This window comes from Lepidothrix coronata, unplaced genomic scaffold (assembly GCF_001604755.1).
Source record: "Lepidothrix coronata isolate B3197 unplaced genomic scaffold, Lepidothrix_coronata-1.0 Scaffold21, whole genome shotgun sequence".
NCBI classification, from domain to species: domain Eukaryota; kingdom Metazoa; phylum Chordata; class Aves; order Passeriformes; family Pipridae; genus Lepidothrix; species Lepidothrix coronata.
This window is the reverse complement of record NW_016690201.1, coordinates 3,807,150-3,879,238: the sequence shown is the minus strand read 5'-3', so window position 1 is coordinate 3,879,238 and position 72,089 is coordinate 3,807,150. Positions and strand designations below refer to the sequence as shown.

Sequence of the window (72,089 nt, the reverse complement as noted above, 5' to 3'; positions counted from 1 at the left end):
GGATCAACCCATTTTGATATATGGAGAAAGGGCTTGAGAACAAATCAACCGCATGAATCAGTCTCTTACACTTAGAAGCTCATCACCAGGTGAGGCACCAATCTGGTCCAGACCTTAACTGATCACCTTCCTTGAGGGAAGATGAATTTTTAGCATCTGTCAGAGTCCTCATAGTCTTCCAGCTTCTGTTCTCTGGACCATGAAGAAATGAGCTCCTGCATGTTCTGGAGGCTGAACAAGAATCTAAAGGCCTTTTTGCCCCCTTTCTGCCTGTGTCCTCAGACTCTTTGGTGATTTAAGCCAACACAGCCATGTGACAAACCATTTTACAGTGTTAATACACAATTACAGAGCAATCCCCAGCTCACAAGGGCATATGTGCCACAAAATACAGTTTTATTATTATTTGCTCTGCCCACCAGTTTTGCAGAATGCTGTGGTTCTGAAAGAAAACTAGAGAAAAAAAAATAAAATAATGCTGCAGAACTAAAGAAAGGAGGAAAAAATTAGCACAAGCAGGACTCTTAAGGTCAAGCAAAACAAGGATATCTCTGGTTACCCTCCAAGTGATTCTCCTGAAAGGCCCACAGAGCTGTACCATCTTTTGTTTAAACCACATATCTTTGCCCTTTTTATAGTCCTGAACAGTAATTTATTCCTGGATTGGCTGAAATATTAAGTCCCTGGTGTTGCCACTGTGATGCTTACGCAGAACATACTGCAAATGCAGAGGAACAACTGCTTGTGTGCGCAGTTACAAGTGTCAGAAGTGCTGAGAAGGGGAGAAGGGTTTTATGAGGAGGCACACGAGTGTATCGATCTTGAGTGAAGCAGGGGACAACTCACTGTGACAGGGACTCACCTGGCCCAGGGAGCTGACCCATGAATCAGCCTTGCTGGTGATGTGTTTCCTTAGGCTATGAGCTCAACTCAGCTTTTCACTGGGGAATCTCAGTTATTTCTTTCAACACCGATATTCACATTTTTCATTCTACTGTGCATGGGCAGGGGAGGCAAGCCTTTATAGATCCAGGCCCTCTTGGCCTCCTAACACACCTTTGGGTGAGAAATGCCCATCCTAGAAAAAGTGTCTTGAAGTGAGACATGGCTTCGAGGGAGCATTAAGGGGTCTTGCAAAGTGGTGTTCAGTTGTTGCTAGGGAACACTATTTCCCCTGCAAAAACCTCTCCACCATCCATAAGCCAAGTTAGGGGAACTCACAGTTATTTTTTTTGTCAAAAGCAATTTTTTATATACACGCACATGCACACACACACACACACACACACTCACCTCCTTAGCCCCTTTTCCCTGGTGTTACAGGTAATGTAAGTACAGATGATGTGAGTGGAAGTCTCCTCAGAGCTCTTTCACTAGCAGACAGGGGCACACCACTCCATTAATCTATTCAGGCTATTTAAGGGCCTCCCCACAACCATACCTGAGCCACCTGATGACTTTAAGTGGTTCTGTTTTACAGTGCTCCTGTGTTCTGGAGAAATGCCTTCTCTGCCTCACAGACAGGGAACTGAAGCATGGCAAAGATTAGTTGTTGAAAATCATAGCTGCAGCAGAGTTATGAGCAAAAGCAAAGCACGTCCCAGGTGAGTGTCCTATTCGTTCAACTGTCCATTAACAGTCACATATTTGGAGAGAATATTGAGCGTAAAATAATGAGGGAAGGAGACATTAATAGAAAGAAAGGGACCACAGGAAATAAAGATTTATCATCAACTGATTTTACTGTGTAATCAGGCAATTGCTTTCCATTTTGCCTGCTTGAGAGTGTCCCCTGTCGCATAACTAAACTGGCATTTGGGGCACGTTTTCATATTTCATTTACTGCTGCTGTGGATGTGGGATGTTTGGGAATGAGAAGCACTGCTGGAGGAGGGAGAATTATCTGATTTGATCCAGGAGCCTGGGGGAAAGCAGAAAAGAGAAAAGCAGGACAGTGAGAAGAAAACGTCTGGTTACTGGTTTGAGAGTGTGTCCTGTAAATAGGTTGATAAACACTGATCGCTGGGCAGCTGCTTCTGAACCCTGTGAGCATAGGGAGCTCCGGGCACTGCTTAATTCAAACTGAGGCACTGGGACTCAGATTTGTTCTGAGGAAATGGCTCACAGCTTCAGGCACTCGGGTTTCAGAAACTCAGGCCAAACTCAAACGGAACATGAAAAAACAAAATAGAAAAATAAGAAAAGGAAAATTAGCCATTCTGCAAAGTGAGCTAGAACCACTGTCCCTTGGGTATTTCATAAATAGGATTATCAACAGACACCTTTGGGAAGCTGTTTGAAACTCAAACAAAGGCTCTGTTTAAATACAGGCTGTGTTTAAATATAAACTATACTTTTCTAGACTATTCCTGCCTCCATTTTAACTAAGTTTTCTTTTGCAATAAAGGCAAAAATCTAGACATTTAACAACCAGCTCCCAAGACAATGCTATTTTATATAAAAAAAGCAGATTTAGAGAGTTAATAATATAGATTGTTTTCTTGAGCACAAAGAATCAGTTCATAATATATTGCTCGCAATAAAGAGTGAGCCTCCGATTTCGTGCAGCAATATTAATTACTGAGGGGAGAGAACGAAAGCAATCACATCAGATTAAGATTCTTCTGAATCACAGCAGAGAAGATAGAGCACATCTCCTGAATAAACAGATTATGTTACAGGGAGTAAAATTAGCAGGCAATCTTTGGCAATGCCTGCCTCTAACAGTTCTCCATATGATTTCTTGTGGGCAGGCCCTGGGGAGAACAACTGATGGCAGAGTGATTATTTCAGCTTCCCCGTGTTATTATTCTGCAGCCTTTCTTGGAGCGAGGGGATATTAACTATTCCACCTCTTCTCTGCGCTGCGGGGAAATCAGGCTTCACATCAGCGTGTAACATACGTGTAACAAATAACTGCTTGTTGCAGAAGCTTTTTTGATCTGAAACTATGAGAAATGGCACGCAGAAGAGAAAGGACTTCGTGTATTACTGCTGGAGGAACCATGCATTTTAAATAATTGATGTAAAATAAGGTTGACATCAAGAAAGCAATGGAATAACCATGGATTCTCACACCTGAAAGAACAAGGGATGCACTTTGGATGTTGCAGTGAGAGTATTTCCACTGATTTTGGTGGATTCTGCCATTCTACTGTGCAGACCAGGACAGAGCCCTCAACAGCACAGCCCCACCCCAGGCAGCACAAGGCAGTGTTACCAGGGCTGGGCGTCCTGCTCTTCGTCTACAGCTGCCTGGTAGGAGCTGGTGCTTTAGTTAACACAGGTGCATTTCATCCCTAATGGAAACATGCCCTGGGCTCTGGAGGAATTTGGTGCAGTCTGCCTCTGAAGAAAGTTCTCTTTTCTGTGAGATGCCAAGAAAACTCCTCATGTCTGTAGTGCTGACACCTGCCATTCTGCATGTGCATTCCCAAGCCCCTCCTGAAGCCACCTGCAACCCAGCAGTGACTCCATGCCTTTGAATGCCTCAGCTTTGACTTAATACTCTTCTCTAGACTGCTGAGGAGAGGGAGAAACAGATCTGAAATCCTCAGAGGGGACTGTGTTGCTGAGACACGACCTATGTAGGACTGCTGGGCTTGGGCCAATGGCCCAGCACTGGGGTGGTGGGAGGTGGGAGAGGTGCAGGACACTCTGCAGCCTGTAACTCCAGGGGGAAATGCTGACCCCAGAGCTATCATGTATGAGAGTTGGGGATATGAGCACCACACCACCATGAATACCAAACCCCCTTGTACTTGTGTGCCTAGTCAAGGAAAGCTTCGTTAGCAGTTTACTTCTAAGAATTTCTCCTATCCTAGGAACCCTGTGGGGAATCCATAGTAAAAAAAAAAAAAAGTGAAATCCTAAAAATGCAGGGATGCAGGGAGGTGACACCACCTCATGTCTATGTGGCATTCACAGAAATGTCTCTCCTTTTGTCAGCTGAAAAATTCTTTGTTTTGCCAGGCTGTGTAGAGGTCCTGAAATGCACCATAGTTATTTGGTGACAAGAACAGGGTCAAGCATGAGAGAAGCTCTTCATCCTCTAAACTTTATTAAAGTCAGGGAGCTAACTGTCCCTCCAAGAAAGATGACTAAAATAAATGTACTGCATTTTTATTCAGAGCTCAGAGGCAGATTGCACTGTACACTGTCTGCTCTCTGCCCTCCAAAAGGCACTCCTTCTGTGCCACTGTGGTGGGCAAGGCTTGCCCGTGCCCACTTATGACACAGTGTTTCTCTTAAGAACTCCTATTTAGTGTGCTTCTCCAAAGCTTCATACAAGAGAGAAACAGCAGCTGCTTAGAGATAACACCTCAGCATCTTGCCCTGTGGGAAATGTCACCTAATAATTTGGAAAACACTAAGACAAAATTTTCTTTTAAAAAAAATAAATCATCTATACTATATATATTTATACAGTAGTTATGTTTCAACCTAAGAAAAAGATTGGTTTATACTGTGCTTGCAGTGGTGCTCTACCTTGTATTTGGAGGCAAGATCCCATCTGGCCTGTATGAAGCCAAAGCCTAAAAGGCTGAGCTGGCTCTGAAAGAAGAGATCATAGAATAATAGAATGGGTTGGAACAGACCTTAAAGCTCATCTCATTCCAACCCCACTGCCATGGGGGGACATCTTTCCCTAGACCAGGTTGCTCCAAATCCCATCCAACGTGGCCTTGAACACTTCCTGGGATAGGGCAGCCACAACTTCTCTGAGCAACCTGTGCCAGAGCCTCACCACCCTCACAGGGAAGAATTTCTTCCTAATATCCAATCTAAATCTACCCTCTTTTAGTCTGAAGCCATTCCCACGTGACCTGTCACTCCAGGCCCTTGTAAATAGTCTCTCTCCATCTTTCTTGTGGGGCCCCCTTCAGGTACTGCAAGGCCACAATTAGGTCACACCAAAGCCTTCTCTTCTCCAGGCTGAACAATCCCAATTCTCTCAGCCTTTCCACACAGCAGAGGTGCTCCATCCCTCTAATCATGTTGGTGGCCTCCTCTGGACTTGCTCCAACAGGTCCATGTCCTTCCTGTGCTGGGGACCCCAGAGCTGGAGGCAGCACTTCAGGTGGGGTCTCACCAGAGCAGAGCAGAGGGGCAGAATCCCCTCCCTCCCCTGCTGCCCACACTGCTTTGGATGCAGCCCAGGACATGGGGGGTTTCTGGGCTCCCAGTGCACATGGCTGGGTCATGTCCAGCCTCTCACCCACCAGCACCCCCAAGTCCTTCTCAGCAGAGCTGCTCTCGATCTGTTCATCCTCCAGCCTGGATTGGTACCAGGGGTTGCCCTGACCCAGGTGCAGCACCAGCACTTGGTCTTGTTAAATCTCATGAGATTCCCATGGTTCCATTTCTCAAGCCTGTCCAGGTCCCTCTGGAGGCATCCTGTCCTTCGGGTGTGTCACTGCACCACTCAGCTTGGTGTCATCAGCAAATGTGCTCAGGGTGGACTTGATTCCTTTGTCTATGTCATTGATGAAGATATTAACACTGCCCCCAGTACAGACTCCTGAAGGACATCACTTGTCACTGATGTCCATTGGGACTCTGAGCTGCTGACCAACGCCCTCTGGATGTGACTGTCCAACCACTGTTATCCATCTAACAGTCCACCCATCAAATCCATCTCTCTCTAATTTAAAGAGAAGGATATTGTGGGGGACCACGTCAAAGGCCTTATGGAAGTCCAGATAAATGACATCTGGTTTTTGTCCTAGTTTGGTTTTTTTTTCAGATTTGCGTCCACAAAGTCCCCAAAAGGGGGATAGGGCTCTGCCTTGGAGAGTAACATAAAAGGGATGTGCAGTTTCCTTGACTTTCTGAGAAGCACTTACAACTAAATAACAGACAGTGCATGTGAAGCAGTACAACTTTCTTTCAGTGTAACTATGGTATAAGGTACTTAACCCCCTTACAGTAACTCCCACCCAGGAAGAACAGTGTAAAGTAGCCAAATGAGGCATCCACATGCCAACAGGAACCCTAATTATATGTTGGGGAGTGAAGAAAAGGGGAAAACAATCTCAGTTACTAAAGCAGCTATTAGCATAAAATAGGGATGTTTCAGCTCAAAATGAAGCATGAAGTCAGAAAGAAGATATTTCATGGCATGGAGAACTGAATGCTGCATGATGGGTAGCCCTCAAACCACAGACCACTGGCCCCTGATCCCCAGGAGAGGAAGGCTCTTTTCCAGAGCAAACATGTTGGCTGTGGTTTCTTATGGAGTTTGCCAAAATTTGTGCTTGGGCACCCATGAACTGACTGCCCAGTGATAGCAAATGAGCATAGTTCAGGTCTCACTGTATAATATTTCCACCTGCAAGGGTTTTTTATGGTATTTTCTTGTACTTGCTTTGATGTGGCACAATGAAGGACCGTATCTGTGGATGATCCAGTCACCTTGTGCTGGGATTTCACCTGTGAGAGCATTCATGTTCCTCTTTCGAAAAAGAAAAAAAAAGACTCAAAGCTGGGCACCCTGTGGAGAGGAGGAATTACACTCAGATCAGAAGAGTTGGTGACAAGGGACTTTTACTCACATACTCATATTTTGGCTCAATAGGTAGCTTTCAGAGGAATGGGAGAGGGAACTGATGTGTGAAAATCAACTACAGACATAAAAAGATAATTTGCCAAACTACCTGCTGACTTCAGTCTCATTAACCTCCCATTTCCATCACCGTTTCATGAAGAAGCTGGCATATCCCAGCTGGATACGAGGTGCCAGCCGCCAGGCATGGAGGCAGTCCAAGGAGAGGGGCTGGCTGGGGCAGCCCACGGCTGTGCTGGCAGTGCCGACTGGCTCCACCATGTCCCCCTGCCCCAGAGTCCCCACGGCACAGGGACCCCACTGAATGCAGGCGCCGGTGACACCGTCACAGAGCGCGAGGCACTGCGGTGCTGTGCTGTGCTGCAACAGGGCAGCCACCAGGATCCATCCTGTTCGCTGCATAAAACCTAAAAAATTACAGCTTTGGGTCAGGTTTAGATGGCAAGGGAGCTCTTCCGTTCTTCAGCTCAGCTGATTTTAAAAGCCTGTGTCTGCCCTCTGTGAAAGACAGGAATATGCCAGTGTTTTTTAATCTGTGAGATGGCTAATTATTCCACTGAAAAACTGTGTGTGTAGGAGTGACTCCTGTTGTTTGCAGAGTGTGGTTGAGGAAAGGAAAGTTGCTGTCGGTATTAAAACAAAGAACTCTGACTTTTATTTCTATTTGATTTTGCACTTGGACTGGTTATTAGCTTAGCCTGTGGTAAAACATTTTTTTTTTCCCTTCCTTTTTTTCCATCAACCTTTATTTAAGCCTGGAGCTTTCCTGGACAGATATATTAACACACAAACAATAAATCTGAATTTTCTTGAAAGCTCTGCAAAGATGCAGTAAATCTCTTTCAAAGATAAAATTAACTTACCACCAGGATCAGGCAATCAGCAGCCTCTGAGCTGAAGACCCTTCTGCTCCTCTCAGACCCACCAGTTCTGGGGATGTGTGCAGGCAGACAATGTGATAGACGGCTGCTTTGCTGCCTCTGACTCTTGCCCTTAAATGAGTCTGCTGCAAATTCCCAGGAAATTTTGGAAGGTCCTCCAAATCTGCCATGGTAAAACCCTCTGAATGGATAAGGAAGACAGAGGAAAAACTGATAAAAACTTGGAGATGAGTTCATCTCAGCTCAAGTGGGCCACAAACCCAGAATAGGTGGAAAGCTTTCCTGTATTTAGTGATTTCATTACTTTTGCCTCGAGGTCCTGAAAGCTTATTCAGCTTTCAACAACCATGGAAAATAAAGGGGCAAACCCCCCCCCTTCTTTTCCCAAAATCACAGGACAAGTGTTCATTTCAAGGGTCAAATGAAACTGTCCTTTCCAACTGGTATTCACCCTCCATTTACCAAAAGACAACCTTCTTGTCTGTTGGGTAACCTACAGCATCAGGTACAAAGTTTAGAAGATGGATACCTCCCAACCCACTGAGATGGTTTTAAATTCCTTCTGGTCTTGACATGCAGGGTAACAATCCTTCCTCCCACTAAGGGCAAGTTTGGTGGCCTGCAGCCATCACGAGAGCTGATGTCAGTGGTATGGTCTCAGCAAAAGGTTTAGACAGTTTCTGAATCATACTCCACCCCCAGTAAAAATTAAATTTCAAGATAAAAGCCAACAGTGAGCCTTAGCCAAGCTCAGAAATACCACAGGTCATATGAAGTATGTTAGTTTCCGGCGAAGTCAGATACACCTTGGGAGCTCCATCTTTCATGTGAGTGGATGCTCAGACCAAAAGGGTTTCTTTAAAAGGCTCTGTCCTCACGCTGCCTTTGATGGGATATCAGATCTCACTCGACTCAATGCAGACTCAAAGTTACAGGTGACAACACAAGTAGTGGAAGCAGCAAAGACACAGGGACCAGGGGCCAGGGGCAGTGGTCCTGACGTGTGGTGCAGTCTCCCCAAAGCCTCTGAGGAACTCCCCACTGTGGGTCTGACTGCCCTGTCCTCTGACTGCCCTCCCAGGTGTACAAGTGTGAAAATCACACTTCCTCGTTGCCAGGCAGACCCCTGATCTGAATTCTTGCCAGCACACTTCAGTGAATGATGATGGCATGACACTTTTACCTGTCAACCTTGTATTCAATATTACTGTGAGCAAAACAGAATATTTTGTCATGCCTGATCACATTTCTAAGTTCAAGTCTTCACTCAGACCCTGACTAGATGCCGAGTAATTTTCTTCTTGAATTACACAGACTACCAAATCACACATAAAGGAAACCATCAGGGAAAAAAAAAAAGCAGCTATTTCTGATTGCATTGTCTCTAATAAATAGAGACTGTGAAAAGGTATTATGTTCAGTATCAATTATTCATATTTCCAACAAGTAACTGACACATCCTCAAGTTATGACTTCCATCCGTACTGGCTATAAAATATGGTTTTCACTATGATTGGAATGGCTGTTACTGGCTGTCAATTAAAATATATATCCTGTACCAGGCAATAGAAGCTGACAACACCAGGAAGAAATAACACTTGACAGCCACTTGGGAAATATATAGGCAAGAGAAGACTGAAAATTGTTGAAGATCTTTATCTATGGCTTCTTACTTTCAAACACTGACCTCCAATATATGAAGAACAGAAAGATTTATTTGCACTTGAAAATTTCCCTTACCTCCTGTTGTTCTGTTTCCTTTTCATAACCAGGATAAATGAAATACTTCTAAATTACAGACAGCATTACCATATTTTAAAGAAGCAGCACCAAAGTCACGCTCGCTGCCCAGCATGAAAAATCCCCCTCAGCAGAAATCCTTGGCTGTCATTTTCCAGCCCTGGTACCCAGGGTAGACTGGAGCTAATTACCTGAAGTGAGGAAGTCTTCAGGTGAAGCCCAGGGGAGATTTATAATTTTGTTTAGCCCTTAGAGCCACTGGAACTGGCCTTTTATAGCAATAGATCACTCATACAGGAAGGAGGATTTTTGTGGTTTTTTTTTTCCAGAAGCTGGGAAGGCAAAGAAAATATTATCAGCTCCTGGGTAGGCACACAGATATGGACAGCTTAGGCAATGCAACTATACTGTCTCAAAACTTAACAGAATAGAGGCTGCAAAGCTGGCCATGTAATTTCCTAACAGCTCCCAATGCTGGATGCAGATACTCAGAGCTGTGTCCGTTCCCTTCAGGCTCCATCTGTGTTGTCACCAGGTTCTGCAGGAAAGCAAGGATAGGCAGAGCTAGCGCCAGAGGTCAGCCTGTACTCCCCTTTCTTACTCCTAGGGCATGGAATAAAAAAATGGCAGAGACTTACTGCCTTTTTCAATTGCAAAGGTTGAAAATACCAGCTCATCAAATTGATATAGAATGAGTAAGTGTATTTCTGGATGTAGATTCCCACTTTGCTTAATTCAACATCATCACTCTCACAAGTCTTATGTGAAGGTCATGGTAAACAGGGAAACCAGACACTTTGCTCTCCCTAGACCAGAATTATTATTCAGTTGCAGACAGAACTGATCACTGTTGTCTTATTTCATTAATGAAAACTCTTGTCAGGTATCTTGACTATCAAGATCAAAGGCAAGTCTATTACCCATGGATGGAGAAGGGCTTTAAAACTTCAGTGAATCTGGAGCTCCAACTAGTGGGATGCTTTGTTTTCCCTCACTTCACATACAGCCAAGATCTAAGCTCTTAATCAGTCCCTTTTATTATCTTTATTTATGTCAGAAGGATCACTATCCAAGTTTACCATTGAGTAGACCAGGCTTCAAAAGGAACTTCTTTGCCTTCAGCAGCTACAGAAAGAAGACAGGTTGGGCTCCTGACCTTTTTTAAAATGAGTATGGCAGGTGTGGAAGGGATGGGAACATCAGGCTGCTACTCTTCTGGCTTTAAAGATAAGCATCAATAAATCTACATGTTTATGCTGTGACTTTTTCTAGACTTCTTGTACTGGTACAGTGGGGAGGGAGGATTCATGGTTGTGCAGAAGGAGACCACCCCAGCAGGGAAGGCTTGCTCAGCTGCCCTGGTTTGATCATATCACATAATGAGACCTAGGGAAAATTTGGTTTTACTTTAGCAGTCTCCCAGATACGTCAGGGACCACTTCTACCTTGCTACAGTCTCTTGTAGATGATGAAGATGAATATACAAAATACCACAGCTGTGGCAGATGTCTTAAACAAAGGGTCACAGTTAGTTGGCAAGAAGTTATTATGGTTTATCTCCAAATTCATTATGTGCACACACACCTCTACCGGCTGATTTCCCAGTCCCCCACCCTCCACCTCAGAGGAAGAGCACCACCAAACAAAGAACAGCAATACAGCACATACATATTTATTTTCATTCCTAAATCCCAAGAATTTACCTGATAAGGTGTCAGCTAAGGCTCAGTTGTGGAGACTGCACTATCACAGCACTTTTTGGATGAATGCCTGCAAGAACTCAGTCTTGTTTTTTAAACACAGAAATAATGATGATGATAATTGACAAGGACAGCCTGAAGTGATTCTATAAATTCTTGCTATGTTAAGTGGCAGGTACCATGGCATCCCTTTATGTCTAGGAAAGTTCCCAACCTCCACAAAGCCATTACCAAAACAAAGCAACTCACTGCTATGATGCTCAGCCTCAAACATGGGCCAGTCACAAGTATGCAGATTTACTGCACATGTATGTTTTGCATATCCTGCTGTACAATCTATATAATCCATAGCCATCGATTTATTGTTCAAATTTCAGGGTATAATGAAGGAGTTTGAGTCCCACTACATGGGTTTGCTGGATTCCCAGCACAGATTATCATTTTGTTTAAGCATAGCCCAGTAACCAGCAACTCACCGCTTGCATAAGACCAAAGGGACATTAAATATCTAAAAATTAAGCCAAGAAGTGTATTATACCTCAACAAAAAGCATAAAACCAATTTCCTACTTGAGTGATTGTTTATAAAGGTCCAGATGCAAAGGAGGGAGTTATAGCTACCAAAATCACAAGGCATCCCCGGGAAATGTTTGGGCTTTGCAGTTGCACAGATGCCTGTAACATACCCTCCCCTTCTGTTAAAGATGCTCTACAGCAAAGGAAAACAGCAACATTCAAGAAATTGGAGACAGCAATGCTGTCAACTTGACAGGTGGCAAAGTACAGGGAAAAGGACATCCCTCAGACCTGAGCTAAACCAGACAGCAGACATGGGCTTGACTTCTTTTTCTTCTTTCTAAACTTACTGACCACATTTGGATTTCTGGAGAGAAAGTAGAGTTTCATCACAAGCAAAGTCTGGGCTAAGGGTGAACTCAGGGTAGCTGCTGAACAGCTGGCCTTCCTCCCCTGCAGAGAAGGTGATGCTTAACACCAGGGTATGGATGATTTGCAGAGCCAAGCCTCCCTGTGGTGGTGATGCAGGGGAGAAAGGGTCTGCTTGGAAGGCGTTTTCCCTGTGAGCAGTGTTCTTTGGAAAAGCTCTTTGGCAAGCAGCAACAAAATAAGGACACAGCCCTGAGGGATCTGAAGGGAGCATGTAAAATAAGGGCGATGAGATGAGCCACTGGTAAATATGTTGTAATATAACTAAGATGGGAGAAAACACCTTGGGGAAAGGTGGTACCAGTCCCCAGATTATTTCCTGTAATGGACTACTTCCCACCAATACAACATGGGATCTACTGAGAGAAATGTGGGGATTGCTTACTGGCCATGAAAAAATGGCTTTGCCCATGTTCCTGAAAATGAACGCATCAGTGATGTGTTGCGAAGGTCATGAGCTAAGATGGCCAGCTTGGCACTCATGCCAAAAAGAAGGACTGCCCTGAAGTCTCCCACCAGGCCTGTTTCCTGCAGGTGAGCAGAGGGGTCAGGTGAAGTCACAGGCCGAGGGAAAACCAGCACTACACAGTTCCCACTCCAGCCTCCCTCCTGCAGGCTTCAGCTGTCTAAAATCAGCTGCCTTTGCTGGCAGCAGGCCAGCTTGCCTCCATGGAGGAACCAGCTCCATATGCTCGGCTGACAAAAAAAAACCCTAAAAAACACTTTCTTCAGAAACACCTAAGTCTTTGGCTTTCCTTTTGTTTCTGTTGGCTTTAGTCCACTCTTAGTCATCACTGTGGTAGCAATGGCATCCAATGCCTGCCCTTTCCTACTCCCCACTATGGATGCAAATATTAATGGTGCACAGCATAACAAAAATAATTAACAGTTTCATTTTCAGAGCTGTGTAAATATTGACCATCTAATCTTTGCAGCAAACTGGAAAACTAGTTACTGTCTCCAGAACCCTAAATTACAAGATCCTGGAGCTGGAGCTCCCTAGATCCTTCCCTTGGCTGTTCTCCTGACTCTGTGGCAGCTCTTCAACATACTCCCTGCTCACTGTTCTCTTCATAAAGTGACACTGAGCTGTCTTCTGAAGAACAAAAAAAGTCTTGACCATTTTGCTTTTCTCCATCTCTCTTTCCCTTTTTGAAGTGAGGGACCATCACCTCTCCTTTCTTCAGTCCTCTGCTTGTTTGTCCATTTTGGCTGTACACTAAAATCACAACAGAGTGGGAGGGGGGTTACAATGGCTGCACCACAAGTCAGGCTTGGACAGGGCCTCCTCAGACATTGCTGCAATGAAAAAATTGGTGTACCCTCTGGAAAGTAATCACAGGAGCCACCTGATACAAGGTTTTGGTCATTATTTTCTTGAGGTGTTTTCTCCAAATATTGATGTTTCAGGGAAACACAAGAAATATATTTAACTGCCCTTAATTCTTTTGTGCAATTTCTGCCCCAGGGTGTTAGACACTATTACTGTGTGCTGTTAAATATCTATTGGGTTTGTTCCACAGTGACTAAAATAATTATTTTTCTAGTTACTAAAGCATTTGGAGAGCTTCCAGGATGAAAGTGAATATAGAAATGCTAAATATTTACTATTCTAATAGACAGCCATCAGTGCTTTATGAACTATCCCATTACATCCAAAAAAATACCATTGTGATTTCACAAATGAAATCTTGAGAACATTTGCTTTAAATTGAAAGACTCTATTTCTGCTATATCAAGAACACTGTTAATATCGATCCTGGTGCTCTACAGAGCAAACTAATCTTTTCATTGTGGCACTATTGAAAATCTTGTCTAGTACACTGGTAAAACTGCATATTTCAAAGTTACCAACATTAAGACAGCAAATAGCTACATTTTTCATTAATTAAAAATGGCTTATAATAACATTAATGATCTTTTCATCAGAGTATGTAATTTAGGTAATGGCAGCCTACCCCATTAACTTCCCCTGGCTTTACCTTGGCCTTCTAACTCCTCCAACTGGTTATTACCTAATTTGTAAAGTCTCCCAAATGGGTCATTAGCTCTTAAAGAGATGTCTCCTGCTGTTTGGTACATACCCTAGAAACAGTAGGCTGTCAGAGAGTGAGCTGGTTTCAAAGTAGTTCTTTCTGGGGGAAAAAAAAAAAAGTTAAAGAAATGCCAGATTAAATCAAGTTTGTGAAATGAATCATGGCTTGAAATATCCCCAATACATGACTAAGACATCACACAGATTTTTTTTTTCCCCACAAAAGAGGACTGGCAGCAGAGCATATGCCAGCATATGTGCCCTTGTAAGCACCTGCAATTCCTGCTGCTTCCAATCCCTAACAGCAATTGTGCAACCAGGCAGCCATCTAATGTGCTAAACTAGGAAACCAAGGGGAAAGGCTCACGGGACCAGGCCCTGTACTCCTCACACGGAGACCTTCCCTCTCGGCTTCCCCAGTGCAGATCAGAAATTGTGAACCAAAGGTAGAGCAGCCTGACACTGTAAGACCAGCAGCATTTGGTTCAAGTCCATGAACATCCAGGGCAACACTACACTGACCAACCAATTAGTGATAATGTCTGCTGCCAAGAGAGAAAAGCAAAAGATCCTTTGGCCTTTCTCTGCCATAGATTACATGTTCAGGTTTGCGGGGTTTTTTCTTTACAATATGATGTAGGGCAATGAGATGAAAAAAGTCCGTGTGACTAAGTAAAAACTCTTTGTACTAATGCACTGATCCACAAGCTATCCCTGTCAGACAGAATAAGGGACCACTGGCTGGGAATATCTGTGCTGCAGGAACTTTGAATGCAGAGGTGTTGAAGAAATTACATGTTTCCACACAAAGAATCATAGCACCATAGAGTGGTTTGGGTTGGAAGGGACCTTAAAGCTCACCTCATTCCATTCCCCTGCCATGGGCAGGGACACCTCCCACTAGACCAGGTTGCTCCAAGCCCCATTCAAAGTGGCCTTGAACACTTCCAGGGATGGGGCAGCTACAGCCTCTCCAGGCAACCTGTTTCACCACCCTCACAGTGAGGAATTTCTTCTTTATATCTAATCTAATTCTACCCTCTGAAAACATTCCCGCTTGTCCCCTACACGCTTTTGTAAAAAGCCCCACTCCAGGCTTCTAGTAGCCCGCTTTAGGTACTGGAACACTTCAATTTTTTCAACTAAACTTAACTAATATAACTTCGCTATTGGCAAGTGCTTCCATTTGTTTAGCAGCAACTTCTTTGTTCTATTCCTTTGCTTTTGTAAATCTCTCAGACTCCCTCCTCCTCTCCATTTCTCTCAGTTTTACTTATTTTCACTGCAATCATCACCTCTTTCTGAAATTAAGCTACTCTGTACTAGTTCTACCTGGTTTGCTGAAATGGCAACACCTATGTTTTATGCCCTTAGCAAGGACAAGACATGTGGTGTCCTCTGAAATTAAAATCAATGTCTGGTATGTCCCAGTACTATGTGGATCTGCAGAATATTAATTAACATACAAAAATCAACATTCCCACTGCTGTTTTCAAAGCAAACAAATAGCTCTCACTCAGTATGAAATTCCCAACTTCCCATTTCCATAATTTTCCCTGGAATAAGTCATGTAAACGTTGTAGGTACTTTGGTCACTATGACCTTTATGCAACATCATCAGAGGCAACACACAATCCCAAGGCTGAGAAATAGGGGACTCTGTGATCAAAGACTTTCAGTAATTTTCCAGAAATTCCTTTTTATGTAAGAAATCTGTTTCATAACTTGTTCTGACAAATGTCATGGCTGGAGAAATTCTTTCTCTCAGGGAAGATTTATGATCCATAGGATAGTTTTCTTTCTCTGTATTCTTCAGAAGAATGGATTCAACAAATACAAACTGCTCATTGATTTGTGTGTCTCCATGTTCCGTGCAAAGAAATAAAATACAGGAATGAGAAAATGACAATACTCATTATCTACAGGTAATTTTTTGGCACCAAAATATCATCCAGTGTGATCAACTAGAAAGTGCTGAGGTACTAGCATAAAATGATGCAGTAGGAACTGGGTTTTCTGCAGGGAAACCTATGTTTATTCTATTCTTCACGCTGGTCACGATGTTGGCAGGCACATCAATAGCAGCAGACAGTTTTGAGTAGGGACTGCCAAAACAACGCACGCAAAAGGTTGCCCCCTTCATGGGAGGATTTCAACTGGGATCTCTTGAGAGGTCAGGGCAACAGCTGAAATGTCACAGAAGACAGCACAAAGCAGAAGTAATTGTAAGGATAAGCCAGTCCAGGACTTGTCACCTCTGAACAGCAAAACAGAAATGAGAATTTAAGTCTCGTTAACCAGCAGCAACCATAAACCTGGGATGCAGCTCAGTTTTCCTCTGACTGGGTCACAAATGCCTTGGTAGCTAATGGGCTGATGACCCAAGGCTCAGCTTGGCCAAGGGCCACAACACAGATCTTCTGAACTTGTACTGATGAGGACTGAGGTCATCTGTGCTTTTAAGTGGGGTTTTGAGGGGATAAGTTTAGTCAGCCTGCAAAGGACAAATACAACTGCGAAACCCGAGCAAGAACAGTCAGTAAGGTCTTGTTTTGAGAATGCCTTTTATGCTCAAAGTTAAATGTTGCTTGAGTTCTTCCCTGAATGAGGACTGAATGCCAAAAGTATCAGACTTGGGGCGTAATGAGAGGTTGTCAGTTGACTCCACTGGGATATGGTACCATGTCTTGCAAGTTGCTTTTTTATTCATTACTACGTGGATACACCTGAAAATAAGATGAGGGCTACAACGGAAAACATTTAAATGCATTCTGATCTTTGGGAATCAGCAGTAACTTTCAGTCTCTCCCTCTGAGATGGACCTGATGTCAGGGCTGTCCTGAACTCCAGGTGCTGTATTTTTTGCTATAGCATTCTTAAACTGCCCAGACACTCGATTCAAACTAAGGGCATTCAGCACTTTTACACCGCTGAAGAGAACCACCGTGTTTGCAGTTTGCATATATATCTGAGAAAAATAACAGTCTTACCACTGAAGGATGACGCTTTAGGCAATAGAATATTCTTTTCTGAAGTCAAACAGCTGCTGCTAAATTATAGTTAGCCTCCTAAGGACATGGAACATTTTAAATCAGAAAGGTCTGGACTGTACATAGCAAAGAATAAGTAATTTTGAATAATATGCATGACAAATGCAAAAAGCATTACTTAGTGACCTAGATTTTTAAAATGCCCAAGACAACATTCAAAAGTAACATGATCCTCACAGTCTCTATGCTCATCTCTTTGGTCAGGCTGAATATCCTTATTACTGGTAAACAGTATGACTTGGGGAAAAAAAAAAAAGCCTTTATGCAATCCAACTGAAGATAAACCTGAGATGTTTTAATATTTGGTTTGCATTTCTTCTACCGCTTGTGAGTTTTGCCAATTCAGTATTTTTATAATAAAATCCAAGTATCATTTGCTGATAAAAAAGGCATTGGAGCATATTTCCAATGTATAGAGTATTTAAGACCAGGCAAAAGTAAATCAGCTATAAATTAGTGTATTTCACATACAAGAATGCTCTTTATGTTAACACTTTAGTTTACAAACTAGTCTCAAACTGTTGGCAATTTAAACAACCTGCACTTGGCCAAAAATAATACCCATCATTTTTTAGTCACTGCATAACTCCAACAGCACTTCTCTTTGTAACATGCTTATCAGACCAATAAGCACAGTGATCATTGGCTATTATTGGCTGGAAGTGGAAAACGAAAACAGCTTCAGTATTCCTTGTTCTTCCTTATTCCCCTTGTTTCAAGGAAGGCATAGTGGTTACTTCAAGACAACAGTTGGAGTTTTCCCCCCGAAATAAGCCCCAGCAGCTGGCTCTTGTGCTTTTGAAACAGCTTGCTGAACCATTTGAACCACTTGCATGTTCCCACACAGGAAAAGCCCCGCTCCTACATGCTGCAGCTGAAGATAAGACTGATGCTGAGCACCACTCAGCAGACACCAACTTACAGGAACTGTTTCTTTGGTCATGCATTGTTTAATCACGAAACATGACGGTCCATAAGGGACAGGATTTTTCTTCATCCTGAGCTATGGCAACTTTTCCAGGTTATTCCAATGCTGGGCCATACGTGTTGATGCACATCCCACCCTACTTGTCCCTGAGCCGGTAACAGTGTCCCAACCGTGCTGGCTGTTGCAATAGGCACTCAATATCCACGTGAAGACATGTAATTATTTCCCTGAATATCCAGGGTATGGAGGGGGTGGGGGATACTGTATTGAAGTCTGTGGGGTTGGAGTATAAGGTGGAGGTAGGTCAGCTGGGTACTCCATTTCGAATTCATAACTGTATGGTGGTGGAGCCACTGCAATGGGAGAAAAAAAAAGACATAGTTAAAAATCTGTTTTTCAGATGCAAGCCTCAAGTATTTCCTTGTTGACATCCAGATTTCCACACAACTGATACAAAATCTCCTGGCAATGCACTCAGTTGTTTTTCAGGCTGCCCTTATACAGTCACTTCACATCAATGTGAGACTTCGCTTTTTGCCCTTTCCTTCCCTTCCTAGCTTGTGCCACCAACACGCTGTGCTGGTAACAGTGTTTGAATGTCTGTATAGCAGATGTCACCATGGGAGGAAGGCTGGGTGTTTATCAGATCCACTCCCTTCCACCTCCTTCAGCAGCAACATGGAATGTATGTTGTCCCAAAACGACAGGGCAGCCAGGGCTCTTGATTTCCACAGATCTCTCAAACACCCTCTGGATCCCCAGGAGATGTGTGACATTCCAAAGCACGGCAAGCACAGCAGCATCTCACCTCCCAGGGCAAACACTGGACATCCCACCATGGCTCGGGCTGAGGAAGAACAAAGCTTTCCCCTTGTTCATACATACCCATGGGGACATCTGAGGAGAGCCCAGCATTTGTAAACTGGGTCAGGCATTTAGGAGACAACAAAAATATTCACAAGCAACTGAAAACATTTTCTCAACTACTTCTATTCACCTTAGAGAAGACAGATCCGTTCAGTGACAAAAGACAGTAAATGCTGCAGAATGACAGCATGGTAGGAACTGCAGGCTCCCATGTCAACATCCCATTAGAGTAGTCTCTAAAATTTTAAGGTCCAGAGTCTGTTCATGTTACCATGTCACTGTTAAGGTCCTGAGTCTGCTCATGTCTCCATTTATGTCACCACGGATGCTTTCCTATTCCCTCCCTAGATGTCTCAGGCAGACTGGCAGTGAAATAGCACTTGCATAGAGAGAAAACAGAAACCCAGGATGTTTGTGATGGGAGGAAGAGACTCAAATCCCAGTGTGCCATGGAAAGCACGCCCTGCTCTCCAAAAACTGGGCTGTTGCTGTGGCTGAGGCCATTCCTGTCCAAAACAGAGGGAGGGTTGGTCACAAGCCCTTCAGCCAAAGCCAGATCAGTCATTACTCCAAAAGTGTTCATGACAGCGGGGAACACAAAAATCATTTCAGAGCTTCCCCATCCTCTAAAATCTGCTGCTGCTGCTGAGAGGAAGAACTGCTCGAACTAATGTTTGCACCAGGAACTGGGAGCGTGTGGAGTCAAACTGCCTGGAGGTGGAGAGATAAGGGTGAGTCATTGCAGGAGCAGACTTGGGGAGGAAAAGGCTAGAACCCTGGAGTTTTCAGTTTGCTCTTGTTTTTACAGCTTGCAGCGACTATGAGTTTCTGAAGTAGCTCTTCAGCAATACATGGTTGAGAATATTGCTGTTTTCTGTCATTTCACATCTCTCTGTGCAAAACAATGTTGCAATTACAAAGATGATTATAGAGGTTTTCAGTTCAACTGGAAAGTAAGAGCATGAGGGAGAAAACAGACACTAAGACTGGTAAGTGTGATAAAGGAATACATAATAAATATTGCATAGCTTGCCTATAAGTATACATAATCCACCTGGGGTTTGCTGCAACCTTTGCAACAGGAGAGAATATAAAGGCAGGGAATCTCTAAGAGTGGGATGAAGGGACTTCATGCATGAAACACCTTTGCATTTTATTACTGTGAACTCTCAGAGTTATCCCAAGGCAATCACTCCTGGATTTATAATTAACAATGTCACTGAATTGCATAAACATCATTATGCTGCTTCCAGGGTCTGCTCTGCTCTTCAACAATGCAGCCACTTTCATGTGCTAGGTGGGGAGTCCAGACAAATGAGCCTTGCAGACTCCAGCTGGCTCAGTGCCACCTCTTTTGGTGCTCCTGTTCCCCAGTCCCAGACTGGTGTGAGTTGACAAGTGTGGTGCAGTGGGTGGCTCTGCAACAGAGCTGGCTCAGATACAGCCTGATGTACCAGCTCGCACTCATTACGGACACAACTGTACTGCACCCGACCCATGAGGGGTCCCTGCTGTCTTCTGGGGTGCCCCAGAGCCTGTGACAGCTTATCAACTCAGTGCCAGACCTGGCTTAGGCTCTGCACCTCCCCTGCTGCTGCCTCCACCTAAAAAACCATTAATTACATCAAAACAGTGTCAACCCACAGAGAAGACTGAACTGAGAACTCCAATCCTCAGCCAACTTTGTCCAAGGCACAACAGGCACCTCTGCACCACATCCCTGCCCGTGGCAGGGGGTTAGAACCAGAAGATCTCCAAAGTCCGTTCCAACCCAAGCCATTCTAAGATCTATGACCACTCTCCAAATTCCTATCAGTTCAGTTCAGGCATGGTGCCAGGCAGATACAGAGAGCTACTTGGATCCAGCCCTGCATCCCAGCCAGCAGTCCCTCCTGGGACACACAGCACAGAACACCCTGCAGAGACGCCCGCGTGCCTTTGTAGAAGTCATGGAGGATCCTGCAGCACCCAGCAAGGCTCAAGAGCTCTGGCCAAGCACCAGCCAGGTCAGGTTGCATTAGACCCCACATCACCACTTTAAGCCCTTGCACTCTGACCCACAGTCCTTATTGTCCAGGTTTTCCCCTCTCTGTGGTGTGCCGGGCCCCCATTATATTGGACAATGGAAAGGAGCTGGCTACATGTGAACAAGAACAAATACAAGAACCAGATCACAAAAGAAGAACAACTGATCTGTTGCCAGAGAGCCTCTGGCTCAGGGAGGTCTGTCCTGCACAATGCAGCACTGCCCTGAGCGAGGACTCAACACGCTCCTGCAGGCACCGCAAGGCACACAGCTGTGTGAGTGTGGCACCTGGCCAGACCTCATCAGCCCACTGAGCAGCTGAATAAATCAGCCCGGGCAGAGTGATGCACTGACAGACACTGTGCACACGGAGCTGTCCTGTGTTCCTCAGCAGGGAGCTGTGCCGTCCCCCTCCGGACAGAGAGGAGCCTCCTGCTGTAGTCACATCCCTCGCTTACTGTGGAGCTGTAAGCAGCCAAAGACAACACTCCTGCCATGACCACAGGCACTCTTGCAGGGCTGTCACACTGCCCCCTTACCTGGGTACGTGCTGATGGTGTTGATGTGTGTGGTCCGGATGACCCCTACTCGAGTCCCACGGTTGCTCTTCATGCACATGCAGATACAGATGGCAATCCCAGCTATCACTCCCATTATAAACACTATGCCAAAAACAATTCCAGCTATTGCTGTGCCTCTGCAAGAGGAATGGAAACATGCAGTCAGTCTCAGCCAAATAACGTTTACAAAACAAAATTTTTTTCTCAGGAGCAGCTCATATTTAAGAAAATAAATGCATACTGACAACTGAAAATGCTGCAAATTTTGATCCATCGGGGCATGTGAATAGCAAAAGTGAATGATCTCAGAGACCAAAATGAGAAACACTTCCAAAGTTGCCTTTGCAATTGTGCCAGATCACTCTGCTGATTTACCATATATTAAATCCTCCCATTCCAGGGCCATTTGAATTCAACTACTTTTAAATACTATCAAGAATAATTCCCTCTCTTTCCCCTCATCACACAAGACTTTTTTTCCCTCTAAGGCATTGGTATGATATTCTTTTGAAAAGACAGCGCAAGTTATCCCCAGTAATGTATTCCAGAAGCATCCATGTGCATGCTGTGCTTCCACAGGAATACTGTCATTGTTTCATCTTAGGTCAAAAAGTCCTTCTGTTGTGCTTCTAAGCCCACAGATTAAGGAGAGCCTCCTCTTCTCCAGGATGAGTGGCACGAAGCAAAGCGAATGCCACTGCAGCCAGCACAAGTATTTGAGGCTTATATGAATTCTTTTAAAATGGTCCAGAGGAAATTTAGCTCAGCCCCTGAAGTAATGAATTAGACTTTCCTTGAAATTATAATACAGAGAAAGGAAAGAAAGCCTTAGTGCACTGACACATTGGAGAAAAACCTCACCAAGAGGCACTGAAGAGCTCCCAGGAATACTGAGGGCAAAATCAGCCTTTCAGATGAACCCTACTTCACTCAGGTTTGTTGTCAGCCACAGGCAGTGAAGCATATGTTACATGAAAGATGGTATTTACAGCCTACCCTTTTATGAAAAAAGCCCAGTGACTTGCCAGAAATATTCCTACTCTGTGCATCTCTTCATCTCCCAGCAAAGCCTTCCAATAGCAACCTTGCTGACAACCTTTTCACTGGATATTTAATCAATCCAAACTGATAATTTGTGAATGTGAATAAGCCCCAGTAGGAACTACTGCAATCTATAGAATAAAACAGGCTCTGCAATACTAAAAACATTAAAAGGAGTCTAAACCATAGCTTAGCTCCCCCATACAGGCAAGGAAACACATAGCAGGCCCAATTTTCAAAATGCTGATAGCCCGTTGGCTTCCAAACACTCAGCAAGAGTCAGGATGGACTCAACAGCTGAAAAACAAGACCTTTTGTGTAGGAGCCTAAATATGAATTTAAGAGCTTGTTTTTAGGCCCCAAATATTCAGGAACTTGGCCAAGATTTGCAGTACAATCACTGAATTGTACAGCATAAGTAAACACAGACCACTTGCTGTCTTACTGAAATACACTTCCAGGGAGCTAAATTGTTCTCTGCTGTTATGCAGCAATGAATGAAGAGTGTGCAGGGAGAGCAAACCTGTTAATTTTTTGCAGAATATATAAAGACCTATTTTACAAAACCTTAATCATGACAGCAAACACCTGGCCATAAAACCAGCAGCTCAAAACACTGATGTGCTGAAGTGCCTTGGTATTAACCACCATGAGGAACACATCTACAATAGCTTGCATCTAACAAAAAGGAAGCATGATGCTCTTGGAAGATGTGACCAAGAGACTTCCAGTTTTCCTATCCTGCTCTCTCTGGGAACATTATCGCTACCTTGAGAGAAACTGCCATATGAGACAACAGTTTGATTCAGGAGACACTTTAACACAACACTCTCTCCATTCCAGAAAGTTTTCTAATAATACCACAATTAAAAAATCACAGCATCTCTATTATAAACAGCAGTGATTAGCTACTGCTCTTGCTCCATCCCCTTAGTGGATGAATTATGTGAACTCTGCATCCCAGAGTTGCAGGGATCTCGCTTACACTGAAATAATCCCTCTCCCAGGTGGATTCCCAGCAGCAGAACCAGCCACTGCTGACCACTGGCCTCCTGTCCTGCATTGCACTTCTGCTTTGTTTATGGTCCACTGCTGCCCATGCATCCTGGGCATGCTCCTGCATCCCTGGGACACTCTGTCCAGCTGATCTTCTCAAATCCCAGAAAACACAACCGTTTCTTGCACTTCCAACCAACTGCACCCTGAGGAAAACTCAACCTCCATCATAAAAACTCACAGAAGTGGGTAACATGCAGCACATGTTACCTTCCTAGTGCTAGATTAAGATTCCTGGATTAACGAAGCCCATTTTAAACACAGTTTTAAAACTGTTTGTCTCAGCTGTCTCCAAAAGCAAAGGTATCCTGTTTGCTACAGAAGTGGTCAGACAGATGACACGTGACATCTGCCTTGAGAGATGTGCTGCACTCTTCATGGCTAAGACAGCTGTAGAAAGTCCCTCTGCATCTGCCTGCATCTGAAGGCCTCTCAGCCTAAACAGAACTATACTGGAAAAGTAAGAGCCACTTCTGCCAGCCTAGCAAACCCAGGTCAGTAAGTAAAACAAGGAATTCTAAGGCATTCTTTTGCTAGTCCCTACCATAGCTCCTGCTGGTATAGCCATGAACCAGAAACAAAAATGGTCATCAAAGAAAATATTCACCAGCTGAGCTTTGCTGACAAAACTGGCAAGTGCAAGTCTTGCTCACAGTTCTGAAATCAGGACAAAAAGCGGTTTAAATAGGCAGACCCACTTCTGCCTGTGGATTCAGGTTTTCACACTGCAGTGGTAAATTTAGACCACCTATGGATGGTTACGCAAAGAGAGCCTGAGAGACGGAGCAAAATATATAGGTCACTTTTAAAATCCAGTTACAGCCTGACTGAGTACCAGGATAGAGGTGCTCACAGATCCCGGTGGGCTTCACATCAGACCCAGTGCCACGCACTGTTCCAGGAATCAAGTGTTTGACTCGAAAAGGACCTGTTTGAGAGGACTTAGGGAGATGTACTCTCACACATGTATATAACAGAACACATATATAACACTATGCCAGTCTCTGACAATGAGTCAAAATGTAAACCCACCATGATTCAGAGACCTGCAGCCTCTCACAATGGCCTCCAGTGAAACCAGGAGCAGTCTGACTCCACATATCAGGCTGCACCTTCTCAGCACCAAATCCTGCCAGGACAATGGTCAGCCTCCATTTCTGCTCCTTGGGTTCTGCCCTAACTTCACATGTGGTATGGCATGGCACTTAAAAAAAGTGCCTTCTCCCGGCCTTCTCCAAAGAGTTGCCTCCTCAGCAACTTTCTGGCACAGACAGGTTGGTTTCATTTTTAACTCACTGGATTTCCTCTCTGCAAATCTGTCCATCCTCATCCTGAACTCACGCAAATTTTAGCATCCACAGCCTCACACGGCAAAGAGTTCCCCAACTTAACTGTAACAGAATCATAGCATGGTTAGGGCTGGAAGGGACCTTAAAGATCATCTCATTCCAAACCCCCTGCTGTGGGCAGGGACACCTTACAGCAGACCAGGTTGCTCCAAGCCTTGTCCAACCTGGCCTTGAATACCTTCAGGTACGGGGCATCCACAGCTTCTGTGGGCATCCTGTGCCAGTGCTTCACCACCCCTGAGTAAAGAACTTCTTCCTAATATCTAATACAAACATGCCCTCTGTCAGTCTAAAACCACTGTGTGCCTGACAAACTGTCCCCTCTGGACTATTCTGAACTGAATGCCCAATAGTTTCACATGAGGCTCCCAGCCTCCAGCTCGTCACCCACCAGCAAGCCCTTCCTTCTGCATAGTCCATGGTTTTACAGACCTTTAGCAATCCCCCTGGCAGCCAACTCTATGATGTCCTGCAGGAGCCCAGTATCTCTTGGCTGTTCTGCCTACAGAGGGACCTCTTCACACCCTGATTACCCCAGTCACACCTCCTTGTGCTTTTTCTCAACCTCTTCTGTTGTTTTCTGAGAGCTGCAGAGCTGCACAGTAACATTTGTTCTATTCTTCACTATTTCCTTCCTAAATGATCCACAATATTAGATTTATTTTTCTCTTGGCTATCAAACAGTGGGAAACTAAGGTTTTATGGCACTATTTACCACAGTACCAAGTCTCATTTCTGGGAGATAATGTCCGTCCAGAGCCCACCAAGTCATGTGGGAGTTTGGGTTGTTTCCCTCTGGATGCATTATGTAGTATTTACAGGCCCTGGATTTTCTGATACAGTGCCTAGACTTGTGTCCTCTACTGGAGGACACAGGCTCAAAGTAGCACAGGTGAGCTTGAGCCACCAGTTTTGCCAAAGCCCAGCTCACTCTATAATACTGTATCAATTTAGAAACTATCATTGCAGAGGGGGCAGTGCTCTGCATTTATATTGGCATAAAGGTCTTTTCATCCTGTAATTGCTCACGTTAGCAATTTTACAGCAATTTGATCGAGCATGGCAAGTTGTGAGAAGCATGTGAGGATCAGTATTCCCACTCTGCCTTTGCTATATTCATTACCATATTACTGCAAGGAAGCCACGCCATTCTCAGTCTTCTCTTTGCTCAGCTGATCTCTTCCATCTCATCATCTTTCCTAATTTCCAGTACTTTATTAGTTCTCCAATTAATTTATTGCCAACTCTGTATCTATGATTTGCTGGCACTGCATCTCTAGAATAATATTAATAACAATGCATGCAATGCACTTTGGAATACTACTGCTAATATTAATAAATGCCCTTTATTTTTTTTCCCCTTTCAGGCATTCAAAAAGAAGCTGATAAGGGATTTTTTTAAGCTCATTCTCTGAGATAAAATAAAACACAAAAAATCGATGATCTTTGATATTCTGATCCAGCTATTCATGTTTGGGAAAAAGTACTCCTTGGACTCTTAATCAGACTTGATGTGATTTTGGAGAGAGGCGGTGTTGGGCTATTTACTTGATTTGGTTGGCAAACGCCGGGTTACTTGGACCAACAGCAGAACTGCAGCAGGGTCATTTCCTCCTGCCTCCACCAGAGCAGGCAGGCCTGTTCTGGAGGGTTTGCCCCTCCCCACAGCTGTCCCTTTATTTTCATAAGGACAAAACCACCTAGTGACTGATCCTGTAAGAGACTGGCTTTGCTATCCAGGGCATTTTGGCTTTACAGTTCGGGTGCCTTGAGAACCTCACAGCAAAAGCTGATGGAGGAGTGGCTGAGTCAGCTGGGTACCCCAGGGCTGAGCTAGCAGCCTTCTTAGAACAGTTTTACAGCCCTGGAACACAGACACCAGGGCAGAGTGGACTGAAAAGCCATCCAAATTGGAAATCAGTTAAATAGTCAAGAGAGCTGCTGCCTCCTGTTTTAAATCAAGTGATTACTTTACAGAGTGGCAACTCAAATGGACCAGCCTTGCCTTTGAGGTTCTGTTTTGAAAGGTGTACTTAGACAAAATTCCAACTAGTACTTTTTTAAAACACACCTTTTACCACAGGGAGGAAAGTGATGATTGTCTGCTTCCGTAAACAAATCCTGTCTGCCTATGTTAAAACTGGGTACAGACTGTACTTGGACAGTATTTCCCTTCTTTCACTCCTTATTTTCCTGTATTTAAGGTGTGTTGTAAATGTCTAATTCCTTCCAAATAGATTCCTCCGTGCCATTCCCTCTCTACCTTGTTATATTTGCAGGACTATTAACTCAAGCACCAAAATACCTTGAGTAGCAGCTGTACAATGAAAAGGTAGTGGGTAAACCTCCCTTCTCCCAGCTCCATGTGGACAGGTCACTGCTCTGAGACTGCTCCCTGTTGTTAAGCTACATAATCTTGCACGGGGTTAAAGGATATGCTGCCTTTCAGTACTGCCAGGGCCTGAGCAACAGGGTACCTTCTACAGCTTGTTAAAAGGCTGCCGAGCCACTGAAGCGTAACTGTGGCACACTTGCAAAACCAGAGAGAAATATCATATTAACTGTGAACCCAAAGGATATGTAATTACAGTTTGTTCTGGTTTGGGCTATCGTCAGACAGACTTTTCAGACAATTTGGCTTTTGAAAAATATGTACACATTTTGTGCTTGCTTCCCCTATGCCAAACCATACGTTGCTCTCCCCAACACACTGCCAGAGGTGCCGCTTGGCCAGCAGTGCTGCAAAAGTGCTTCAAATAAGCAATCCTGGAAAGGCCATGGTAGCTGCCACAGTAAAAGGAGCATACAGAAAGTGAGCTCTTGCTCTAGCTGCTCCCCCTGCCTGAGATCCTCCTGCACCCCTAGACAGAGGGGTTAGAGGGAGAGATGCCATCACTTCCACCCTGTTTATGACTCAGTGCAGGCCTGGCCCAGAAACAGTTTTACAGACAGAGGGAATGATGCATGAAACAGAGTTGGGGTAGCACACTGAAATATAGCAAACACAATGCTTAATATACAGCAGTGTTAATTGATCACAGCTAAGCAAATACATTTTGATCAGTCTCAGCCTGTCCAGCATTTTCATCAGACCAACATGTGCACACATGCAGATGCTGGCTTTGAAACCCTGAGTCTATCTGTCTGGCAGTTCCAAAATTTCAGAACATTGCCAGAATCTGAAAAAACCCAACCCAACAATGCTGATTTGAATTAAAACAAGAGATTAAAAAAAAAAAAAAAAAGGTCAGAAATACATAAGCAATGCAGGGGAAGTTCTTTTTTTGACCTTTTACGTGAAAGAATTTGGATTAAGGTATTGCAAGGTTTCCAGTTACCACTTTTCACCCTCATGCTCTCCTGCTGTTTCTCTGTCCTTGTTTTGCAGCAGCTCCTCTCGCCCCACCTTTCCCTCTCAGACATCCTGTTCCCTGCAGTCATGACCCCTCGCTCTGTAATGTGCTTCACATGCTTCCCTGGAAAGGAAACAGAAGCCATAATGCAATTTCCACTTTCCAAAACGTTCCTTGCTGTGCTCAGAAATTCAAGGCCCAACCTGATGTTTACTTAAATAGAAAAACATGGCACAACTGTACCTAACACAGCCTTTACTTTAATGTAGGGATATTTATTTTTTTATGCCAGCAGTCTTGCAGTGTTGCCTGAGCCTACCACATAAGATACTTTCTGTATCAACAGCAACGGGAGAGGCTGAAATTACTGCCCAACTTCCAGCCCTCTGAGCATCAAAGCACAAGAGGGGTCAAGATGAGATGATGGGCTTCCAAGGCAACCACAAAGTTAATAAGCCCTGGTTATAGCTCACTTTTGGCAACTGGGTTACTGAGTGTAGACACTTAAAAGAATCCAGAAATATTATATTTCTAGTAATTCTTAACATGCTCTTTCTGACAGTGATTTTATTTACACTAGCTTCTGCAAATGCTTGCACATTCCATGAGCTCAGTGCAGGTGAATCCTGCAGATCCCCTTAAGGGAAGCTCTTGCTGTAGGAGCCTGACTTACTATTGTGACTTCTGGACATCTTTACTTGTCAGATCCAGAAATCTCTGAGCTACCGACAGTCAAACCAGCCTAGTTTTACCCAGGCATATATCTAGACTGTATTTTTACCCAGCCTGAAGCCAAGCCTGTCAAGTCATGGTTGCCAGAAAGCGTGATGGTTCAGCACCTTTTGGCACATCTGCTGCCTGCTTTGTGCCTTTGTAACAAATCCCAAGGACAGCCTCATTTGACGTGATTTTGATGTGCCAGATTTTTGGTCAGTGAAATAAGTGTGCAGACACTTGAAAGGGAAAGGGTCAAAAAACGGGGCTCTTAACTCTTGCTTTGTGAGGCAGAAGAGCACCAAGGCAGGATGGAGGTAATGCACAGATTAACTGATTTTAAAAAAGGAGGAACTGCAATGGCTGTATGAAAAAGAGCAGTTCCTCAAGATTTCCAAGGCAATAGGCTAAAGAGAGAATAATGTCTCGATATGGAAACCAATGGAGAGCTCTGCCATGCTCCAGGATATCTTCCGTCCCCTCCCTTAGTTTTACTGCTGTGCCAACAAGCAGGAGATACGTCTTCATTGTTTCTCACAGCTCTACCTGTTCCAGTCAACTTCACTTGCAAAGTTTTGCATGGTGAAGGCTGGTCCTTACTTTCTTTTAATTTTCTCCACGTAACACTGTTTCCCTGACAGCCTTTTGTGTGCCATCCAGCCACTACCACCAGCACTGCAGCATGAGCTTGTGTGCTGGCACAGCAGAGACCAGGACTGGGTGGCTCAGGGGGGCAAGGCTGAAAAAAAATTCTCCTGCCTGTTCCAGGTGGCAGCACTAACTCATACCAAACTCAATTGACCATGTATCTCTGGCTAAAATGCAACAACTGAGTGAATCGAGGTAAAAACATATTATTTCCCCTGACAATTAAATCCTTTCCATAACAGGGTTCTCTTTGAGAAGCAAAATGCCACTGAATATAACTCTAAGATGCAGCTCTTATAGGCTGTGTCCCCGGACTTTCTAGGATTCCTTCAGGGGCTACCAAAGAAGGCCATGGTTCAAGCATTCAGTCTCAAAATACTCTTAATGGAGGCAAAACCCCAAACTTGGCATTCATTCTGTGCTTCATATAAAATTTCACGTTGCTGGCCAAAGATCTCCTTCCCTATTATGGGAAAGTTGAGCCCAGCAGAAGCATTTTTTTCCTTCTTGGTGGTCAGCTCTGAAGACAAAAGTAGCCTAGAAGCCAATCTAGTAGCTTATGTAAATTGCTAAAACACATTTTTAATATTGAAAGATTCTGCCTAAATGCCATGTAGCCCCTAAATAAACACATGGTGAGTCACTGCAAAGAAGTGCACCATCAGCTCCCAACAGAGACAGCCAAGCCAAATGTGAGAGGAATGAAGACCACAGAGCACAGAGGGACAAGCAACCAAAAAAGTGCCACAGGCTAGATATTACAAAACTGACTACAGCCCTCTCTTGTGCAAACTGAAATAGAAGAGCATCATAGAGACTCTCGTCCCTGAAATGCTCCCTGCTCATTCAGCCCATTTTTCAGGAGCCCATCATTTTCCCTCAAGGGGAATCACAGATCTTCCCCTGGCATCTTAGAATATATCCTCATACTCTATTTAAAACCTGAATGGTACCTCAGATCATCCAGAGCAGTTTCTTTTCAGGAACATACCGTTTCTTCCTAAATTGCCTCTCTCTGAAATAAATATTGTCCTGGGAGAGACCAGGACACACCTGAATGCAGCAGTGCCAGGAGTACAAACCATAATTATCCACAACATCACTGGAAAGGCATCAAAAGGTATAAGCAAACTGGAGGCTTTAGCTCTGTCTGCACCTTCTGGAAAGACCAGCAATGCTCCTGCTCCTTTTAATGGAATGCCGTGTGGACATCAGCGTGGTGAGCGAGGGAGCACCGGGACCCACTTCCTGAAGCAGAGTCAGGGCTGGTGCCAATTCCTGGTGACAACATTTGCAAATGGAAACCAGCTCTGACGGTGAAGAACCAAGCCTCTTCCACACATGACACGCGTCAAGCTTTGCAGAAACTGGAATTCATGGTCCTCTCCTAGCTAATAGCATTGCTTCAGCTCTTCTCTTTCACTGACATTAATGAGCTATAAATCACGCCTGAAGCAGAAGCTTATTAACTTCTCTCTTTTTTTTTTTGAATTATTGGAGATTGAGGGAGGATGAAGGACAGAATTTTGCCATGTGATGCAACAAAGAAGAGGAAGATTGTAACCAAAAAATCCTTTTCCACAACAACAAAGTGAAAATAACATAGAATAAGACAAAGCAATAAAATATCTGAAAACGAACAGCTGCCCGCAAACAACACTACTTTATGGAGCAGAAAAAAAATGCCTTTTGACATTTTCAGAAATCTGATTCTCAGAACATAAACTGTGCCTCCAAAATGCATCTATGATTTATTAAATTTCAACTCAAATTAGAAGATTTTACTGCTTTTAGAATTCTACGTATTAGACAAATGGCAAAGATGTAGGGAGGGGGTTGACATTGAATAATCTGGAGTGGTTCTTGAATGATCTGGGAGAAAAAGCCTGGATTAAGAGATTAAAAACCCAGCATCATAAATTATTTGATTCCATTTTAAAAAAGAAAATCATAAAATGTGTGCATTGCCTGAGTAACAGTGCAATAGCATTTTTAAGTGCAGTGCTAGCTAGTATTGTATATTTTGAGACTAAATAAATCTATCTGAGCTTTGAATTATCCAGCAAAGGGATTTTTCCCTTATATCTTCCAATAAAAATAATAAGACACTGGGAGTTTAATTTTAGAAATTCTGAAGCAAAGTGAAAGAAAAAAAATGTTTTTCATCTTCTCTTTCCATCTCCTTTTTCTAATGTACTTTAATATTCAAATCTTACCCCGTGAAAGCAATAAAAGAGCCTCTTCGGCATTCTTTTCTTTCTGTCAGATTTATAGCACCAATTCCATCTTTCTTTCTCATTCTCTCTTCCCAGGTGCTGTGTCAGAGCTTATGTGGGCCACAAAGACCCACTGAGGCTAAGCCAGCAGACATTCTGGCTCTAAATCACCATTTGCAAAAACCTACAATGAACTTGAAAGTATTTACATAAGTCTTTGCAGGATTCAAACCTTATCGTGTAGCATAAGCAAATTATGGTTTTAGTGGCTTGGAATACCCTCATTAAGCATGCATGAAGTGCCATTTACAAATGTAAAAGGAGTTAAGTGCTTGGGTATATGAATCATTTTATGTTTCTGGTGGAAAGGACTATGAGTCAGAAAACTAAAAAAACAAGAAAATTCAGCCATAGTCACAAAAACATGCCGTGGCTCTTACAAGTTCCATAAAACGATGAAAGCTGCTTTATCTGAAGGCAGCTATGCTGAGGATGCAGAAGTCACCACACGATAAAAACGTTTGCACACGCTACATTAAGTACCGTTGTGCTAGGTTTGACCTCTCCCACCTCAGGAGATGACTGGGGGCTGGAGAAGAGCCAGTTACTGATGAATCAGCAATAACTTCCCTTGCAAATGCATGAAATCCTTGCTCATCTGCCTGCACAGCCCAGAGGGAGGACAGAGAAACCCCATCGAGCAGCGAGGGAATGCGGACGGAGGACCCAGTCCCTTCCTCCCCTTGCCCAGGAGATGGGACACTGCTTACTCTGGCAGAGCTGTGCAGAAGAGACCCCTTTGCCCTGGTCCCTTCCTCACAGTTTTGGTGTAATTTTTCCTTGCTTTTTATGCTAATGAGATGTAGCAAATAAAGTGCCCTGATTTCTTTAGGCACAGAGCCTAATGCCTTTTCCCCTCTCAGGCAGGGAAGGTGAGAACTGCCTTCCCTGAGGGCCTTGCTTGCAAACCTCAAAACAAACTCAAGCATATGCTTAGGTTTAAATATCGCACTCCCAATGAAGCCAACAGACTTCATGTGCTTTGCTGAATAAAAGCCTAAATCCACTGCCTGTCAGACGATTAAAATGTTATCCTTCCATTCCAGTTTTGCCTCAGGTAACAGCTTTGACGCTCGCTTGACTATTCAAAATGAAATGCTCTGCTCCCTCCTCTCGGAAGCCCGAGGAAGCCTGGCAGAAGGCTCTCCCGTGCTGTGATTATCACATCTGACAGCAGTTAAACACAACTGGGAACACCAAAGTGCAGACAACCTTCAGGTGTCCTTCACCATCCCGCGTGCTCTGGTAAATCCACGCCCTTTAACAGGGCTCCAGCATCCGTTGTGGCTCCGTGAAGCAAAAATGGCATCCACAAGCCAGGAGGGCTTGTATCCACGCAAATATCTCTGGCAGCAAAACCAGAGATGTAGTGACAATCTGAAGTACTTTGACAGAACAATCTGTAAACACAACACTTTGTTGAAGCTTCCCTTGAGGCTTTAAGTACTGCTGTCATGTCATGACCTGTTACTAATCTAAACTTGACACCATTTTGCAACAGCGTGAAGGAAGAGACTGAGCGCTGTTATATGGCTTGCAAAATATTCAAAACTTCAAAAGCATCCACAACATCTAAACCACATATTAATACAGTTTTCATTAAGATATATGCTCATGGGGTCCATTTTTCTCCCCCCAAGGATCACAGTCCATTACAGTCACTTCGGACACATGTGCAACTGTTGGAAAGAGCAGACAGATCATTAAACAGCGTGGTCAAGCAGCACAAAAAAATGTTTCCTCAGGAAAACAGACTGAATTCTGTTCCTTGGCATAAGAGAAGCATGTACCCCACTGCCTAAAGGAGAATTACTCTTTTAAATTAAGAAATGTACTTTAGTGTGCACAGTTAACTAATACACTGAATGGGAATACTGTGATACACACAAGGATGTATACTCCGCCATACGGCAGCTCCTCAAAACAACCTCAGTCTGGAAACCATCACTTAAGAAGGGATGAAAAAGTTATTTCACAATTTTATATCAAAATGGCTCATTTAAAGTCAATTTAGAGGTATATTACTAGAATTAATGCACTTGTAGAGGAAGCTTGCAAGAGAAAAGATTCTCAGTGATCAGAAGAATAAGGTTGTGGAACGGCTTTCCAGTAGATGCAGCAGGCGTGAGCTACTGGAGAGGTGTGAACATTGAGCTTGGCACATTTATGGGCTGCCTGTGAAAGCAGGAGCCTGGTTGCAATGACCTGGGAGTGCAATGCAAGCAAAAGTTCTGAATTCAGAGCTAAGCTGCAGTAGGTATGGAAAAAAAAAAGCTCAAAAAAAAAATACATCAAAAGGACTCACGTCTCTCTGAGTCAGCGCTAAGTCACCAAAGTTCTCGGAAAGCTCTGGGCTCAGAGATGGAGAGAGGGATCTAATTAGCCGCCTCCATTTCAAACTTCTCTAAATTTATTTTTTTTTTTTCTGAAGCAGCTGCATGCATCAGCTGTTTCCATACAAAACACAGGAACACTCTTGCCTTAAGATAATATTTACTCCAGCACAGACATTTTCGTGCCATCAGGACAAACAGAGGTGAGACAGTACCCTTGAGACAGGTCTCATGGCATAGGAGTGGTGTTCTTGGTCACCTTCCTGACGGTATCAGAAGCATGTCACAGACCAACCAGCCTGAACTGCTCAATTAAACTAATTGGACTGTACAGTAAATTTTCTGAGGTACAAAGTAGAATTACACTTTCCAATTCTGGGGAAGACAATTGGTAAATGAAAGAACAGAGTGATGTGAAGCAAAAAGGTAGATGGTACAATAAAGTAGAGAAAGTAAAAAATGGGAATCTGAGGGAAACTACATTGAAAGCGACTAATAAAAGAAAGAATTAATTGTCCTCCCTGAGCTGCTGAGGATCTCTCTTCGCGCCTTTCAAACTTCAAAGGCTACTTGCACTCAAAGGCCGAGCTGAATGGAAAGGTCCTGACTCAACAAAACTCTTCACCACTTAGAGTCAAACATATGTTTAAATGTTTTGTGGCACAGGGACTCCAGAGCTTAAGGGGAACGAGGAAAGCAGGAATAGAAAAATAAGTGGCAGAGACTTGGCAGAGGCTGCAGAATGTGCTGTGCCTGGTACATGACATGAGCTGAAATGGAAAGAGCTGGGACAGAGTTAAGAATTAACAAGGTTTTAAGAACCAGCAGTCTAGATGACATAATAGCTGAGAAGGTCTAATCCTGACATGAAGCTAATGAGGCACACTGATTTCTCTAGAGCAGATCAGAATTTCATGAGCAGTGGTGCTCCCCCTTCAGCTTGTGCCTCGCTTTTCAGGCAATGGCCTTGCTGCTTCTCAATCTTTATGTGAATTAGTGAACATTTCAACCAGACTGAAAGTTTGGCACAGGCATGCTTTAGGAACAGGACAGCAATGAGGCGGCGATGGGAATGCTTCAATTCCAAACACCTGACACAAGAGCATCTGGAAGTATGAGAAACACACCAGAAACCCACGGCTGTATCACCTGGCACACAAATACTCCCATCACAGAATGAGATCCTGCCTCGGGATGGCCACATGATGAAGACACATCCAGGCACAGACTGCAAAAAGACCGATGGAGAATGAGAACAGCAGTTCAGTCAGCTGTATTAATTAGCAAATTAGATGCTCTCGTACATGAGGACTTTCAATCACTGCACAGAAGCAATGTACCACCAGGAACAAGAAAAAAAATTTAAGACTTCAAAATCAGGAGGAGAGCAAAACATTATGGTGTATAATGAAGAAACTAGAGAAAACAGGGAAAAATATGAAGCTGTTTCATCTTACAGTTCTGATTTTCAGGCTTTTTGTAATGGGCATCGACACTCTGAGAGGCTCTTTTGCAGTTTCACTATGACACACTTCAGCGATGCATGTATGCCTGAACAAAAAACATGACTTATCAATCAGGCTAATGCATTTTTATCTGCCTGTTTTTAATAGTACCCTCTTGTCTATAGCCCTGAATAGAAGGTGAAGTCGATACAAAACCCATAAAGCAAGAGAATACAATAACTGGTGTATGTGACTTAATGGTGGAATTTAATGGATGTATTTCCTGCCATAAAAATGGACTTCTGCCTTTCTTACGACCTGCCAGCTTGTGAGTAATGAAGTTTGTCATCTTCTAGCTACTTAAGTATTGTAATGTTTCTGTAGTTTGGCTTTGCTTAGGAGTTATTTAATAATCCTTTTTTCCGCATTGTATTTCTACCCTCCTTTACCACATAGATTATTAGAAAGAAAGTTATTTACAACTTCTTTTTTTTTTCTGATCAGAGAACTCGTGGATAAAGTAACACACATGCCTTCATGTTTTATAAGACCTTCATTTCAAACATCAGGATATCACTTGATTTTCATATCCTTCATCTTCTGCACTCACCAAAGACAGCAAAGCTCCTAACAGGACTATGTCAAGGACAAACCACCATTATTTTTAAGAAGCAACTGTTATTTTTAAAAGTAAATATAAGATATTAAAATAAAAAGTAATCTGTCTGTATTTCTAACATCTAAGTTATTTACTTTGGAATAACTGGTCAGTACATGCTGCATAATACAGTCATCACAGTAAGATATAAATACTACAGCTGCCAAAAAAGTAGAAAGAAGTATCCATGGAATCATTTCCGTCCCACTGTGCTTTTGCTTTCCATTATAAGCAACTTATCTTGAAAGGTGTTTCATCTATTTCAAAATGTTTTTACAAACCTCTAATTTCTTTAATGGGTTTGGGGATTATGACCCTCCCAACACAAGGCTATCAGATAATTCTCAGATAAACATCTGTTTAGAAACTGAAGGTTGTGCTAGACCTATTACCAGATTATGGGTGGTCTGGAGACCCTGTTGTAAACATTAACTTCTGGGATGCAGAGAAACAGATAAATTAAATCCTTCCATTTCAAAACAGCAATTTAACAACGTTATTTTTTCCTATTTTTCTCCCTTCAAAATCAGGGTTCAGAAGATTTTGAAGAAAAAGGTTTTCACTAGTAATGAGCACCTTACCTGAAAGCTCACAGATTTAAACCATGGCATTCCTTTGTTCCTATTTAATTGTCAGAAGGAACAGCCATGTTTTAATTTTGCCTTTTCCTCATTTACCAATTGCACAGAGAGCTGTTTCATTTACCATACTTAGTTCCTTACAGAATTAAACTCTACAAAACCAAAATTGTAAATCCTGATCAGTCGTAAACAGTTCAGACTACCAGCAAGCAGTTAGGTCTGAACTGCAAGAGTTTAAATGTGTCAACACAGAAGTCATGATCACACACTCTGCTTTTCCTAGTCTTACAGTTGTGCTGGATTTCCACACCAGACTGGGTTTTTGACTGCCTTTGACCAGCATTTTGCACTGTGCTTCTGCTCAGCCTCAGTGAACACGCCATCTCGGGGTGAGGGAAATCTCTTTCCCAGCTTCCTAAAGAGCCTCACCTCTTTTTAATTAATCAACACCACGCATGTGTGACAATATTCACAATACCGAAAACAGCTTCTTCTTTCTTTCCAGAGGACAAAAAAGTTGTTCCAGATCCCCAGCTGGCTTGAGAGAATGTGGAAAATGACAAATATTAATGCAGATGGCTCACCAGCCAAGGACCTTGCTTGGAGGGTTTCAGAATAATTTCTCTTCAGTAGCCTTCAAATGACCCTTACTGTACTTCCTCTGTGCAAAACTGTAGTCAGTGAGGGAAGAAATAGTGTCTCCAAATCCTACAGGACTGTACCAAGGAGGTACTGACACACAGCCCAGCACACACTGGAGCAAGGCAAAGTGTGAGGAGGAAAGAGCAGTGAAGATGAGCTTTTATGGACTGACCATACCCTCATTCCCCATCCTCCTGTGTCACTCAGAGTGGGAGGCAGAGTAGCTGAGGATGAAGGAATGAAGTTGAGCTTGGGATAAAGCCTAAGGGAGGAAAAGGGGGAAGGGGAAGGTGTTCTAGTTTTTGTCTTGTTTCTCACCCTTCAACTCTATATTTAAATTGGCAATAAATTGAATAAGTTTTCCCCTAGTCGATCCTGTTTTGCCAATGATGGTAATTGGCAAGTGATCTTCTCTTTTTTTGTTGTTTTGATAATGTTAACGTGACTTCCAAATCAGGGCAGTAGAAAGTTCTGCCTCTTCCAAAATTTTCTGCTTGGTGAGAGCAAATACGAAGCAATTCCCTACAGAGATATCAGAACTGGCACAGACCAGCAAAGAATACATCATATTTAAAAATGTAACACAGGTGCTCAGAGGTTAAGCTCACCTATTCTGGTCTCAAGCTGACATGACATAAAATCAGTGGTAGAACAGCTTTTGTGAACCGAGTTGAGGGAACAGGCCATTCATTAAAATGTCATACTGAAACACTGGAGATAAGTGACAATAGTTTAAAAAGAAAAGCAAAAATAGAATTGAGGGGCAAAAATTTTCCTATTTAGCAGTGCAATAACATTTACAAAGATTTGGTAGTTGCTGGTTAACCATCATTTCCAGAAAAAAAAACCACGACAAAAATGTCCGTGATTTAATAGGGAAGGAGAAAAAAAAGGCAAACTCAAGCACAAAAGGAAAAGAAACATTCTCTGTCTATAAGGCTGAACTCAGCAAATACTGATGTACCATCTAAATTTATGAAGATAAAGCCAAATCACACCTCTCACCAGTTTCTGTGCCCACTCTGTTAACCTTCTACAGGGAAAACTTAGGTGCTTTTTTTAGTATGAGTGCAGCATCCTATTATATGGAGCTGTGAAAGAAAAAGTGCTAGAAGGGCAAAGCTGGGAAATGCAGCCAAGAAAATCATAGCCTAAAAGTGACAGTGGTGACAGAAAGAAGATTTACTGCTGTCATGGGGCTAAACAGGGAGACGTAGATGGTATCTAGTCCTTTTCCACCCTACCAGTCTCCACTTCTGGGGACAAGATCTGAGTAAGTTTGACTGAAGCAATCAAATAAAATGGAGATGTCATGCTGGAAGGGACAGCATGGCTGGACAAACCAGAGGTCAAAGGCTGGATTGTGCCTCCAGTGCCTGTTAACTCTTCACTATCTGAAAAGACAAATTGATTATTTATCCATTTACTCCTGTGTAGCAGGTTTGCGTTGCCAAGATAAACACTAAAAATCACATTTTTTAAGTTGTGGAAGTTGATAGCGGTGTCCCTAACTGGGTTTTACAAATCTTGTCTAGAAGAGTAAATTAGCTTTATAAAAGCACTCCTGTAAGGTAAGTAAACAACAACCCTGTTTTACAAAAAAAGAGAAGGCACAAAGAGGTTGAACTGCAGCAGTTCCTGAAAAAATAAACCCAGGATTTCAGGTCCATGCATATATTACCTGATTCACACAAGCATCTATCTCCTTGCTGCAAAACAAAGCTTTCTAATTTCCAAGCGTTTTACTGCACTGATGTGAAGATACTGAAAAGCAGAGCTAGAGGCTTCCTCGACAGTCAGAGCACAAGGATCTGTACAGAAATACAGAGCCTGAGGCAGGCCATAGGATCCTTTCCTTTCCCTCAGCATATGCATTCGAGGGATCTAGCACAGAAAGAATGTGCTCCAGAAGAGCTGAAGATCCCTCCAGTGATGCAGTCTGACTCCAGGCTTGAATTTCTTTCACTAATTGCAAGAAGTTCCCACCCGAAGAGGCTGACAGAGGTAAATAAACATACAGCAGTTTGTGGTTACCAGCCAACTTCCATCATCCTTTAGTTTGGATCTGGGCTAAATATGAACCAAAACTGAAGAAGTTATGGGTCAGGGCATTGATGTATAAGCAAGGCTGGCAACAAATACTAAAGTGCAGCCCCAGAACATAGTACAGGTAGTTCCAATCTCATCCAGGCATTTCAGTTAAAAAAAACAACTTTGCGTTTATTGGATGCTTCTCCTGTCTCAGGCACTGTGGCAAAAAGGACACTTATTGAAACACTAACCCTTGATGTGCTCAAAACAGAAGCATCCATGGCTGCAGATAAGCTACTGTAGCTGCTGGAAGTAGTAAACTTCAGGCATTTCCCCTCTTTTGTACAGTAACCCTTAGATTTTGACTGTAGGATGAACAGAACGAAGGAATCTAAGGCAAAGAATAGTGCTGTAGGTTTGCTTATTGTTTAAAAGGGGGGGAAAGAGGCCTCCAGCTTTCTTGGAGTCCAAATAAATACAGAATACTCCTTTTTCATGGCACTCAGTCATGGGGCAAGAAGGTGTGGGGAATGGAGTTACTCCGCATGAGAAAAGGCATAGATCTTCTCACCTATCTGTTAATAAACAGGGAAAAAAATCTGGTAGCAGATTCCATTCCTCATAGTGTTTTTTACTTTGGTGTGGCCATTTGTATTCATGTGAAATGACAGTACCAAGCCTGCAAATAAGAAGGGCAGGAGATTACACTTCCTTTGCTCCTGTATAAACACTCACAATGAAAAGCAGGGGTGGGGGGGAGAAGAAAATTGGCATTCATGGTAGAAGTGGTAGGAAAAAGGAGGTTGTAATGCTTCCATGAAATTCTCATGGCAGATTGTAGAAGAGCATTTAAGCACAACACCGAGACCTTCCTATGCTGAGATCCTGTGGGCCACGCATGGCTCTAAGCTCCTGTCAATCTCTGTGATGTTCCTTGTTTCACACAACTGGTGCTGTAGCAAAGAGTGAGTTCTTTGACAAGCAACAGGCATTTCTCAGAGCAGCATTCCATGCTCAGACCTTAAAAAGCCAGGAGTGAAATGGTGGCACAAATGTAATGCAAGAAGACAGTACCTGCTCCTCTGGGAATCATAATGGTACTGCCATGCACTTTTGAGCCAGGGAGAAAAGCCAAGAGGGCATATAATAAAATATATTTTGTAGAACAAGTCTGATCAAAATCCCCACTAATGTGTTCCCCTCCTCCTTCAGCATTTCACTTCTTTTAATCCTTGTGTCAACTTCCCCATGTTTCAAATAAAGCAGGAATTATTAATGCATTTTCCTCAACTTCAGGAACCAGGCAGGCTCTTGGCTCAGGGCTTGGTGATTGGAAACAGTTATTTTACCTCAGCATTGAGCCTGTATGAACACAAAATGCTGTGGAAGCCACGATGGCATTGGCAACATAATTCTTTCCATATTATCTATGTAGTGTAAATCCAACCTTTTCTGAAATTCATTGCCTGTCAGGCAAAACTATCCATGCATTATAAATATCTCAGAGTTGGACACAACATTACTGACTCCCTATTTCCTTTGTCATGGAAGCTCTGCATTCCTGGCAAACAATAAAAAAAATCACACATCTCTCATAAAGTAAGACCTCTCAACTATGTTTTTATTTACCATTTCTGAGCACTGACTCAAAGTTTGGCATCAGTATAAGAGTCACTCTTGTTCTCCTTTCTCATCAAGTTCTGAATTTGTTTGCATTGTTCATAAACTACCTTCAAAATGACACAAAGAGAGAGCATGCTTCACAACAAGCACAACCACAGGACAAGTAACAGCATGGGTTATAAAGAAGGTACATACCAGTCATTCCTGGGGTAATTCCAGCTGTAACAAAACAAAAAATGAAGCTACTCTGAGGTAAGTGCATTAAGTTTCCCCTGAAATCTGTAAGGCTACATTCTGCTAACATTCTTCACACTTTTATAAGGCAAGACACAGTCACATTAGAGCTTTCCTTTGTCAGCTTTTTGAACCCAAGCTTTTCATTAACCGCCTTGAAAACAAATTCTTGTTCCTCGCAAGAAACATATGCCTATGTACTGTGCTGCATACTCGTGGTAAGGGCATTGCATCCTAGGCAGAACAGGGCTTCAGATATTCAGGAAAAACAACCTGAACCCGTGCCAGGCTGTCTCTGGGTCCATGGTATAATGCCTGCCCATGAGGTTTGCAGACTACAGAAATTTTGGCCTTACTGTGTGCAGTGCCCAGATGGAGTCTGGCCCTTGGGGTGTCCACAATGGAAATCCTCCTGGTTATGGGAAGTTCCAGGCTATGGCACCAGGTCTGCACTAAGGTGGCCTATCCCTACCCTTCATCTCTATAAGCATAGCAAGAGAATGGCCAAAGATGGGTTTGACAGATGATACAAACACAGAATAGTTTGAGTTGGAAGGTATCTTTAAAGATCATTTAGTCCAAGCCCCCTGCAATGGACAGGGACATCTTCAACTCAATTGGATTGCGAAGAGCCATGCCAAACCTGGCCTTGAATGTTTCCAGGGGTGAGGTAGCAGCCTGTTCCAGTGTTTCACCACCTTCACTGTAAAAAACCTCTCCCTTATATCTTATATCTTACATCTTATATCTTGTCTGAATCTACTTTAAAACCAAATAATTTTTATGTGCTACCAGTGGGTCAAATGTAAAACAAAGTCAGATTTTGAGATAACTAAAGATAACTAAAGACTGTCTTGTAACTACGTTCTAAGTTCTCCCTCTGGCCGTTTGGGAGTGTGACTATTCACCTGAGCAAAGTTATTTTTCAGGGGTTTCCAAGGAGGTGTTTCTTGAGTAAGTCAGTATGATTTAAACTCTTGGCTTTGTACTAGATAACAGTAGAGTGAGCAGGATAAATACGCAGAATTAAATTGTGGAGCAGAAGTCAAGCTGGCAACTGCTGCGGGCATGGACCTACCAGCCATTCAGTCCTCTGACCCAGGTGTATCAGGTTCTCCTTGCATTGTTCATCACATCCAAGTCCCTATTTCTTTCAAGGATTATAAGAAGTACAATGACAGTACAAGGAATACAATGACAACATTTGTACTAGCAAATTATGCAAAATATAACACAACACTTGCTTAGCATTTGAAAAAATGGAGCTAAGAGGTCTTTAAGGTAGCTTTTCATTAGTGACAATATATCCACTGATGCAGAGAAGTGTTTGGTTTTCCCATCTCACCACTGTGATTTTTTAAACAGAGTAATTATCTGACTAATGCTCTGAAAGCTTCTGTTACCATGAGGGGATGGGCTGCAACAAAAGCCACTGCTGACTGAGGCTCCTGCCACCTCTGCCACGCCTCCAGGAACACAGTTTCATGTGGAAAGTCTCTGGAGCTGTTCCAGAAAGTTACTCAAGTCTTTCAAAGTGTGAAGCAACACAAGGAGTGCTGCTACTGCCAAGCCAGTGCCCCCCAGCCATGTTACCTGAGCTGCAGCTGCACCCATGGCTGTGGGGAGCAAACTTTGCAAGGGAAAAGAGTCCCGTGAGATGGACTCATGGAGAAGGACAGCCATGCAACTTCAGTGCAGTGTGAACACGTGGTTGAAGCTATCTTGCACATTTATGTTCTCTCCTCACTTTGTCAGGCCCTAAACAACTTGCCTGGGGGAGCAGGGAGGTAGGAAGACAGTGGAGAAGATGGAGACCAGGGCAGTCTGCAGGAAGGCACAAACATGATTGTCAGAAGAGGAGAAAAGATCTTCTTACATGCAAAAGTTATTTTCCATTCTATTCAGAAAATTTAGTCTTGTATCAGAAATCCCTTTTAATAGATGCCACTTTCCACTACAGTTTTGGCAAAAGTGATTTTTCCTTCTGAGCAGCGTTTCGGGATTATTTTTGTCCTGCTGGTTTCCACATTTTGCCAGGCTGATCTCCTGCCAAGGCCGCTGCTGAGCTCCCCACCCCTCCCATCCTCACAGGACCTCCACAAGTCCTGCCTCTCATCTCAGGATCAGGAGCAAGGGGGTGACCTGCACAGTCAGCCCTGGGAGAAGCTGACCTTTAAACGCATCAGCCAAAGGGAGCCACACCAGTGCTAAGAAGGGCCATGAACAAACCACACTCCACTGTCTCTCTCATGTAACCTTTTGAAGTCTACAGAGAAAGAAAAAACCTCTCCTTCCTGCCATGTTCAGTAGGACACTTCTTCCTGATGACCCAGGCTGAAATAAAACACCAGAACCTACTCCAGCACCTTGCAGAAGTGGAGGTAAATGTAAACCATGCAATGTTCTTCCAGGGAAAAAGTCACTCAAACCCCAGAACAGAAAGACCAGAATTTCCCATTTAAAAATTATGCCAGGATTTGGAAACCTGGTAGAACCCCAGGATTTTTACCATTCTGATTCATAAATCAGGGATTTCCATCCCAAGGGTAAAGAAAGGATTTATATTTGAAAGTATATTTAGGATTTATTGGCAGGATTTGTATTGTAAGGGCATGGAAGGATTTGTACATCCAATTTCTGACTTATAAAAGGTTTTGTGGATTTTTGTGTGGTAAATCCAATTAATGTAATTTTAATGTCATGATTTAAAATCAGGCAATCCCACCCCCCACATTTTCAACCACAGTTATCTGGAAAAGCCTCAGCTGGAGCTGAATATGCCCTGAAGGAAGCTGCAGCCCATGGGCAGGATTCCAGGTTCTGGAGCAAGTTTGTCCTAAAGGACTGCAGCCCACAGAAAGCCCACACTGTAACCTGGGAAAAGCGTGCAGAGAAAGGAGGTCAGAGAGGAGCTGCTATGGACCAACCACAACCCTCCCATCCCCAAAGTCCCTCAGTGCTGCTCAGAGGAGCTGAGGATGAAGGAGTGAAGTTGAGCCTGGGAAAAGGGGGATGGCAGGGGTAAGGTGTTTCAGGTTTTGTCCTTGTTACCATCCAACACCAATCTAACTGGCAATAAATTAATTTTCCTCAGGTCAAGACTGTTTTGCCCATGATGGTACCGGGCAAGTGATCTCCCCGTCCTCATGTTAACCCAAGGGCTTTTTCAAGTTATTTTCTTCCATCTGTTGAAGAGTGGGAGAGCATGGATGGGTGGGCATCTGGCATCCAGCCAAAGTCAACCCACCACAGAAACACAGGAGGTGCTGGCACAATTCAGGCTGCTGAGGAAGCAGCACCCGTGCTATCCTTTTTCCCTGACTAAAGTTTCACATTTCATAATTCTTCCTTGCCAGTCTGTCAGTATTTTTACTTCCTAACCTAATTACAAGTTTACATTTTGTAGAAAAACAACTACTGCTGTGTTCCTGATGTTTGAAACAACTAATGCAAGACAAAAGAATTCCAAGTACTTAATTATCCACAGAAAATGAGTTGAATTCAGTAAGGTTAAAAGCAACCGGTATCACATATGCACTTGGATTTTAACCAGAGTCTGTTTTCTGCATTCAAAGTTGCCAATCAGTTTCTAAGTCTCCTGTGTCAGCAGCTAGAACGACCTGTTTCTTTTCAAACAATGAAAACGACCTTTAAAGAAACCAAATTCCAACTTCAGGGCCAGCTATCTGCAGGGTAAGATCAGGGATGGAGGCCAGGCCCTGCCAATCTGCATCTGATAAAGATTTGCATAGAAATGCAGTCAGTGGAGCAAGGGACCAAATATCAGAAGAAACAGGCTGTGAGTGGTGATACAGTTCCATCCCTTGCTCATTTAAAATGTTTGGACAACTCCCTGCATCTCATGGTGCCTCACTGCAAACACGGGGGAGGGTGGGGGAGAGAAATTATTTTCTGCTACTTCCAAAAGGAGCTGTAAAGCAGTATCTGGCTCCTAGCAGCTTTGGGATTGTGGGCAACATGAAATGTGGAGGTAATTCCAATTTAATTTCACTCTTAAATTCCATCAAAGCGCATCCAGTAAATAGGGAATATTCTTTATTATGACTTACAGTACCATAGGGTTTCAACTAAGACTATGAACCTACTCAGCCAGGAAAAAAGAAAATAAAAAAGACTGTACACACACGCTCACAGATTTGGGACCACTTGATTCCTTCAATGCATTTATAGGCTGAGCTGATGGTAGCTTGCCCAAGGTTGCTTGGGATGTCAGTGTCAGAGCCAAAAATTCACCTGTGACTTTCACTAGTCCTTATCCAGCATTTCGACTCAAATTCTCTCCTTGATACTTTCACAGAAGGAACCAAGAGGGAAGACATCCCAGTATTAGCTGAGATAATTCTGATGAATCACAAGAAATACAGTCTGGCTGGAACATGTGTTTCTCTCCCGTGTATCAGAAACAGGGACAATGCAGATAATCTCCAACAAACTACTGCCTTGGTAAAACAATTAATCACTGACCTTATAAAGGTTTAACAGGATAAAAAATCCTGCTAACAGATGTACAATTGTACAATGCACAATTGTACAATTAAGTTTTATCTTTCAACAAAGAAACCTCATTTGTACTAAAATATTGGGTGATTTGTATTTTCTCTTTCAATGGATCGTTTAAGATTTAACAGATTGCTGAATAAATTGTTCAAATATGCAAATCATCTGGGCATTTTGTAATATTTCTCCAAGGGCTTTTTCCCAGTAGTTCTCACCAGATCATGCAAATTACTAGTGATTCAGAAGACGAAGCATTATAATATTTTAATTGACAGTGTTTATTTCAGCTCCAGTTCTTTCACATTCTCCCTCTCAGATAACTAGAAACACATGACCTCCAGGAATCCCCATATTCTGTGGGGTTCATAACAAAATCAAGTACTAGGAGAAACTGAGTACAGGAAATTAAGTGGTTTATGTAGATAAAATGAGCTGACATGGGGAATACAAATAGTACTAAATTACACTATACAGTCTGCCCTGTACACCTAATTTCCATGATAAATTATGAGCTGTAATGGACATTAATGCATTCCTTGCACGGCATTCCCAGAACTTCATTTTGCCTCTCCCCACATCCTGCTTGGGAGCTGGCAGATGGAGCTTCCCAGGGGTTGGGGGGCACCTCTGTTGAGGGAACAGTAGCCATGGGGCTGGCCACCCCCTCGGGGCTCAGGCTGGGGGCAGCTCACCCACCCACCCACGGTTCCACCACCACATGCTGCTGCAGCCAAACCTCATTTCCGTGAAACACTCCCGACCTGATGCTCAGGGAATCTACCTTTCCACCTCAAAGCCACAAAAAGGAAAGGAGGGTCTCTCCTGTCCCATAAATGTCTCCTGAGACAGACTCTTTAATTACCCTATTTAACCACCACCTGCCCAGAATTTGAACCTCTGGGCCAGAGAACTGGGAAAAAAAAGAAGAGGAAAAAACAGGCAGCTTTTTCCTTAATGAGTCACGCACTTACCCACTACCTGGTGAAAAGGGCAATGAATTTGTAATTGCATCACAGAGTAAGAGAGCAAGCACCAGAGCCAAACGGCTTCCTTCCTACACCCGTGTGAGTGCAAACCCTGCAGGGGCAGCTTTGGGTCCGCTGGCTTCAGCATATGCACAGCTCCCCAGCGATCCACTTCAATCAGAATCCGAAAAGAGCAACTCCAGCCCTGCAGCATGGTGTGAGCTCTGCTACCTCATGCATTATTTCAGCATGAAATATTTATAAACTGGAGAACAGGGACAGCCTCCTTCTTTAAAAAGTGTAATGGATTTTTTTAAATGTATGAGCGCAACTTGTAAGAATCTGCAACTTGTTTGACATCCTGCCCCCACCCTTCATCCACATAAAAGGAGCAGAGATTTTACGCTGTAACCAGTTTCTTTCTCAAAATTGAACTTGGACTAAGCTATTTTTATCCCTTAGGGCTAATTTTGCTCTCTTTTACATTAACTCGCAACACCACATCTTTATATTTTTTTTGTAGAAAAGAAAAAATAACAGCATTTGTATCACAATTATCTTTTCCCTGGTAGCAGCTTGTACTGAAACTAAAACGGTGGTCACAGTCTACAGCGATACACTGTCACAAAACTGGTCCTAACAGACTGATAGTGGCAAATCTGACAACTTAAGGGCCAAACTAGTATTTCCATAATACAAAGCCATCTGTGGAAAAAGCCACTGACAGGTAGATTCCCCCGTTCTACCAGATTACACCTATAAAATGTGTTACTCTGTTTTAGTTGGAAACCAGAAGATGGGACTTCTGCTGGTAAATTGGTCCCCTGAGGGCACTGGGGTTCTCGGTGAGTGCAGAATTCTTACAGCTTGGAGCACTTGGGGTTGAGGAGCACAAATCTCTGCAAATTAACCTTCCCCTTCGATGCGTTGCTCTGCTAATGAATTCTGCAGAAGCAGTTACACAATTGACCTGCTCTCTGTAGCACTGATGAAGCTTTATCCTTTTTTACCTACAGATTTAGAAATATTTACCAGCAGAGAACTAATTGACTCTCAGGAGAACAAACCCAATTTTACTTCCTTTGAAACATCAGGAATATATTTCCAGATGCATAGCACCTCACAAGCAGGAGTACAGCAGTTGTTACCTTCTGGCATTTCTGAAGTAGTTTGATTACAGAACAAATAATTACTTTTATTTTTCATGAAAGATGGAGACATTTCATACATATTTTTTGTATTTTCTATTTGGCACAACAGAGGTTAACTGATGTGCCTTCCACTCAGCTCTAAAACATGTCCTGTCTCTGTCACCTGCTAGTGTACGCCTTAATTTATATTTCCTTCAAGCGTGCACTATAAATAGACTTCCACAGAGGTACTGTGTGTGCAGAGATCCTTATAAATGTCAGGACCACTGTGAATCCAGCCCAGGCACCCAAGAGATGGGCATGGAGCTGAGCAACCCAGCATGCCACACAGCCTCTGCCAGCTTTCAGAGGGAGTGGGCAATTCCCAAATGTCCTGGTTTAAACAGACCACAAAAAAAGATTCAGTGACAGAACACTAACAATTAGCTTTAACTTGGATGATCTGAGGAATTTTAAATTCCTGCTTTGGACACAAAAGGACAGATGCATCACAGGCAGGTTAGCAGATGCAAATCCTTTGAAGCAACACATTTGCATTGCCTTGCTAAAGTGATGATAGGGGAGTACTAAAGTGAGTTGCTAAAAAGATTACATTTTTACTTTATTAGGTAGCTGTTCTTCCTTTAACCACTTTTCTCAGTACAATGCATCTTCCAGGAAATCAACTATTTGTTCAAGTTGATAACTTTTTTCCCATCTGGGGTCATCACTTCCCCTCTGATCATTCATTCCTACAGAGCATCGTCTGCTTCCCTGGCAGATAGTTCAGTGAAAAGTACTATGTGGGGAACAAACCTCTATACTTCATTTATCTTGCCGGACATATCCTCACCAGCACCAACACAAAAGACTCCATTTCTCTATGGGCACAGGCTGGTGCAGACACATAGAGCAAGTACCTGTTTAAGTTTAGAGAGCAATTACAGCAGGACCTGCAGACCAGGGTAGTAGATATTCATGTCTGAGCAACAGTATGGGCTTCCATTATCACCCTGCCTTTCAAATGGAGCCCTAGAGATGACAGCACACTGGCTACTTTTGCAGGTGTTGTTCTGTTACATTCTGCCTTCTTCATCGGCAAATTTGCTGATGACACCAAGCGGAGTGGTGTGGTTGGCACACCTGAAGGATGCCATCCAGAGGGACCTGGACAAGCTCGAGAACTGGGAATCTCATGAGATTTAACAAGACCAAGTGCTGGTGCTGCACCTGGGTCAGGGCAACCCCCAGTGTCAATCCAGGCTGGGGAATTAACAGATTGAGAGCAGCCCTGCTGAGAAGGACTTGGTGGTGCTGGTGGGTGAGAGGCTGGACACGACCCAGCCATGTGTATGTACTGGGAGCCCAGAAACCCCCTGTGTCCTGGGCTGCATCCACTGGGCTGCTACCCAGTGTGGGCAGCAGGGGAGGGAGGGGATTCTGCCCCTCTGCTCTGCTCTGCTGAGACCCCACCTGCAGTGCTGCCTCCAGCTCTGGGGTTCTCAGCACAGGAAGGACATGGACCTCTTGGAGCAAGTCCAGAGGAGGCCACCAAGATGATTAGAGGGATGGAGCACCTCTGCTGTGTGGAAAGGCTGAGAGATTGGGATTGTTCAGATTGGAAAAGAGAAGGCTTTGGTGTGACCTAATTGCAGCCTTCCAGTACCTGGGAAGCCTACAAGAAAGATGGAGAGAGGCTATTTATAAGGGCCTGGAGTGACAGGACAAGGGGAAATGGCTTCAAATTGACAGAGAGTAGGTCCAGACTGGATATTAGGAACAAATTCTTCTCTGTGAGGGTGGTGAGGCCCTGGCACAGGTTGCTCTGAGAAGCTGTGGATGCCCTATCCCTGGAAGTGTTCAAAGGCCAGGTTGGATGGAGCTCTGAGCAACCTGGTATAGTGAATGGCATCCCTGTCCATGGCACGGGGTTAGAATGAGATGATCTTTAAGGTCTCTTCTAACCCAAATCATTCTGTGACTTTGTATAGCCAATGCACTGAAAACTGCCAGATGTGAGCTATATATTGCAATATTCACTGTTTTGCTTCCTGGCATTAAGTGAATAGACTCAGACTGTATCAGCTTTACATCAAAGCGCCTCTCTTGGAGCCAAACTCTGCAGTCTTGTGTTTAGAATATGACTTTGCTTAAGGTTCTAAATGGAAATTATACTGATTTGTAAATTCAGTGTTTGAGAGCTTAAGACATCCAGAGGAATTATAATAAAATTTATATCCATGTGATCAGTTCAGAAATACTTCTGTAAGATCAAGCAGGGAAATGGTTTGATAGCTTTGGTCCTCTTTCTGAAGTGAAAGGGATCCAGGTCCCAAAAGCTATAACTGGCTATTATATAATCAATGCCAATCGTGATCCTGACTAGTTGAGTCAGGAGATGAACTGAAAAGCAAACACCACTTCTGCTCATCTAGAGGAGGAGAAGATGGCATTACCACTAGAACGGTGACAGTCCCCCAGTCTCCTACACCACAGCCCATGAAATACAACGTGAAAATTCCTGCTGATTCCCTGGGAGCTGAACTGGGACCCAGGTTAGAAGTTCATTACAAATGAAACAACAACAACAAAAAAAGAAACCCTTACATGGGTTACAGGAAATCCACACACTCTCAGCAAAATTTGCACCTAAAAAATAAACAGTATTTTTAACAACTTTGGCCCTTTTAAAATTATTCAAGAATTATTACAACACACCTCAGCATAAAACTACTCTGGCTCCCACCAAACACGAAGGCTTTCCAAAACTTGTACCAGTGTTGGAAAGGTCACTCACGTTCAGAATCACAATATTTCGCAGTAGATGTTTTTTTCCTATGCCCTACTTCTTGTGAAAATCCACCCAATGGGCTATCTGAAACCATGTCCCCTCCCGCCTCGCTGACCCCACTAGAGAAAAATGCTGCCTTCTCTTTGTGTGAGATCTTGGGGATGGGTGGTCAACTCCACGTGGGCACAGGTGGAGGAGACGAGGACACAGGTGGAGGACACAGGTGGAGGACACAGAGGAGACGAGCTTCCTTTCCTCGTGCTACTCATGGTGGACGATGACAGAAGAAAGATCCCTGGGAACTGCTGCTTATATTTCACAGAATCACAGACTGGGTGAGTTTGGAAGGGACCACAGTGGTCCACATCTGGTTCAACGTCTCTCCTCAAGCAGGGTCATCCTAGAGAACATAGCACAGGATTGCATCCAGATGGTTCTGGAATATCTCCAGTGGGGGAGACTCCACACCCTCTCCGGGTGATCTGTTCCAGTGTGTGGTCACCGCACACTAAAGAAATTCTGCCTCATGTTCAGGTGGAACTTTCTGTGCATCAGTTTCTGCCCATTGCCTTTCTTCCTACTGCTCGGCACCACTGAGCAGAGCCTGGTCCATCCATCCTCTGACACTGCCCTGCAGATACTGACAGCCCTTGATAAAGTCCCCTCTCAGTCGTCTCTTCCCTCAGCCTTTCCTTGTCAGAGATGCTCCAGTCCCCTCATCATCTTTGTGACCTCCTCTGGACATGCTCCAGGAGCTCCATGTCTCTCTTGTCCCTATGAGCCCAGAACTGGACACAGAACTCCAGCTGAGGCCTCTATGGGGCTGAGCAGAGGAGCAGGATGACAAGCTCTCCTGGCCCTTTCCTGCCCCTGCTCAAACATAAACACCCCTGGAGCGGGCAGACACACTTGCCCATCACCCCTCAATTATCATATCTGCCTGCTGAGAGGTGTCAACACCTGCCACCTCTGTGAGCTCCTCCGGACAGACACCTTACCATGAACTAATACAACCATGTACATTAAACCAAACCAATCACTTGGCAGGGCTATCAAATGGCAAGATGCAGGCACAACTGATTTGCTGGGGAATAATCAAACACTTTGAGAACTTAAGAAGAAGCAAAACATTAAATTCACCCCGACTTTGGGTGGGAGAGGCTTTAAATCAAGGCAATGTCTTAAAGTTGCTAGGTCCATGCAGGAAGCCCCGGGGAAGGTAACCCCCTTCAGCAGACAGTTTCTGGACAAATTTCTAGAGCCCATTTACTGTATGAAGTTGGATGTTACAACATCCTGGTTCACGAAGAGATGGAAGAAGGCCACAAATACTCTATGCTGATAATGCTTTGCTATAATGATTTTGTTCCAACCACCATTTCCATCTATTTTATTTCAGAGATTAAAACGGCTCACATGAACCATGCATCAACCATCGCTGTGCACACGGACCAGAGGCATTTATTACCGCTCCCGTTCCACAGCCTCAACAAGATTCCTATTGACCTCAAGATAAATCAAGTTGGCATTTTCATGACCATTGGAAATTTGTTTTCAGACTGTAGAAATTAAGCCCGAGACATACATATAAAGACAGATTTAAAAATTATTTTTAAAAGACAGTCTTGAAAATATCTTGCCAAAAATACAGCTAAAAAAACCCCCGTTTCAGAGATTAAATATAACTCCGCTATGAAAAATATGCAAAGTAGCTGAAGATAATGAACATATTGTTACTGACATATATTTCAAACAGGATAGAACTTATTTTCACTTTCTTCTTGACCTTTATTTGAGAAGATGCCCTGAAATGCTATGTATTTTGTATTACACCTGAGGGCACTAATTCAGAGGAGTTTTCAAGCTATTTTCAATCTATATTTCAACCTGTATCAGAGATCACAGCACAATCCAATCCCCCAACACCCTCCCCAATTTAATTTGCCATGCTGGATGGCTTTCAAAAATAGAAATGCAGTCACATCTGATTAAGAGTTTATTTCTGCTAGACATTTCATGATCCGGCAGAAATAATGTAAAGATGTAGCAGAAAGCACAGAAAGATCAAGAATCAGAGTAATTGAGCAAGCACAGAATGGAAGGGCTTTTTGAGGGGTGTGTGGGTTTTGGTTTTTTTTAAGGAACAGGAAAGAGGCGTGGTGCCAAGACTAGAAAGTCAGGAAGTAAGTGCACTGAAGTCAGCATACACAAAGACGTGCAGGTTTCCATACAGGGGGTAAAATTTTGGTCATGAAAAGAGTGTCCCAAAAGCCAGGGGTGACTCCACAGGAGACCACCTGCAGAAAATCTGAGTCATCTGAGGCCTCCTGAAACCCTTCCTCTGGAAACAAGCCTCTTGCTGTATACCTGAAAATGGGATCTGGGATCCCTGAACACTTTTGAACACAAGGGCTGGAAAGCACTTTGTTATGTTTTTAAATAGATCACTGTCTCTTTGTATTGTCACTAAATTCCTGAAACACTACAACAAAAATGACACTTAATTAGTATGCTGATTTTTTTTTTTAATGTGCTAATACCACAGAAGAACATGTCTTGTTTGTGTTCAGGTAAGCTATGTCACAGAAAACAAGAAAAAAGCATCCCCGCACTCCCCTCCTACTTGTTGTTTGCCCTGGCCAGGAGGTAGTGCCTGCCTAAGGAAAGGGCACACTCAGTTCTCTGGCCCTTGTGCTTCTGGTTTGAGCTATCCAACTAATATTTCGCCTGGCACCAGCTGGGATAAATTTTGGGTTTAATCAGTAACTGCTGGAATGAGGCCAGCAACATATTTCATATGAGCTGGTAAAAATTTTTGGCCATCAGAGGCCCAAGCCACTTACAGGTCTGGAATCTCCTCCAGCAAGACCAGAGAGACTTTTTCATTACTCCATGCAAAAAGCATTAAGGGGCCAAGTTTAAATCTATAAAGATGTTCATGCCCTTTCACATTGAAAACATTGCTGGGGAAGACATATATGAGTATTACAATCTCACTGTGATTTGAAAACCATATAATTGAAGGGTGAGCCACAAAGTGTACAGGACAGGGATAAATTAAGGTCACAAATGCACCCTTAAATCTGTCATCTGAGAACTTCCAAAGTGTATTCATTTAAAGTGTATCTTTCTCACACACACATTTACAACCAAGGTTTCTGCATTTACATGCTAGGTCCTGACTGGCACTAGAAAATTTTCCCTGTTAGTATTAATCCCCAAAGAACCTCACTGCAAGCAACTCTCATTACTTGATAATTCTCTGTTGCCTCTACTTTTTGACATCTCAGCCAGTTCTTAATCCTTTTAACTTCTTGAGTACTTACATACAATGGTGTCCTGTGGAAGATCACCTCTCTGTCCCTTGAGAGTGCTTCCCTGGGCACATAGCATGGAGAAAAGGGCTGGGATCCCGCTCGCAGGGAGGGGACCATTCAAAAGAGTACTATGAATATGGTGAAGGGTCTGGAGGGGAAGCCATATGAGGTGTGGCTGAGGTCATTTGGTTTGTTCAGCCTGGAGAAGAGGAGACTGAGGGGAGACCTCATCAAGATCTGCAGCTTCCTCATGAGGGGAAGCAGAGGGGGAGGCACTGATCTCTTCTCCGTGGTGACCAGTGTCAGGACCCGAGGGAATGGCCGGAGCTGTATCAGGGGAGGTTCCGGTTGGATATTGGGAAAATATCTAACTCCCAGGGATTCCAGCCTGATCCACCCAGGGGCTGCAGCCTGACCTTCCCCAGGATGGCTGATCCACGCCCTCCCACACCGCCGTGGCAGGGGAGGCACAGCATTGTCCCCCTCCAGTAACAGCAGCCATGACTCCGAGCCAATGTGAAGAAGAGGAAGGTGAGCTTTTTCCTCCAAACCACTGAGGTCCTGTAGCGGATAAGCTGCCCTTTTTAGCCCAAACTTTTTATTTTGCTTCCTGGGCCTGTGTGGAGCTGCTACAGCATAAAAGCAAACGCCTGGCGGGGGAGCTCTCCCAGGCAATGCGCTTGTGGCATTTGTGTTGAGTGCTCATCCTGAAGGCTTTCCGAGCACACTGGCAGGCCAGGCAGGTAGGACAGAGGCAAAAAGTAAAATCAGCTGGCTATTTTCTGAGGAAGAAGCAGCTAAAACCCACAGAAATAAAACAGGACTGGAAACACTTAGCTACAAAACAGGGGCCTGTTTGAAGTTCTGCCTCAAGCAACTTCTTAAGTAGGTCAGTGCACAAAATCCACAGCTGAAGATTCTCACAGGTGGAGAACCCTCCAATCCCAGTTTTATGGCACTGGCACCTGCATAGAAGGTCTGTGATGCTCTTGTGAAGCCAATAGGAGGATTTTGCCAACAATACCAAGGAAAAAGGTACTCCTCACATCTGAGAAGGGTCAGAGGAGCACAGGAAATCCTTACAGTGGCAGAGCCCCTGCAGTGAACAGCCCAGAGGCAGCCTGAAATATTTTGCTCACCCGTTTTTGAGAAAAATCTCATAGCTCTTCTCATGCTGGACTGTATTTTCAGCCAGCGTACATCTGTATAAATCAAGTGAGTTGAGGATTTTGCCCTGTAATTGAGTTTGTATCTCATAACACAAGTTGGAAAAAAAAAAAGAGTGATAAAAATATTGCAACAGCTATAGCAGTGCCACCAACAGTTATGAAGGAGCTGTTAGTTCTGGCAGTTATTAAACCCATTCAATGCAAGTGACAGATAACAGTAATAAATCAGCTGACATATTTGACATATCCACACATCCAGTGTTTTTTTGTGAGCACTGCAAGTATTCAGTCTGGGAAAACAAGGGCATCTCATTAAAAAAGCCCTATGAGCAGCTGCAACATATGTTAAATTATTGACACGTAATGAAGCCAAAGTGAAAACCCACACTGAGGGGTAGTGCCTTCAGATTTAAACAAGTGCTTCTAACTGGTAATGTACTTTCCAGCTACTGGCCTCACAGAGCAGTACTTGCTTCTGTATCAGCTGAAAGAGATAGCGCATTTTCCCCCAATGCAAGAGTTGTATTCTGATGGACAGGCCTTGGGAGCCTACCAGGAAGATGCAAGAGGGCACCACGTCCTCCTCGTCAACATCTTACACTCTACTGGGGGCCCCTCCAGTGACCCCCAGTTGCCAGGCAAAGGCTGAAGACAAGGTCAGACCAACGTACCTGAACCTGTCCCCTCCCAGGAGCAACGTGGGCAGGACAGGGAGGACGAAATGCAGATGAAAACCAGTGATGGGCAGCAGGGCCAGACGCCTGCCGAGCGAGCGGCTCAGGGGAAGAGCTCATGGTGCAACCTGCCCTTTCCCTTGAGTTATGGAGCACAAACACCACGAACAACTCTCCCTTAAACCCCCAGTATACGAGTACCAAAAAGCAGTTTTCCATCTCTGACACGGTCCTGCTCTCAAAGGGACCTAACAGTACCTGTATCTGACAGATTTCAAATGACAAAGAGAAAAACTACAGAGGTTATTTTTCCGCACTCCTAAAAATACCTGATGATCTAGTGGACACTGGGACAAGAAGGCTGGTAATGCCAACAGCCTCCCTGCAGCTTTCCACCACCCATTTGTCCAAGTGGGATTCCCCCAGAAAGGCTTCCCAGCCCTTCAGAGAGGATCGCAGGGCTCTTGAGGTCCCTATTGCAGCATCCTTCTTGTTAACTATTCACAGATACACAGAAGAAAACTTCCCTCACAGGAAGTAAAAAAAGACCATTCCTACTTTTTGACCCACAGCTCAGAAACCAAAACAAAGCTGCTCTGTAACTTTCTAAATCGGAGTGATACAAACCAGGGCTGTTTCCCTGGCAGTGCACAGCCCAGCTCACCTGCAGAGGTGACTGTGCCGCTGGATAAGGGATCCTGATTATGGTGTGCTGTTCACATTCCAGCCAGGAGGTCAGCTTGTAAGCAGCTGCTGTCAGCCTGTGACGGCAGGGGAGTACGGGAGAGAGACCCTGTACCCCAGCTTGATGAGAGCTTCAAAATGTTCAATCAGCCCAGGCCCAAACCAGAACAATGTGGCTAATGTGAAATGACCTCTCTAGGTCATCAAATCCATCCCCTGCTAGCACACAGAGGCCATTTCATCCTCACCAATTTTAGAAGAGAGGATGACTGGGATGGGTGTGAGGAGCAAGCAAGAAGAACTTCCTCTCTTGCTATGAAATTTTAATGCACAATAAATTATGCTAGGAGACAGCGACAACATAAGCTTACCAAATACAGACGTTAAATACCATGGTTCCCCTCCTAATCTCAGAATCTTTTCTTAAATGTTAGTATGTTATTTGAAACATACAGCAGACATGCCACTATGTTTGCAGCACCCCTGTCATGTAGCAAGTCTGAGAGCACTACTGTCAGGCTGACATTTTATTACATTTTTGGAAATATGCTAATTCAATCATTAAGTTTCATTCAGCAATGAATGTGAAGGTTCAGGAACAAAGATGAATTGTGCTTTACTTCAGACAATTTTAAACGTTGTTGAAAATGGAGAATGAGGGCCATAACTTTTAATTCAACCCCCATGCCTTGAAGCTCTATTCTTTCGCTCTCCACTGGAATTTAGTATCAAATTATCCCTGCAAGGAGCCACTGGAGGAAAGCAATGTGAGGCGAGCAGACGGGTGATCCTGTCATCCATTTTCATAATTTCAGCTTCTGTAAATAGGCCATTTATTCCCAAGCCAAACACAGGGTTACCACTGTGGACTGAATAAACAATATTAGCTTTCGGCCATGTAAATATATTAGCTACCATGGGACACAGCCTCATCAAGGTCTTTGGGGACTCAGATCATGCAAAGGGTTAGCACACTGCACTGAGGGAAAGGCCATGGCCCAGAGAAGAGGTGTTAGCAAACAAAAAGGCAGACAAAAATAACTCTTGTCTTAAAAGAATGCAACATTTGCACATGACAAAATGGTTTGCAGGAAGGTTAATAATTGCTTAGATTGCATTGACACCAAGGCTTCTCACTCACAGCTGAGAGCACTTTTGTGCTGGACATGGCACACAAGGACTCTTCACGTTCAAGTCTTCTCCATCCCAAGGTTTTCATCTGAATATGCTTATCAATGGCATACTCAATGTCCATATTCAGAATACAATCCTACACAAGTGGAAAGCAAAGATGATGACAAAAAAAAGATGTATTCTTTACACAAATGATTGCACTTACAAAATTCTTGTTACTCTTCCAGGAATATCTGTAAGGTTCCAAGAGATATATTTCAACAAGGTCTGCTAAAAAATACTCTTAGAGTTGCCTTAGTCCCAACAATGAAAAGTGAAGTGTTAAATTTATGCTGGCTGCTTATTTTCTTCCTCTTAGTTTACGTTTCCAAAGCAGCATGTGAGAGGCCCAAAAGCTCAGGGACTTGAAGGATTTGATCCAAACAAAAGAATTAAGAGCTGCTGTCATGTACCATTTAAACATCATCATATTATAAGTGCTACTTATACACAAGTAATTAATTTTGGGTCTCTCCACTGCTTGTCTTCCATTTCAGAATTCTCCTCAGTCTGCTATCAGAATATTTCTGCTTCTCTTTTTCTGCACAGGTCTATTGCAGAGGCATCAGGGAACAAGGGATCTGCAGCACTCCTCCCTTTGCAGTTGCTATTGCCTTGCCCAGAGGGTTGCAAACTGCCCCGAGGTGGGGGACTCTCTTCTGAAGTGCAAGGCATCTGCTGGCGAAGCTGGTGCCTCCCCCTCCACAGAGGGACATGCCACTCTGCAAGGCTGACTGCTCCCCTCCTGTTCAACACGATTATTTCTATTCTGTTCCTTTTACTGGGCATGAGGAGGAAGCACCGGTGGTGAGGGGAGGGGACACTGTTTACATCCAGGCTCTCTCTTACTGTGCTGTGGGAAGGAAAAAGTCAAATGCAAGGGCACAACCGGAATAAGCAGCACACGGCATCAGAGACCAAAAATGCTGTTAATGTGATAGCACAAGCACGTACATTTGGGGCTGCATTTTATATGTTATTCCTAATTTACTAACACTGCTGCCCCACGGGCTGCTCAGCAGCTGGAAATAGCTACAGGGCAGCAGCATCCTAATTATACCTTCATTAGATCATCTTGACCACGGACTGTAGGAAGGACTGAAGTAAAGATAGTTTGCACAGTCCCTTTATGCTTCAAAAGCAGCACAGCAAGTCTATGAGGCACTGAAAAATAAGGTTCAGAGAATCTTAGCCGACGAGCAGATGTTTCAAAAATAGCTGTAAAACCTTAGTACTGCCTGTGCTTGTGCCAAAGTGTACCACATGCTTGAATAAAGAGACAGAAGCTGGAACATTCAGCATTAAACCAAGTCTCCCTTGTGAGCAAAAGGAATAACTCCATGTAATGATAGCAGTAAAAATCTCTTATCTGTGTGAATGAGCCAACAGAGGAGACACAGTGATGAAACATGCCTGGCCTGTTTGTGGTATTAGTGCCTCTCCATTCCATACTAAATACCCACGTATGGAGTGAGTTCCAGGAGCAAGCTTGCATTTTACAAAAACAATTCACTGCAGGGGGGAAAAAAAGTTTTTACGATAGCAGAAGTGATTCTGAAAGCAAATGTCACAACCCTTTTCTTTTTTAAACAGAGAAAAATCATTGAGAAAACGTCATTAGATTTCTAAGGACTGTATTAACTGTGGAATTTCTACCCAGTTGTGGTTACAAATCTTGAAGGAAATTGTGGCTGCCCTGTGAATTAACAGTTCATTTCCTTTAATTTTTAATAACTCACTTATATGTGCTGAAGTCTGTTTCTGCCCCTTCAAGATTAGAATGAGAGTTTCTCTTTCTAGGACACTATTGTTCAAATACTGAATTAATGCTACAGGTTTTATTTGGACTGGCTGCAATTACACTGTGAGCAGCATCAAACGGTCCTCTTGCAGAGCTTCTGACCCAGAAGTATCTTCATTAATAATCCTGCTCCAGGTTGGTGTGATATTACTCACTACAGAGCAACCAGTACAAAATGCAACAGACTAATCCTCTGAGAATCCTGCGGGCTCAGGGAAATCTCCAAATTAGCCAATAAAACAGAAATTCCCCAGCTGGGGGTAGGGGAGGCTTTTGCACGTTGGATGTGTAGGGAACGCATAAGTGAGATGAGGGGGGATTTGTCCTCTGCATCCCCTGACCTTGCAGGAGTGACACACCTTATTAAGCAGCGCTTCAACCAAGAGCAAGGAAGCATAAAGTGGCAGTGAACGTGGAAGGTACCATGGTGACCAAAAAAAACACAGAAAGAAAAAATGTTTTTTTCAAACACCTGGATTCAACAAGGTACTTCAGCTCACAACTTGTCCCCTTAGAGCCAAGTGCACAAGATCCCCACTGAAGTAATTAGATTATTGATTTCAACAGGATGAGGACTCTATCTATTACAGCTACTCATCGCCTTGAAGTTACAAATACATTTAACTACTTTGCTGAACTGGTGCCCAGCACACTATCTGAATTTTCTTGAAAATTCTGGATGTACAAAGGACTAAACAAAGTTACAGATTCTTATCAAATTCAGAAGGTGGACCTTTCCCCCTTTTGAAAAAGGGAAGGGTGTGCGAGTGGGTATAAAATAGCAGACAGAAGGTAAAATTCTTATGAAGAAAGGACAGCCCTCTTGTGATCAACATAATCCCCAGGTTCAGTCTATGTCAGTCTTACTAAGTGTTAAGAAAACATTTATCTTCTACATGGCCGAACCTTATGGGAAAATCCTCCAGGCTTCCAAAACAGACCACTGCAAGCAGAAAACAAAAAATTATCTCTCCTTTTCACTGAAAAATATTTTTGAAATAGAGCAGTATAAGCAAGTTAATTTCTCTGAATTCCTTAAGAATGTTTACTTTTCCCCCTTAGAGCACTTCAGTGATTGATACCTTAATGCTTCTATTTTCAAGCCAAATTCTAACAATCTTCCAAATGATGAAAAACAGATGATCCACAGGGATGTCAACAATTCAAGTTTTAGCACAAAACCATGCTAGACTTTTTCTTATGAACGATTGAACTTGCATGTTTACAACGATTTCCAGTTTTCACTAAAAAAAAGTATTATAGTTCTTACTGAACTAAAAACCCCTAAACTTCCAAAAATTATCAAACAAAAAATGTGAACCCGTTAGTCTCAAACATTTCAAAACAGTTATTCAGACATCCAAGTGAAAAAGAGGTGGGAGACTTAAAGCAGGAGCTATCTTCTGAGAGCTGCTGTTTGGCAAGCAAACCAGTTTTCTCCCCACTTTGAGCTGCTTGTCACAACACAGGGTCAGAAATGAAAACACAAAGGGCTAGAGAAGAGGCGCCCTGTGTTTTAATTGTGGTGCTGACAAGGGTTTCCTCTGCAGCCGTCGTCAGGAGCAGATACTGCTCTGGCTGTAAATCTGATGGCACATTCTTCATTAAAGGATATGAACGGGGACAACAGGCATGGAACAAAAAACAACTGGTAGTTCAAACACTTTGGCAAAGGTCACATTTCAAATACCCGTTCCCTCTCCAGCAGATCTTACAATGAAAACACGGTCCTAGATTTTTCTCTAGCCTGTGGTTAATCAACCCCCTGCACGGAGAGACCTCTCTTGCAGAGGTTTTCCTAGGCTGAAGCACGGATAGCATGCTTCCACAGGTACTCCAGATGTGGAAGACCAAGGAATAAAAGGCTGAACTGCTATTCAACTCTTGGACAGAATGAAAGGAAAACAGTTAATTATCAGTCTTGGGCTTACCAATGACATGTTTATAGCCAGCCCCCTGTACTTAGCACAAGCATCCTGAGCCTCTGCTCCATGTTCTCATTCAGGAAGACTCTCCTGATCAAAAGTCAAGCCAAATGGAAAAAACAATTATTGAACTGGGCCTTCGGCAGACCTCTGGCATGGAATCAAAGCCCCAGAGCCAGAGGCATGAAATGGCAATGGCCAGACAAATTGCAGTTTTACATATTGTCCTGAAGTGCTTCAATCATGGGAAATTTGGAATAGTACATTGATGAAGAGGAACACAATTTTATTTTAAGCAGAGTACCGTACCATACAACTGTCATGCAGAAACAGAACCATCCTCTACCCATATGCTGCTAAACACATTTACTGTGGGATGCCCAAAAGTGTCTAATTTTAATTATTTTGAATCTGCAGCAAATGCCAAGCTTCCTGAATTTCTTTTATTCAATGTGAACTCCAGAGGCTACATCTCTATATTCCTAACCCTTAAAATGTTAATTCTGTCCTTTAGTGCACTCCTCCTCCAGATCCACCCTCCACCCCATATTCCCTTATCAAGTGAATCAGCTTAAGGAACATTCCTCCCTTCGGGAATGAAAATCGCTTTCTCTGAGGTGAGCTGCTTTTATCAAAGGTACTACTGGATAAAAGTACTCCACGCCAAATGCCACACTTAGATACACTACACACAGCTTTTGCTTCAGTTTTGCAGGCTTGAGGCACACACACAATTTTTATGCTGAATGTATTCTCTGCCTCTTTTCCTCCCATTCTCTGTCTGCCTTCCTTCCTTCCTGGCTGCATTGTGCAATCTCTAGACTTAAAAAAACCCAAACAACCCCAAACCCACCCAAAAAACTCACTCCCTCCAACATACATTAAGTTCATGTAAACAACATCTGCTATTTCACTAAACAGGCTGTGGCACATCAGTATCTCTGCTTTTTCCACCTACCCTCTTGCAAATCACCATCTCACTACCTGTAATGAGATCACAGTTCTCTAAAGTTTTTATTTACGTTTTCCTCCAGTTACTTTTGAAGTTCTTGGAATCAAGTGTTTAGTTTTCTTTTGTGTTGTTTTTCTAAACAAAAGTTGCCTTACAGTAAGACATTTCTGAAGACAGAGTGTATTAAGAAAATTTGCAATGCAATGTAGCATCTTAGCTTTCTTGTTTGGCTTAAGCCAATACTCCAGTTTACTCCCCTTAAAGACTCACCCAGGGAAATACAGACCCAGGGAAATACAGACCAATCACTAGGGCTGAATATTTTACCAATGGTTTTCTTAAATTTGGTGGGCCAAATCTCTGTGTAAGTCCTTTCATTGCCACTGAACATGAAGCCTGCCCAGCAGCATTTGACTGAAATAGCAGTTGGACTATTTGTCCTCTTTGCTTCATTTTTTTATCTGGGATTATTTCACACCAGCTGTGTGGCTGTGAAGTGCTGTGGAAGAGCAAAGACAACATCCAGAACCAGCCCTGACAACATGCATCTATTGGCATCTCTGCCCAAAGAGCCACCTGTGGCTCAAAAAGCTACCTGTGTGTCACAATAAACATCAGGCACAATGTGGTAGAGAAGACTTAGCTGGGAATTAGCCCACAGGAAATCCACCAGGATAAGCATGAGGGCCAGATAATTTGGAGCCTCTTGGAAGCAAATACAAAATGCACTGTCAGAAACACACACTCAAATTTGAGTCTGGCAGAAGAAACTCCTTTCGTACTGACATCCACCTCTGAGGAGCCCTGGGGTTTTTAGAAGGGCTAACTATTAAGCATTGGATGCCAAGCAAATAAACAGGAGGAAATGCATATATATATATATATATATATATATAATATATATATATATACACACACACATATATCAAAGAAAATTATGACTGACTGTAGCTACTGAAAACTAATAGGAAAGGAAATACAACTGCAACATTAATACTGTAACAACTCATGAAAGGAGAGAGGAGGAGACAGGATGTGTTATTTTACATTAGAGATGCTCATGGGATTACAGGTGACTCAATCACAGACCTTGAATGCTTACAGATTATACCTGTAGTCCAACTAAAGATGGAGTTACTGGAACATCTCACACAGGCCCTGAAATCCAAATACAAGAGTGAGCTGAAAAACCTGCATCTGTTCCTCAAGTGTGGAAAGGAAAACAGGCTAATCACACAAGCCCACAGCCTGAAGGATGTTTGCTGAGAACATCTTCTAACTAAAAAAAATTCCCTGGTGTCCTAAAAAGCTGATGATTTCTTAAAATAGAAAATTCTAAACCTCTACGTAGAATATCTCAATGTTGAAACTTGTTTTAATGAGTGAAGAGAGTAAGTTAATCACTTGCAGGCTACAAGCAACTTAAGTATTAATAATCATCATCTAGTCACATTGACTTTGTTTTAAAATCAGTGTATAGATTATAGCCTGGTGTTTATAGTCTGTTTTTACAATTGCTGGCATATGGGCCTAAAAAGAGAAGAGTGAGAGGCATGAAACAAAACAGAGAATTGTTTAAAAAGACTCTACTGCACATCAAAAGGCTTTTCCAAAACTGAGAGAAAGAGTTATGCTTGCAAAAAAAACCATCTCAGAGAAGATAAAGAGCAGGAACATCAGAAAGACGTGCAGATTTTTAAAGAATAGAGAGAGCACAGACATTATAGGTAAGCAAATGAAGAAGCATAAGTAACCTCTGAAGAAGCAGAGACAAGACAACATTGAGGACTCCTCATGGTGGTTCAGGCAGTAAAAAGGCACTTCTGAAAGCACCCATGCAGATCATGCCCATTGTTTGGTGCAGACAGTAGGATCAAAAATTATGACATTGAAGGACACGATGGATATTGAAAGAACAGCTTTATGTGGAATTATCAGGACACAGTGTGTTGGATTAAATTCAATTCTTTTAAAGATTTCAATACACAACTGTTAACAGAAAAGCATAAGCAGAAAGGTCGCTGATGACCATTTCCAAATTCTAGTGCCATTTCATGAGTTTGTCATTTGAGGTTGAGGCAACATGAAGCTTCTTGAACATAAAAAAAACCCGCCACAAAACAATATAGTGCCCAATAATGAAAAGAGAAGGTTATTCTTATGGAGCATAGCTAAAGTCACAATAAAATCTTTTGCAATGCAGCCAAATCCAAGGTAGTAGCCCCAGCAAAGAACAGTTTGCAGGCTGAAAGAGGCAGACATGCTTTGAAGATTTACAGACTTAGAGCTGGAACAAAGTGCTAAGTTCATTTATGTCTTCAGTGATCATCACAGATAGCTGCTTCAAAATAGGTACTCAAAGAAAGGTACAGGAAAAAATAGTCCTAGCAAGGCTTCTGTCAAAACCCTGTGCTCAGTCCTGCCAGCCACACTTAAAGAAGGAAGTGAATATAGGAGAGGGAGCTCAAAGGAAGGCCAAAGAATTGACCCCTGAGCTGGGCAAAGCAAAACAAAGCAAATCTTACATGTGAGGCTGACAGAGTTCACCCGGCTCAGTGATAAGGTTGAGAGCTGTCATGATGACTATTTAGGGCCACATCTCAAACTTGCAGATAAGTTAAGAGCTGACAGTAGGAATTCCAGCCTTCATTTCCCAGTAAAATTTCCCAGCAATGTTAGGAAATGAACTATAGAACAGTCTACCAGGACAGATGGTCAACTCATTAATGCCTGAAGTTTCCAAAATGAGATTACACATGTTTGAAGAAGACACACCCAAATAAGCTTTTAGGAAAAAAGAATATCTATGACTTAATCATGCGAAATGTCAGGTCAGAGGAGTATAATGACTCCTGACTGTTCTTTAAGTGTATAAATTGGAGTACTTAACCATAAAAAATGAATCAAATGCCTCCTTCAAGACATGCTGTGGCAAACAACTCTTGTAAGAGCCCTCTTCAGTATTCAACCCATCCAGATACACACAAACGCCTCCAGTGTGTCAGAGCCACTGGCACTCACCCCTAATTCAATAGCTGCTTACATGTGTTAAATAAACACACAAAAAGACTAGGTGTCAACCTGGCACTGAGGGCACGGTTTGAACATTTCAGCAGTCACTCTAAAGAACCCCCTGGTCGATCCCTAACAAAGCACAGTTCTGACATCAGGCTAGAAAATGCCAGCAATGTTCATGTGGAAGTGGGAGATGAAATTCACTTGCTCTGTGGGAAGCCTCCTTCTTATAATGTGATATCCTGTGCTCTTGTGTCCATCACTTCTAACCACATGTGAGCTAGAATAAGGTATTCAAGAAGAGCACCTCCTTTGATGCTTGTAAATGGAACAGCAATTTTGGAATAAAAACAAAGAAAAAAATATCAAAGCAGGAATTCCCTAGGTAAGCAGGGAAGAAAATCACTTGTCATTCTCCAATAGTAATCAATTTAAAGTACATGCTTTTTCATTTCCAGATGAATGAAGGATTCTGGTGCTCTATCAAATTTTATTTACTTTAGCCCAGGAAGCATCTGATCTGCTTTAAAAACTGTGGATCAATTCTGTATTAAAATACCATCACTCTGCCTACTCCTTCAAAGTGCTATAAAATATGCTGAAGGGAACACTGGAATATTCCCCAGGTACCATGGCTGAAACAAAACCTGCATCAGAGGAACCTTTTTAGAAAAAAGCAACTATCGCCTTCCCACTCACTCCCCCCCCAAGCACTAGGCAGTCTCTATGCCATGCCTTTTTTAAGTTTTCTGGTTTTAGTCAAGAACATAAACCAAAAATAAGCCACAGACTGCATGCTAAAGGTTAAGGAAATTACTGGTGGGATTGACAAAACAGAAAGTGAGATGTCCTATCTTGAAGAACAACATTTTATGTTTAGCTTAGGTTTGCCCTCGCACATGAATGTAATACTTATGGGTTGTCACTTAAAATAAGGCCAGAGTCAGTCCTTCAGCAGGCAAGCTTCTCTTCTTCCTCACCGCTGCAAAGACAAACAGCTGCACTGGAGCCTGTGTTTTTAATCAACAGTTTTCTCCTGTATTTTTCTCTAGATAGAAAATACTCGTAACCACTTCATTTCACCTGCTGTGTTTTTTAAAGCACTGTGAAGCATGCAATTCATACCACAGTGTTAAAGGGTCAGATTACCCTCACCTACAATCTGTTCAATAAATTCCACCGACACTCAAAAACCACTTAACAAAAACAAATAAGTCAACAAAAAAGAAAAGGGAAAAAAAAGCAAAATGAATTTCAAATCCAAATAATCTGAATCATTACTGACTCAGATATTGTGACAAAGCATTTCAACAAAACCCACAAAATTTTTATTCATAGGTCTTTTCATCTCAAGAGCTTGAAACAAGGATTTCACTATCTCTAAAGCCTACTTTAACAAATTATGTTATTATACACAAACTAAAGACAGAACCCCCAATTTTAGCAAGCTTTCTGGTTTGCTTCAAAAACATATGCAACATGAGACTTCAAAGAATACCGATGTTTGTTACCAGCAATGAAAAAAAAACAAACCAAACTAAAACCCAAACCCTGCTAGTGTTTACTGCCAAAACATAGTTTCCCACAACCCAAATTTACATCGAGCCCATGAATACAACACACTGGGTTTTTCCTCTGAAGCACAAATATACTTACGAAAGGACATTCCCAATGTAGGCATAATATGAACAGCAGTAGGGAGTAGTCCCATCACAGCAGTAAGCTTTGCAGTCATTATCACACTGAGCCAGACAATCTTCTGCTGAATAAAAATAACACTCATGAGGTCAAACAGCAGCAACAATAAATGCTGTACAGTACAGCTTTAAAGAAAATGGATTCTAACAGTTTTATACAATCACAGGACTTCACTCGAGGTGCAACCTGACCCTGTAATCCTAATGGCAGCCCATTCCCACTCGTCCTGCATTTCCGAGTTAGGTGCTTTGTGTGTGGGTATCTTGTAGCTGGCCTCATCAGTTCCTTCTTATACATAATCATTTAAAACAAAAAAAGAGCATTTTGAAACGTTAAGACACCACGGATCAACTTTTTCCATTCAATCAAGGAGTCCTGCCTGCTGTCTTGCTGACCTGCAGGGTGGCAAGGGAGGAGAAGGAAGGTGTCTGAGAACAGGCTACGTCCCCCCCTTCAGTTCTTGCCCAGCCCCAGCCAGGCGTGCAAATTAGACTGCCTGGGGCTCCCTCACTCCCTGCCAGCTGGCAGCAGCTCCCCTGGCTCTGCTCCAGCCCCAGGGCCATGGTCAGCGTGGAGCAGCAGCGCCCAGCACAGAGGCCAGTGGTGCCCTCTCTGTCCCACTGCCAAAGACTGTCCTGCCCAGCTGGGGCCACGAGTGTTTCCAGCAGCAACGCTATGCTGGACTGAGGAACAAAACAAACTGTGAAACAACAGTAAGAGAGCTCCTTGCAATTAAGAAGCATGGAAGAACATGTATCTTGTTATTGCTGTTGAGAAGCTATTTTAAAGGTATTGACCTCTTGTGCTGTCGTGACTCAGTGTTTTCAAAGCCCTAAGTCAGGTCCCCCCAAGTAAGTAACACCACACAGTCTTTGGGTATTGCCACCGCACTGTAAGAACATCCTTGGGGATCCCACACTTCCCACATCTCATCCCTGGTTCTTCTTCCCTGCTCTAAAGACCTCAGCTGTTGCCTGGATCAATTCAAAGAGACTCCCTGTCCTGTACACCATCACCCTTAGTGACCTATTTGGTCACACAATGCCATGACAGAGACCTGAAAACGAAGATGGCAAACTATGCTTCTGCATTCCCAGTGTGCTGTGTCTCCCGTTCCCCAGGCAGCAGCTCATGCTGCAGGGTTCCCACTCTTCTACTGCTGTTACTGCCTTTCATCTGTGCTGGCCCAACTTTTAGTGTGCTGGCATCCAGGCAATCCCCCCTCATCCCAGCTGCTGCTGTGCTCCTATTCCTGCCCCACCTCTGGGTGTGAGTTCCCACCTTGCACCGAGGCTCCTTTGCTCACTGACTGTGCAGGGAATGGCTCATGCTGCTGGTCCATCTCACAGCCTGAAGCTTGCTCATGAGATTTTAGCAGTTCAGCTCTCTGAACCTGCTCATGCTTGAAAACAAGTACCAAGTGAGGGTGATGGATGGTGAGGGCTGGAGAGGGCTGTGCAACACAGAATGTGGGTCAGCCTGTGCAGCTCTGCCCTAAACCTGTGCGATTACCCTGGTATTAAAGCAATGCATGAAAAAATGGAACAACTGATCCATCGTTCTGCCAACCACCCCCAGCAAGTGAATGGGGGCAGCCAGCGCAACACCCCTCTCTGGGAGAGCCCTGCTATGAGGGAGCAGCAAGCAGGTGACTGCCACAAGGCTTTGGCACAGCTGCCCTCGTGGGGATGCCCCATGCCAGTCGCTCCAGGCTTCTGTACTGCTACCCTTTCTTTGGGACAAGCCCTCCTGACTCCAGCCCCGGCGATACTGAGGTGCCTTCACCCTGCCCGGGCACCTCACAGGTCTCTCCTGCAAGGCGCGGGTTCACAGAATCACAGAATGGGTCAGTTTGGAAGGGACCCCAGTTGGACCCATCTCCCTGCTCCAACCTCCCTGCTCAAGCACATGGCACAGGATTCAATCCAGATGGTTCTGGAATATCTCTAGTGAGGGAGATGCCACAGCCTCTCTAGGTAATCTGTTCCAGTGCTTGGTCACTCCACAGTAAAGAAGTTCTTCGTCATGTTCAGGCGGAACCTCCTCAGCATCAGTTTCTGCCTGCTGCCTCTGGTCCTATTGCTCGGCACCACCGAGCAGAACCTGCGCTCCATCCTCTTGGCGCACTCCCTTTACATATTTATACGCAATTAATGGGGCCCCCTCTCCGTCGTCTCTTCTCGAGGTTTATCCTCCCTGCAGCCCCAGCGGGACTCACGCACAGCACACCATGCCCGGGAGTGCTCTGCTGAGACACCCCGGGGAGCCTCTTCCAACTCCGGCTGCCAATTCCATCGCCGACGAGGAAAAGCCCCCCTGCCTGCCCTAAACCTCCGGCCCCCGCCGCCCACCCGGCCACGCTCGCACCCGCTGCCCGCGCCCGCCGGCCCCGCTGACCTGCCAGGAGGAGGAGGAGGACGAGGAGGAGGAGGAGGAGGCCAGGGGGCAGCAGCACCCCCCGGGCGGGGCGCCCCTCGGTCCGGCCGCGCCGCCCCGCTCTCTCCATGCCGGCGGCGGCCGCGGAGCCGCCGCCCGCCCCGTCGCGGGGGCGGGCCGGGGAGGGTGGCGGGCGGCGCTGCGAGGACCGGGCAGGGACCGGGCCGGGCCCGCTGCCCCCCGCAGCCGCCCCCGGGACGGCCCGGCAGCGCCCTGGTGGCGACGGCGGGGCCGCCCCGTCGCGGCGCGGCCCCTCTCGCTTCCCCGCCTCCCGCCGCCTTTGTCCGGCTCGGCCCCGGCTCGGCCGGCGCGGGGACCCCGGAGTGCTGCGAAAGGCAGCGCCCGTCCTGTTCCCGCCGTGTTCGAGGGGGGTCCTCGGGGTAGTTTGTGAACTGCGACTGAAACTGTGATCGTTTGTAGGCTGGGACCGGAGACATAATTTGTTCGTAAAGGCGAGCGAGGAGCGGTGTGGGGATGGGGCACGCTGGTGGAGGGGCTACCGGCCGTGCCCGTGGTCCTGCTGCTGGCACAAAACACACCTTGTCCGTGCTGCCCAGCAGTAAGCGTTTCCCATCACCAGGCCAGAACAATACTCTGAAGTGTTTTTCAAGAGTAATTTTTGATAGCCGCTTAAGTGCCGCCGTAACTCACCCCGTGTGAGAATTCCCACAGACGGGGCCCCAGGGGCCGAAATGTTTACCCCGCGGTCTCACAGAACAAAAGGGTTCGTCTCTGACTTTTCGTGAAGAGCTGCAGGTCGAGGAATGCCCTTTGGAAGGCTGAAGTATGCACACAAAAATGAGAAACATCCACAGGTGTTTCTGCTCATAAAGGGCTTCCTGCTGCTGGCAGCTCACAGGGGAAGGCTCACACAGAAACATAAATGAATTTTTTTTCCCGGATTTAGCTATTCTGTAATGATAACAACAAAACCCCAAACCACCAAGCCAAATCACTTGAAAGCTGGTTGTTTTGTTTATCAATGCAGTGTTTTTTCAAATGTCTGCCAGAACTTGCCTGTCAACAAAGAAAAACAACTTTACATGTTTTTAACTACCCTGCAGTGTGTATTCTTTAGTTTATGCAACAGGCCAAGTTAAATGTATAAAAGGAAATTTCAGTTTTATGTTAACTGCTGAGAGTAAAATTCGTACCAGGTGGGGAACTTTATTTCAAAGGATTTGCATCTGCTGCCTGTGTCTTCGTCTGGTCACAGGCCACAGTTGTCTCTCGAAAAAAGCTTGAAAAATTATACAGTTTTGCCAATAGATAATACTGATAATAAAGGAAAAGAATTTAGCAGATAAAGGAGTCTCAGAGCTGGAGATAACTCCCAGAAACTCTGACATCTCCAGGTTTTTGGTGTTAAATAATTATTCTTGATCACCATCAGCCTTTTGTTGGTATTTATTTTGTGTTCTTCGGGTTTTGTTGTTGATTCCTTCCCCTGCAGTCCCCTCCCCTTCACAGCTGTCTTGGCAAGTCACATTTCAGTTATTTTCCAAAAATATGGGTAAAATTGCCAGTTGTAAACTGGTGCGCTTGAATTCCATAACAATTTGCACTTAACAACCTTATGGACCTTCTGTAGTTTTTATTTTCTTCTGTCCACAGGGGACAAGTCCTTTGAACCTCTCTGACATTTCACAAGCCTAATTATTACTTCCCAAGTGCTGTCCTTAGAACACACAATTGAAAGGTCTAGCTGACAAAGGGAAATACATTTTCATGTTAATGTTGAAAACAATCCATGAAAAACTTTCAATTCAAGGCTTTACCTTCTTCCTCCTGTGGATTTTTTTTGGAAGAGAGGAGGGTGTGTGTAGGGGGAAGTCACAAAATTAATCCTCTGGCATTGGGTTATCAGCCTTTAACCCACACCCACGGGTGAGCTGGAGTAAGAGAGCCTGTTGTGGGTTGTCACAGGCCACCCAAGGGGCTGCTCTGGGACAGCTCCCTGCCCAAGTAAGAAGGACACCCAGAAGAGGAAGTGTATCCCCAGCCATGCCCATCATTCCAGCTCTACTGTGTGCTCTGAAGATGATCTGCTGGAAGGAGATGTACTTGAACTGTCTCCTACTCTGTCCCCTTTCCACTGCTCTCAGCATCATGGAACACATTTGTAGAAAACTGAAAATAGGGAGAACAATGTCAGGGCAGTGTCATCTGCTTCTGCTGTGCTGAGGTCCTCCTGGGACCAAAAACTATTTAGTGTTCTCAGAAGGAGGTTTTATTGGAAGAGTAATTCACAGCAAAGAACAATAAAAGATTAGAGCTAAGGTCCTAGCCACAATGAGACTCCTTATAAAACTGTTTCAGCACTGTATGATGGCCAAATCATCTCTTATCAGAAAAGTGTTTTGAAAGATGGTTTTCAAAAGCATGCAGGATTGGTAACATCATGTTAAGTGTACAAGCCCTCAAGGGCTAATCTTCAGGCACAGTTCATGGAGAAAATCCTGCTCCCAGTGCACTAGTGTTTTGAAACTCACGATAATCAGGCATCTCTGTCTCCAGAAGCTTAATTAGCAGTTTAGAAACAGTAATTATCACACATAGAG

The 72,089-nt window shown here is 43.7% G+C and overlaps 1 protein-coding gene across 2 annotated transcripts; it reads right to left on the bottom strand.

Annotated features, from left to right (window-relative positions):
- Positions 1-14,854: 14,854 nt before the first annotated feature.
- On the bottom strand, positions 14,855-69,564 carry CYYR1 (cysteine and tyrosine rich 1). Of its 2 annotated transcripts, XM_017808048.1 has the most exons (5): positions 69,490-69,564; positions 67,051-67,156; positions 28,032-28,218; positions 21,276-21,433; positions 14,855-18,196 (listed from the first exon to the last, which is right to left on the bottom strand). In XM_017808048.1, exons 2-5 carry the CDS (start codon positions 67,127-67,129, stop codon positions 18,063-18,065), a joined length of 558 nt encoding a protein of 185 aa, XP_017663537.1. In that variant the 5' UTR covers positions 67,130-67,156; positions 69,490-69,564; the 3' UTR covers positions 14,855-18,062. The 2 variants fall into 2 exon arrangements, with proteins under 2 accessions (XP_017663537.1, XP_017663538.1); XM_017808049.1 differs by lacking the exons at positions 67,051-67,156; positions 69,490-69,564 and adding an exon at positions 32,946-32,957.
- Positions 69,565-72,089: the final 2,525 nt, after the last annotated feature.

Excerpts from the sequence above, each read along its gene's own strand:
- CYYR1 (XM_017808048.1), bottom strand. The coding sequence starts at position 67,129 with ATGACTGCAAAGCTTACTGCTGTGATGGGACTACTCCCTACTGCTGTT. Across the intron at positions 28,219-67,050 it reads TACATTGGGAATGTCCTTTC|GGAAGCATGTGAAGCACATT; the intron begins GTAAGTATATTT and ends TTTCCTTTCCAG. Across the intron at positions 21,434-28,031 it reads CAAATTCTTTCACGTAAAAG|AGGCACAGCAATAGCTGGAA; the intron begins GTCAAAAAAAGA and ends TTCCTCTTGCAG.